General features: G+C 36.5%; 2 pseudogenes; one reads left to right on the top strand and one right to left on the bottom strand.

Moving 5' to 3' along the window:
• Nucleotides 1–18,068: 18,068 nt before the first annotated feature.
• LOC131409222 (kinesin-like protein KIF3C) lies at nt 18,069–20,359 on the top strand (annotated as a pseudogene).
• Nucleotides 20,360–22,805: 2,446 nt separating this feature from the next.
• On the bottom strand, nt 22,806–68,863 carry LOC131409221 (Krueppel-like factor 13; annotated as a pseudogene).
• Between the last annotated feature and the right edge of the window lie 3,226 nt (nt 68,864–72,089).

Raw genomic sequence — 72,089 nt, 5'->3', positions numbered from 1 at the left:
TATTACCAGTTGAACACATGGTAATACAATCAAAAACAGCAAAAATTGCCAAACATCTCAGAATTAGAACTTTCTAAATATGGAATTTTGGAAAAAATTAATTCAACTGAAGAGAGCTAGGGATAATAGCTGAACAATATAGAAAACCTGTGATGTTCATTACACGTAAGATTTAACTATTGGTTTTAAAAAGTCCTGCATCATTGTAATGTCATATACAAAAGAAAATGATTTTAAGTCTTTAGAGTTTGAATATATGAAAATCTTAGACTCACACTGGATCACCACATCTGTGTGCTCCTGTCTAGACTCTCACTCCTCTCTCTCTTACAACAGTAGTGACATCGTGGCCACCATTTAATTTGCGATCATCATTACTAATCTCATTATGCCTTTTATTTCTGTTTATATCAATTCCAAAATATAAATCCATGATTCCCAAGTCATTTCTCAGCCTCTGAGTTCTAACTCCCTGTGACTCTATGAAGAATCAGGAAACTCATTGGATCCACCCAAATCTCTATCTTTATTTTTCTGCATACTACCTAAAAGCATCTAAAATAGAATATATTTGTTTTTAAAATTTATTTTCTGTTTCCACTCAGTAGAATATAAACTCAGTGAAGGCCAAGTTTCTGTTTATTTTGTCCATTGCTATATCCCAGCACCTAGAACAGTATAGAACCTATAACAGGCGCTCAATAAACTTAAGTTAAGTGAATATATGAATCCTGAAGAAAAAATTATATTTGCGAAGATTAATGCTAATCATTAAACATAAACTTTTAACTTAGTGTTTTTTCTTAAAAAAAAAAACCCTGAAATACGCCTCTGTCTTAGTCAGTGCAGGCTGCTATAACAAAATATCATAGACTGAGTGGTTTATAAACAACAGAAATTTCTCACAGTTCTGGAGGTTGGGAAATCCAAGATCAAGTCTTCAACACATTCTGTGTCTGATGAGAGCTCACTTCCTGGTTCATAGACAGAGCCTTCTCACTGTGTCCTCACATGGTGGAAGGGGCAAAGGAGCTCTCTGGGTCTCCTTTATAAGGGCATTAATCACACTCATGAGGGCTCTGCTCTCATGACCTAATCATCTCTCACCTCCTAATGCCATCAACTTGGGGATTAGATTTCAATATATGAATTTTGGGGGGGATAAAACATTCAGACCACAGCAGTTATCTTGCAAATGATCAATGAATATCACACAGATTAAGCCAAAAAAGAGAAAAATGAGTTAAAGAAAAGCAAATAACTTCAAGGTCACAGAAAACCACCCAGAGGAATCTTTTTAAAAGGAAAATTAATAAATTAATGTAGTATGTGTCAGATAGATCCTCCAGGCAGCAGATACTAAGGCAGAACTAGAAATGCAAAAGATTATTAGGGGGTAATGCCTGTGAAAGTTTAGAAAGGCAGAGGGAGAAAGAATAGGCAGGAAAAGCCTTCAGACTGTAATGTAAGTCCAACATCTCTGAAAGGAGAGAGAGAGAAGAAAGGGTAGGAAGAGCCTCATAGCATAGTGAAACTCCACAGTGGAGACCTGAACTGAGCAGGATTGGTGAGTCCTTGTACCGCCGCTCAGTCGTTGATGAGAACTGTCCAGGATGCACAAGGCCTAGGCTGGCAAGCTGAGATAGATCCTAAAGGCAACCACAGCTAGAGACTGTGAGCCAGTTTCATACCACACAGCCAGTGCTCTCTTTATCAATTATCTGAAAGCAACACTTCTATGGCTGCCACATAATATGAACTTAAAGTAAGAGGCTACATCTTTGGATGGAAGATGAGGAATAATTTTCTTCTTCTAGGGAAAGGTAACATAATAATTGCGCAGCCACAGTACTATCCTAATAGATGTATATCAAATGACCATATCTGAAGAGAGTAATGAGAAACAAATTCTGACGTCTAGAAATTCCATATCATATGTGGAAATCATATGTCCCAAACCAAGGTTGGGCTTTATCTAACACACACATTCTAAAAGTTAAAAAGATTAATATACAGCATAGAGAATATAGTCAATAATATTGTAATAACTTTGTATAGTGACAGATGGTTGTTAGACTTACCGTGGTGATCATGTCGTAAAGTATATAAATTTTGAATCACTATGTTGTGCACTTGAAACTAACAGAATATTGTATATAAACTATACTTCAATAATAAAAAAAAGATTAAAAGAGCTAAGCCTGGAAACTCTGTTGACAAGACCATCCAAATAGTCTGTAATTGGACTGTTCTTGAGGAAAATAAAAAAAAAAAATTTTCCCTAATAACGCATGCATCTCTTTATTTTTACTTCTGTTTATTTCTTTGTTGTTGTTGCTGTTGAGGAGGGGAGAGAGAAGAAGGATTAATCTTCAACTCATCCTGGAAACAGTATATGGATTCTTTCCAGGATGTGATCAAGATGGTTAGGCAAGGGGGCATGGAGATGTAACCACCTATAATGGTCCAGTATAGGAGTTACGATGGGAGAACTAACAGAAAGGTAGAAACAGTAGTGACTATGGATAGTCTTCCATTTGGGCCATATTCTCACAGGTAAGTATTATCACATGAACTATACTATGAGAAACTAACATGAAAATTACCTAAAAAAAACAGACTAAATTATAGCTCTGTCCAACTGTCAGGTTAAAACATGGTGTATTAGTTTTCTATTGCTCAGTAACAAGTTACCACAAATTTAGTAGGCTAAAACAACACAAATTTATTATTTCACAGATTTTGTAAGTCAAAAGTTAGGGTGGGCTAGGGTTTCATAAAGCTGAAATCAAGGTGTTGGCAGGGCTGCCTTCCTTACTGAAGGCTCTGCAGAATAATCTGCTTCCAAAGTCATTCAAGTTGTTGGCTGATTCCATTTCCTTGTGATTGTAGGACTAAGGTCTCTGTTTCCTCACTAGCTGTCAGTCAGAGACCTGTCTTTGCTCCTAGATGCTGTCTGTATTATTTCTCAAGCTTTCCATGTGGCCCCCTCCAGCAACAGTGAATCAAGCCTCTCTCATGTTTTGAATATCTCTGACTGCTGCTGCTACCTCATCTCTGACTCCAGTTTAGAAAATTCTCTGCCTTTAGAGACTCATGTGAGACTAGACTGGACCTAGTGAGATAATCCTAGATAATCTCTCTATTTTAAAGTTCATAACCTTAGCAACAACTGTAAAATCTCTTTTACCTTATAATGTAACATATAAGTTCTAGGAGTTTTGGTGTAGACATCTTTGTGGTTTCATTCTGATGACACATAGCAAAGTTCCTAAGTATACTTCTAAAAACAAAATGAAATTATCCAAATAACTCAAATCAAATTTGAGTACATGTAAAATATTTGCATATGTATATATACATATATTTATAACAATTCATGTGCACATGCATTTCCCCCAAAAGACTAAATCATTGATGCCAAAATACATTTTTCCATTTATTTAATAATTTCTCCAGCCCTACATTTCATTTAAATATGTAGAAAAAATTTCAAAACATATTTTAAGAATTCAAACATCTTTGAGTTATTTTGATTTAAAAAGTCACCTAAGCAATCTCATTAACAAAATATCAAGGAATTCTCACGATGTCTACATTTAATGTTGCTCCTGTTCCTCAACATAGAAAATAATTATTTCAGTTTCTATTGAAGGGTACATAAGCTATTTCTGAATTATGATTACATTTTACTGTTTAAATCCAGGGAAACAACATTGTTTTAAAATGGGCTGCATAACCTTGCATTTCTCTGTTGGAAATTCTGGGAAGAAATGAAAATGATTTTAGCTACTGTAGCACTGCCTACATCAAAATAGAATTATAATTATGTTGCAGGTGGCAAACTACTCAAGGTACCTGCAGAGTACAGATAAAGTGGTTCATTGGCCATCCATTTCCCAGTTGGTTTAACTTAATCTGCAGAGTATGTGTTATGCATATTAATCCAAATAGCCCTGAAGTCTAGCCATTTAGAGAAGGCACACCTGAATCTTCCTTTAAGAATAGGTTTTGTAATACAGTTTTTTTTAGTTCTAATCATTATCATTGGGTATTTTTAAACTTATCTGTAAGCCCATATTGTTACTCTAAAATGTTTATCTGGAATTTTGACCCTCTGAGATTACCCTACAATAAAGGGGGTAATGATGCCCTGCATGTGTGCTATGTCAGAAGATGTTCAAAGTATCACTTCATAGCTAAAAATATGGAAACTCCCAGTCTGCATAATTGTATCAGGTAGATAGCTCAAGTTAAGTGGAAAATTCCCCAGCTATGAAACATTACGTCTTTTTTAAAGAAAGATAGTGTCAAAAATAAAAGCATAGCTTGCCCATTCCTATGAAAACATTTATGGTCTATATACTAAACGTTCAATATATTTTAAGATGTTGTGACATTATGCCAGATGGGCTTGTTCATTGCTCTGTTGATTACACATCATATATGATGGGTTGACAAGTAGCTTGTAGATTGGAACACAAATAACAATCTAACAACAAGCAAATATGATGCAAACTACCACTTATAAATCAATGCTAGCTCTAATTCACTGATATTTACAGATTGGCAAAATCTTTTTCACAATTCAGCTGATTACCCTTATGTATTTAAGGTAAAATATCTACCTTTTGCAACAAAAGTTGCATAATGCCCATCATTTTTAATACTTAAATTAACGTTTATTTTTTATTTTTTAATTTTTTGTTTATTTCAGTAACGGTTTATAACATTGTATAAATTTCAGGTGTACATCATTATACTTCTATTTCTGAATAGATTACTTCATGTTCACCACCCAAATACTAATTACAACCCATCACCACACACATGTGCCGAATTATCCCTTTCGCCCTCCTCCTTCCCCCCTTCCCCTCTGGTAACCACCAATCCAATCTCTGTCTCTATGTGTTTGTTTATTGTTGTTATTATTTACTACTTAATGAAGGAAATCATACGGTATTTGACCTTCTCCCTCTGACTTATTTCACTTTGCATAATACCCTCAATGTCCATCCATGTTGTCACAAATGGCTAGATTTCACAAAATTAACATTTTTTTAATTAAACTATATAACAAAATAAAATAAAGTCAGTATTAAATTAAATATATTTTATCTGGAAGAGAATTCTAAATAAAAGTAGCAACTCATAACAAACTTATCTGTATATCTCACATACTATCTTATGATTTATAGTCAAAGAAATCTTATGATTTATAGTCAAATTACTTAAGTCAGATATGTGAGAAATAAATTTTCTTGCATCAGCCATGAAAATTATGTTCAAATAAATAGGAATATGTATTTTCTATATAACTAAAAAACTATCTATGGGGCCTGGCCCTCTGGCCTAGTGGTTAAGTTTGCACACTCTGCTTTGGAGGCCTGGGTTCACCAGTTTGAATCCAGGGCGGGGATATACACCACTCATCAGCCATGCTGTGGCGGCAACCCACATACAAAATAGAGGAAAATTGGCATGGATATTAGCTCAGGGTGAGTCTTCCTCAAACAACAAAAACAACGAAAAAGAGTAAGATTGGCAAAAGATGTTACCTCAGGGTGACTCTTCCTCAGCAAAAAAAAAAAAAAAAAAGTAACTATGAATCCCATCAATACATACAAATGACACTTTTGGCCAAGATTAGCCATCCTCATTTCCTACTTAAGGATCTTATATTAGGAGGTAAATATTACATTAATTAAGATTTTTAATAAATATATCTGTCATTAACAAATAAAAGGAACATGTCAAACAGGTGAATTTAAAAAGGAAATCAAGGGAAATTATTTCCCTTTTTCATTTGACTTGAGGCAATACTCTTATTTAACTCATCTTATTACTTTTAGTTCCTGAATTTACAGGCTTATTTTCTTGGCTGGTGGAAATGTTTACCCAGAAAATTAATGAAACACAAAAATGCAATGCTTTATCCAAGCTCTTTTTTCTCTATTCTTAAGTTAAAAAAAACACACTAGAGCAGTCTTACCTTATTCAATCAATTTTAAAAGGATAAAATTTCTATAAATAATCTAAATATATTCTATAATGTATAAGAAAATTTTTTTAAAGTTTTTAAGTCAATCTTATTTTTGTCCTGATTTAATTTGACAACTGGAACAAAACAAAAAGTAATTTTATGAATAATCCCAGAAAAATCAATGTTACATATGAATTAACTAAGCATCTGCTCTGATGTACAATTTTTACTTTCATACTTCTTAAATAATCTGAAGAAAATCTCTACCAAGTAGTCAGTGAGAATTTTTATAGCTTGCATTCTTTGCTGCATAATTTGAAGGTTGTTTAGGATGTCTGAGTGACAGTAAATGGGCTCCCTATATCCCCATCTAAAAGGTAACCTTTTAATTGAAAATTAAATACTATACCCCTATTAATAGGGTATTCATCATTTAAAATTTAATTGATTCAAATTTCTAGAATAGATGTTCTCAATGGATTTTGTTCAGAGACAATAGAATAGAATTTTTGTGAGCACAATGGAACGGCTTCAATATCAAAAACACTAAACAAGTCAGTAATAATTGAATTGAATTCATTATTTTCCAGTATGTTTCATGGTTTCTATAAACAGTGACAATGCTTTCTCTGTTCATTTGGCCACCCTTCAATGCTGTCATTAAGGTTTTAGGTTTTAACCCTGATCCTTTTCTATTAGATCCCAGGGAGGAGTTTTTAAATTCATTTTAAACTCTTGCCTTTTACTATTAGTGTGGTATATGCAATCTAGACAAATCCTTGGCAGACATTTCCATAAAATCATATACAGTTAGTTGAGACAGAAATACACTTTGAATACTTATTAATATTTGGAATCTGTGAAAGATTTCAATACATCATTATCAGGACACAGTGCCTGAAATTGTTGCTCCAGAAACATCAATAACCAGCAAACATACAGGACCCATCAGAATGGTAGTTCTTAATGCTATTCTCTCTATAGATATGATCCCTATTTTTAAACATTATCCTAGGATGTGTAACGGAGGATATTATCGTTCCTATACTTTTTATTACCTTAAAAGTCATGTCTAAAGTGTTTATGGGTGTTATTCTACGATAAATTTTTCTAAATATTTATATAATTTGAAGTATTTCACATAATTTTCTAATTTTAAATGTGTATAAACTTGGCATATATCTTTCCACAGTTGGACATTTTAAAAATTGGATCTGCATTAATATTAGAGAATAACTGATTTTAAGCTTAGTGCATAACTCATGATTTTGTTCCCCTGTCTTTTTCAGGTTACAGAATTTCAGGTTACAATATGTACATATATTTGTGATATATACATATATATATATAAATGTATTAACTATAAGGATATAACTCACATGGTTATAGAGACTGAAAATTCTCAAAATCTACAGTTGCAAGCTAGAGATCCAGGAGAGCTGATAGTATAGCTGTAGTTTGGATTCAAATCCCCGAGAACTAAGAAAGCCAAAGCTGTACCTTCTGTTCTGAGACCACAGGCAGGAAAAGACCAATGTCCCAGCTCAAAGACAGGCAAATTATTCTTTACTCCACCTTTTGATTTTATTTAGGTCTTCAATGGATTGGATGAGGCCCACCTACATTGAGGAGGGCAATCTTCTTTACTTAGTCTAATGATTCAAATGTTAATCTCATCCAGACACATCAAGAACAATGTTTAACCATTATCTGGACACCCAGTGACCCAGTCAAATTGACACGTAAAATTAACCATCACACTTGGATTCATGAATACTGGAAAATGATTTGACTATGTGGCCAGAAGCATGGAAGGAGCAAAATTAAAAGATTGAGTTCAAGGATATCTGGGGAAGAAGCATGCAACTGGACCAATAAGAGTTGCCATAAGGACCTTTGTCTCACATATTAATGTCCACCAGAGAACATCCTCTATAGAAAAGATATGACTGGAAAATCGAAGACAACACACTGAAAATTACTTCAAAAAGAGGAAACTCTTTAAGGTAGTGTAAAAAGCAGTATAAGATATATTAATATTAGAAATCAACAACTTTCATTTACACAAACAATGGGCAGAAGACAGCAAAAGAAAACTCCAATATAGCAAGAAGAAGTTAAAATAGCTAGGGATAAACCCAAAAAGAAACATGCAATGTTTTTAAAAGTAAAATTTTAAAGCACTCATAAAGGACTCACAATAATTGAACAAATTGGAAACATTTCATTTTTTTTGGATGTTATGATTTATGTTTTCATTGTATCTGTATCCATGTCATGGCCTCATCATAAGTGTAAGGTTCTTCCCTACTCCTTTGACATTCTGATTGGCCTAGTGACTTACTTTGACCACCTATGTCTTTTCCTTTCTTACCAACACTATGATAGGAACATACTCTGGCGAGATATCAGCTCAAGGAGAACGAGCTTTTTCTCTTTTTACAGGGGCAACAGTCCTCCTAAAGAAGATTGAGTGCCAGAGCAGCATAATGTTATCAGAGTACTAATACTTAAGTCCAACCAGAAAGAAGTTTCAAAAAAAATTGTGAATGTGTCTTTTGGCACAGAACTGGGTGTCCTCAGACACATAAAAACCTACAAAGTTTCAGAGAGGACTGTATGAGCAAAGTGTTGTCAATCTAGACCAAAAATAAAAAAAAATGCTTGGTCCTGGGCCCCAAAATTTCAACCAGCAGGAAGTAGGCTGGAGATGCCGGCAGCCACTATAAAGGATATAGGTTCCAATGCATTCTTTAGAAGTGGCCATGTAAGATAACAGCAAAGGAAGATTTTTCTATGATGTGAAACCAAGAGCCTTGGAAAATAATGGATCTAGGAAACAATCCCAGGAATCAGAATTGAATGCCTAAGCAAGTAATATGCGCTTACCCAAGAGTTTGGGTACCTGGTAACATTTTCCCAGTGTTTCAAAATTGACATAGATTGGTGACTGCTATGAGTCTGATTGTTCCCTTTTAAAATGAGAGTGTGTATTGTGTGTATATTCTTTCGTCATACAACCATTTTATATAGAGTAACTGTAACACAGATATTTTGTTTTTTAGTTGATAGGTCTATAGACCAAGAGAAATTGCATTCAGACCTGATATAAATCACAATATCTTAGATTTCAAACCTGATGCTGTGATTATATGAGACATATGGTGATTCTGGAATTAAGATGAATGTATTTTGGATAAATACCCAGCAGTGGAATAGCTGGATCATATGGTAGTTCTATCCTTGATTTTTTGAGGAATCTCCATACTGTTTTCCATAGTGGCTGCACCAGTTTGCACTCCCACCAGCAGTGTATGAGAGTTCCCTTCTCTCCACATCCTCTCCAACACACGTTGTTTCCTGTCTTGTTAATTATAGCCATTCTGACGGGCATGAGGTGATATCTCATTGTAGTTTTGATTTGCATGTCCCTGATAGTTAATAATTTTGAACATCTTTTCATGTGTCTGTTGGCTATCTGTATATCTTCTTTGGAGAAATGTCTGTTCAGGTCTTTTGCCCATTTTTTAATTGGGTTGGTAGTTTTTTTGTTGTTGAGATGCATGAGTTCTTTATATATTTTGGAGATTAAGCCCTCATCAGATGTATGGTTTGCAAATATCTTCTCTCAATTGTTAGGTTGTCTTTTCGTTCTGTTGATGGTTTCCTTTGCTGTGCAGAAGCTTTTTAGTTTGATGTAGTCTCATTTGTTTATTTTTTCTATTGTTTCTCTTGCCCGGTCAGACATGGTGCTTGAAAATATGTCACTAAGACTGATGTCGAAGAGCATACTGCCTATGTTTTCTTCTAGAAGTTTCATAGTTTCAGGTCTTACATTCAAGTCTTTAATCCATTTGGAGTTAATTTTTGTGTATGGTGTAAGGTAAGGGTCTACTTTCATTTTTTTGCATGTGGCTATCCAGTTTTCCCAACACCATTTGTTGAAGAGACTGTCTTTTCTCCATTGTATGTTCTTGGCTTCTTTGTCAAAGATAAGCTGTCCATAGATGTGTGGGTTTATTTCTGGGCTTTCAATTCTATTCCATTGATCTGTGTGTCTGTTTTTGTGCCAGTACCATGCTGTTTTGGTTACTATAGCTTTGCAGTATATTTTGAGAACTTGAAAACACCAATGCGTAAAGATACATGCACCCCTGTGTTCATTGCAGCGTTATTCACAATAGCCAAGACTTGGAAGCAACCTAAGTGCCCATCAAGGGATGAGTGGATAAAGAAGATGTGGTATATATACACAATGGAATACTACTCAGCCATAAGAAATGATGAAATCCAGCCATTTGTGACAACATGGATGGACATTGAGGATATTACGCAAAGTGAAATAAGTCAGAGGGAGAAGGTCAAACACCATATGATTTCCTTCATTAAGTAGTAGATAATAACAGCAATAAACAAACACATAGAGACAGAGATTGGATTGGTGGTTACCAGAGGGGAAGGGGGGAGGGAGGAGGGTGTAATTAGTATTTGGGTGGTGAACATGATGTAATCTATGCAGAAATAGAAGTATAATGATGTACACCTGAAATTTGTACAATGTTATAAACCAATGTTACTGCAATAAACAAAAAATTAAAACAAAAAAATCTAAAAAAAAAAAAGATGAATGTATTTTACATGTAGGAATGACATGAATAATCGAAACCAAGAGAGTAGAGTGTGGTATTGGATGTTTTGATCCAATATTCAATTATTTCTGCATTCTCAGGATTTCCATGGTCTCAAAGTAGTGTACTTCCCCATCCTTTGACTTTTAGCTTGACTGTGACTTGTTTTGGCCAATGTCATATATGTGGAAGTGACAGTGTGCTAGTTCCAAGGCTAGAAATTAAGTGATTTGTATATTTCCACTGGCTTTATTGTACTTCATGCCACTGCCCATGAATGGAAGATATCATGCTGTCTTCATTCATTTGGGCTACTATAACAGAATGTCATATACTGGATGGCCTATAAACAACAGAAATTTATTTCTCACAGCTCTGGAGGCTGGGAAATCCAAGATCAAGCCACTAGCAGATTCAGTGTCTGGTGAGGGCCCATGTCCTAGTTCATAGTGGCCATCTTCTTACTATGCCCTCACGTGGTGGAAGGGGTGAGAGATCTCTCTGGGTCTCTTTTATAAAGGCACTAATCCCATTCATGAGGACTCTACATTCATGGTCTAATCACCTCCCAAATGACCCACTTCCTAATATTATCACCTTGGGGGTTAGGATTTCAACATCTGAATTTGGGGGGGGACAAACATTCAGACCATAGCACCTGGCTAATGGTTATCTGAGGACAACAAGAAGAGTTGTCCCAAGCAACCCATAGTTGATTTCAGTAAGAAGTATAGCACTACACAAGACAAGCCCAGTCTGGAATCACTGAAAAGAAAGCTACAGAGTCATGAGAATTAATGGGTTTTGTTTGAAGCAATAGAGAGTTGAGGAGAATTGTCAAATAGTATTTTTATCACAGTCTTTCAAACAAATATACAGAATGCTATAAAGATTCAGGTTATTATTTGTTTTCCAAAATGAATGTGATCCTAAAAAATACCAACTTTTAAAACCAGAGCTGGACAAACCCATGCTAACATTCATATGGGAAAAAAATGAGCAAGCCACTATCTTAGAGGGTTCTTCAAGAAAAAGAGCAAAACAGGTGGACTAGCCCATAATATATCCAAGTGTAAGTACATCAGTAATTACAAGAGTGAAATTGCCACACAAATAGACAGATCAATGGAACCCAATAAAAAATAGGGATGAATGAAAATATATATATAAATTAAGGATATAATTAAGGCACATCTCAAATCAGTAGAATAATTTCTTAAAAAGAAAAAAAATAGCTGAAATACAATAGTTCACATGACCTCTCTGAAGACATCACATGAGACCGATCAATATGATGCATTTGTTAATGAACTGCAGTCTGTTTACTATCGCATTCACTTCTGTTTGTTCCCCCCCTTTCCTTCCTCACTCCCCTTTGTCCTTCACTTCTACTTCCCTGAAACTATACCCCTTCCCTTAATAAAGTGTTGGCACAGTATACTCTTGTCTTACTTTCTTTTTCTAGTCAATCTAGGTTATGATATAAGAAAATTTGCCCTTTTACCGTTATATACTCTAGGAAATATTTCGTCCTTTAAAAATAATTTTAGCATGCAGAAATTTTAATTTTTATACTATCAATTTTATTATCTGAAAGTAGTTTTCTTTTTTTTTTTTTTTTTTTGGTGAGGAAAATTGGCCAGGAGCTAACATCTGTTGCCAATCTTCCTCTTTTTGCTGAGGAAGGTTGGCCCTGAGCTAACATCTGTGCCCATCTTCCTCTATTTTGTATGTGGGACACTGCCACAACATGGCTTGATGAACAGTGTGTAGATCCTTGCCTGGCATCCAAACCTGTGAACCTTGGGCCAACAAAGCTTAGTGCATGAACTTAACCACTATGCCACTGGGTCAGCCCCATGAAAGACACTTTCTTTTCTTTAAGAAATATTATTTGGAATGGATTTTTTATTGTATCAAACGTCATTTTTAACAACTGTGAATAAATACTATGGTTTCTCTCCTTTGACGTACTAAAGTGGATTAAAGTAATAGATTTCCTAAAATTGAAACATACGTTCAGTAGTTTAATGAGCCCATCTTGGTTGTGATGTGTTATTTCTTTAATATACCAATGGATTGTAGTTGCTAATATTTTATTTTAGTTCTGTATTAGTATTTACATTAGCAATTAACATTTGGTGTATTTTTGTCAGTTTTTGTTATTAATGACATCCTGGATTTACATAAAAATAATTTAAAGCTCTCCTTCTTTCTCTGTTCTCAAGAAGAATTTGAATAGAAATGGAATTATGTGTTTCTTGAGGTTTTGATAGAATTCAATTATGCAAACATGTGAGTCTGGTACTTTTTGGGCAGAGTTTTCTTGATTCCATTCTTAAATGCTTTGTTCAAATGTCTTGCCTGTTTATTACAATTGGTAAGTTTTGATTTCTGTGTATTCAGTGTTGCTTTTCTTAGCATCTATTTTCTATTTCCCTTCATTTACTGCTTGTCTGAGAGAAGGCCAAATATGTCACTGGCTTTTTGAAAAGTCCTTGAATAATAAACCCCTGGTCAACCCCTAGGGGAGGAGATAATAATTAAAAACCCTCTCTTGGGACAAGAAATTATACAAGCACCACTCAGTCCCTACCCCTCTTCCCTTTTTCAAGAATGCATAAGATGTGAGCAAATCCACTTGGATGAAGAACTAATGCCATCTGCTTGACTTCTGTGCCTGGCTCTTTATTGATTCCACACTTGGGAAGTAAAATGGATACACTTTTTTGTTCATCTCTCAAACTCCAATAATTTGAGACTTCAGTTTGCACTTAGATGAAAGAGAACTTGCTTCAGTATCTGTAGTTTTACACCATTCAGGCTTACATAATTGAGGTAAAGAAGTTCTGCATTGAAGTTTGGCACCACAGTCATGGCCAGTAATTAAGTGTTACTTTGTCTTGTTTAGCTGGCTTTGCCCTTTTACAATTGTGCATATATTCTCTTACATACCTTACAAGGAGGGATAACTGGCTGAGAGCAGGATTAGGGTATTTGGGGGTCTCCAAGCCAGATATCATAGTAATGCCAACTCATTCTCACCAGTATTTCTAATTTTGCAGTACCTTATTACTAATCTTCTGTATAAAGTAAATCATTCTACTCTCTCTATAGCGCAAAATCGTATATGTAGATTTCCTATTTTTCCTTTCAATGCCAGTATCCTTGTAGCTTTAGACCAGCTACATATGATCAATCAATTCTTTATATTCTTTCTGGTCCTCAAGGCAAGTATGTGGTTAACTTTTTTGTTTATTTTTGTTTTTGTTTTTGTTTTGTTTTGAGATACCATAATGGGGATAAGGAAGACAAAACTGCCACAAAAGTGCTAATGGCATATTTTACAATGAACCACAGGTTGAAATGAAACTCTTTCACACTTCTTAGAAATAACTAGACTCATTTTTTTGAAGAATTCTTCAACTAGGTAAAACCAATTCCATCACTGGAGTTAAAACAAAAACATTTATTTGGAATGGCAGTGAGGAAAATTAAACCACTGTTTCTGGGCAATTATCTATGAAGGGAACATAGAAATAATGTGATCTAAGTTGGAAACTACTTACCCGGTTCAACACTTCATAGCTATATCTAAACCCTATAGTCATTACAGTGTCTTACAGAGGCAGCTAATTAATGTTTTTGTCCATAATTATGTATTATAGAAGAAGGTGGGATTGTCATGTGATTTAAAAGCGTATATATCATCTACACTTCAAGTAAGTTTTCATTAGCAATGGCAGATTTTGTATTTATTTTTTCTTAAATAAAACTTTATTATATAATAAAACATTATTATGATAAAAGATATGGCTCATAACCCTACTAACTGGTAATTGACTAAATTTTAAAAGACCAGCAAAGTAATGTATATATATATATATATATATATATATATATATATATATATATATATGGTTAAAAAAGGGTTCAACATTAATGAAAGGAACAAAATTAAATGCAAGACACTTCTCCCTGTACCTCTGCTCTTGTGCCCACTTTCACTCCTTAAAGTAATTTTTTCCAGCTTTATTAATTGATATATAATGTTGTGTAATATAATTGACATATAACATATTGTGTATGATGATATAATTGATATATAACAATGTGTTGATTTGATACATTTATAATATTGCAAAATGATTATCAGAGTAGGGTCAATTAATACCTCCATCACCTCACATAATTACCATTTCATTTTTGTGGCAAGAACATTTAAGATCTATTCTCTTAGCAACTTTCAAGTATATCATACAGTAGTGTTAACTATAATCACCCTGTGGCCCATTAGACCCCCAGAACTTATTCATCTTATAACTGGAACTTTGTACCCTTTGACCGACATCTCCCCAACATCAGCCTCTGGCAAGCATCATTCTACTCTCTGTTGCTATGAGTTTGGCAGTTTTAGATTCTACATATAAGTGATACTACACAATATTTATCTTTGTGTCTGACTTACTTCACTAAGCTTAATGCCCTCAAGGTCTATCCATGTTGTCACAAATGGCAGGATTTCCTTCTTTTTTATGGCTGAATAATATTCCATATATATATATATATGTATATATATATACACCATATCTTCTTTATCCATTCATCCACAGAAGGACATTTAAGTTGTTTCTATGTCTTGCCTGTTGTGAATAATGTTGCAATGAACATGGGAGTAGAGATATCTCTTCAAGATCCTGATTTCATTTCCTTTGGATATAGACCCAGAAGTGGAATTGCTGGATCATTTGGTCACTCTATTTTTAATTAGTTGAGGAACATCCATACTGTATTCCATAGTGGCTGAACCAATTTACATTCCCACCAACAACGCACAAGTGTTCCCTTTTCTCCATATCCTTGCCAACACTTATCTCTTCTCTTTTTGATGATAGCCATTCTAACATGTGTGAGGTGATATTGCATTGTGGTTTAGATTTGCATTTCCCTGATGTTAGTGATGTTGAGCATCTTTTCATATATCTGTTGGTCATTTGCTCGTCTTCTTTGGAAAAATATCTATTCAGGTCCTCTGCCCATTTTTAAATCAGATTATTTGTTTTTGTTTATTTCTTTTGCTATTGAGCTGTATGAATCACTTACACACTTTAGATATTAATCTCTTATCAGATATATGGTTTGTAAGTATTTTCTCCCATTCTGTGGGTTATCTTCATTTCGTTGACTGTTTCTTTTGCTGTGCAGAGGCTTTGTACATTAATATAGTGACCTACCATATGATCTGTCCAGGAGAATGTTCCATGTGAGCTTGAGAGGAATGTACATTCTGCTGCTGTTAAATGTAATGTTCTGTATATGTCTGTTAGGTCTATTTGGTCGAAAGTTTAGTTCAAATCCAACATTTCCTTATTGATTTTCTTTCTGGATGATCTAGCCACTGTTGAAAATGGAGTATAGAAGTCTCCTACTGTTGCTGTACTGTTGTCTATTTCTCCCTTCAGATCTGTTAGTATTTAGGTGCTCCAATGTTGGATGCATAAATATTTAAGATTGTTATATCCTCTTGGGGAATTAACCTGTTTATCATTACATAACGACCTCTTTGTCCTTTGTTGTGGCTTTGAGTTAAAGCCAATTTTGTCTGACATAAGCATAGGTACCTCTGCTCTCTTTTGGTTTCCACTTGCATAGAGTGTCTTTTTCCATCCTTTCACTTTGAGCCTATGTTTCCTTAAAGCTAAAATGAGTCTCTTGTAGGCAGTGTATAATTGGGTCTTGTTTTTTAAATCCATCCAGCCACTCTATGCCTTTTGATTGGAGAATTCAATCCATTTATATTTAGAGTAATTATTGATAGGTAAAGACTTACTAATAACATCTTAATTATTTTCTAGAGGTTTGGTAATTTTCTTGTTCCTTTCTTCCTCTCTTAATGGCTTCCTTTGCAAATTGATGATTTTCTGTAGTGGTAGTTTTGATTCCTTTATCCTTTGTGTATTGACTGTAGGTTTTTTCTTTGTGGGTACCATGAGGCTTAAATAAAACTTTTTATAGATGTAACTGTCTATTTTATGCTAACAACAACTTTGATTGTATACAAAAACCATACCTTTTTACTCCCTCCTTTTGTGTTTTTGATTTTCAAAGTTTGCCACTTTTTATGTTGTGTATTCATTAATAAATTATGGTAGCTTCAGTAATTTTTAATAATTTTTTCCTTTAACCTTTATACTAGAGTTCAATGGTTAAAACACCACTATATTACAGTGTTCGAGTATGCTGAATTTGACTATATACCTACCTTTACCTGTGTGTTGTATTTTCATATGTTTTCAAGTTGCTAATTAGCATCCTTTCATTTCAGCTTGAAGAACTCCTTTCAGCATTTCCTGTAAGGTAGGTCTAGTGGTGAAGAAATTCCTCAGGTTTTGTTTGTCTGGGAAAGTCTTTATCTCTCCTTCATTTCCAAAGGTCAACTATGCCAGATAAAGTATTCTTGGGTGGCAGTGTTTTTCTTTCACATTTTGAATATATCATCCCACTCTCTCCTGGCCTGTGATGTTTCTGCTGAGAGATCTCTGATTATTACTTTAAATGAGTTTTCTGCATCCTTCTCCCTCTCTTCTTCTGGGACTGTGATAATTCACAGATTGTTTCTTTTGAGGGTATTCCATATATTACATTGGCTTTCTTCACTCTTTTTCATTATTTTTTCTTTATTCTCCTCACACTGATTAATTTCAAAGGTCCTGTCTTCTAATTCACAAATGCTTTCTTCTGCTTGATCCATTCTACTGTTGATGCTTTCTATTGCATTTTGCATTCATTGTATTCTTCTGCTCTAGAATTCTATTTAGTTCTTTAGGGATCTTAGGGATCTTTTACTCTCACCGCCACTCTCTGACCCATTCCCTTCTGTTTTTCTCTCTCATTCTAAGTGGCAGGGAAGCTGGAGGCAGAGGCAGCAGCAACCATGCCGCTGCAATGAATGATCTGCCAGCTTGGGGGTAGGACTCCAGGTGAGCCTCTGCCCTGGGGAAGGCTGGGACCCCTGACCATCCAGGATCAGCAGCCTCCACCATGGATCCCTAGAGAAGGAGGAGGAGAAGACAACCCTGCCACCCACCCCCATCCCATTTTCCTCTCCCTTTATCTCATTGTTGCCATTGCTGTTTATGGCAATGCTCCATCTGCCCCAGCACAGGGCAGGTTCTGGGCACTACCATTCAGCAAGCATCACTTCCATGGCTGCCCAGGGATTCTACTTAATTCTCCCTCCCTAGCAAGTGCAGCAAGGACTGGAGAATTGCAGAGGCCAGGACTGCAGCAGCAGTGGGGCTACCTCCCAGCATTCCTACCTTAAAAGGCTGCATGCAGATTAAAGAGTGGCACCTGGGGGCTGGGCCAGCCCTGCTGATCCAAACCTAGAGAGGACAGCAGGACCATTTAGGGTGTGGAGTGGGCCAGGGAGGGGGCAGGAAGGGCAGAGCAGCAAGATGAGCAGTAAAACGAAGGCCAGTGAGGCCCTGAAGGTTATGTCCCAGCACCACCCCCACAGCTGGAAGGAGGAGACTGTTAGTCACGAGCAGATCCTAATCGTGGACATGAAACTGGGCCAGGTGACTCTGTGGAAGCCCTGCGTTGCCTCGGAGGAGCTGCCCAAGATCTTCATCTTTGATACCATGTATGATGCCAGCTACAAGCAGATAGACTTACATGATGAAAACATGAGGCCCCTGGTAGACTCAGTGCTTTGGGCTTTCAATGGCATGCTGTTTACCTATGGCCAGATGAGCACTGGCATGACTTACACCATGCAGGGGACCTGGATAGAGCCCAAGCTGTGTGGGGTCATCCCAAATGCCTTTGAGCACATCTTCATCCATATATTGTACTCCCAGAACCAGCAGTACCTGGTCCAGGCCTCATACCTGGAGATCTACCAGGAGAAGATTCAAGAGCTGCTCTCCAATGAGCCTGGTAAGAGGCTAGAGCTGGAGGAGAACCCTGAGACATCTACATCAAGGACCTATCCTCCTTTGTCACCAAGAATGTCAAAGAGATTATGTATATGATGAACCTGGGGAACCAGACCCAGGTGTTTGGCAGAACACACATGAGTAAAGCCAGTTCCCATTCCCACACCATCTTCGTCACTACCATGAAGCGCAGTGAGCTTGGCTCTGATAGCCAAGACCACATCTGTTTGGGCAAGCTAAACCTGGTAGACCTGGTTGGCAGTGAGAGGCAGAACAAGCAGGTCCCTACACATCTGGAGGGATGACCATAGAGTCCATTGGTAGTGGTGGCAGTGGAGGCAGTGGTGGTGGTAGAGAAAAGCCTAAAGAAGCCTCCAAAATCAACCTCTCATTGTCTGCCCTGGGCAACGTGATCTCTGCTCTGGCAGACAACAGGACCACCCACATCCCCTACCAGGACTCTGAGCTGACCCGGCTGCTCCAGGACTCTCTGTGAGGAGAATGTGAAGTCCATCATGGTGGCCACACTGGAGCTAGCTTCTCATAGCTATGACGAGAGCCTCTCCACTCTGTGATTTGCCAAGAACAAGCCCTGAGTGAACGAGTACTCCAAGGACACACTGCTGCAGGAATTCCAGAAGGAGATCACCCACCTGAACGACCAGCTGGACAAAAAGGAGATGCTGGGAAAGCAGCTCCAGAGGAAGAACAGCAGCAGAAAGAAGGTAGTGTCAGCCCCAGTGGGGTACCATGAGGAGTCAGTGATCTAGTCCTGGGTGGCCAAAGAGGAGGATGACAACAATAACAGCAACTGCCTGCAGCAGCCTATCCTGGAAACAGCCTTGGATAAGAACATAGAGAACTATCTTTAGGAGCAGAAGGAGTGGCTGGAGGAGGAGATGGCGGCCACTCAGGATGACTATAGCCTGGTAAGTGAGGAGAAGCAGAAGCTTCTGGAGGAGGAGAAGATGCCAGAAGACCTGCAGCAGGAGAGGCAGGCCACAGAGCTGCTCGCAGTCAAGTATAAGGCCATGGAAAGCAAGCTACTCATCAGGAGCAGGAACATCATGGATCACACCAACAAACAACAGAAGATGTAGGAATGAAAAGTCAGGAGATCGCCAAGCAGAAACGCTACGAGAAGGAAATGCAGCAGGAGATGACGTTCTGAGGTGAGGAGACCATGTAGCTCTGGGGCACCTACACATCCCTGCAACAGGAGGTGGAAGTCAAAACCAAGAAACCCAAGAAGCTCTATGCCAAGCTGCAAGGTGAAGGCAAAGACCCAGAACCAACATGATGAATACGTCCACATGTGGCAGGATCTGGAGCAGGCACCTAATGAGCAGACCTGGGAATTCAAGCTCAAGCACCTAATCATCAAAAATTTCATCCCTCCTGAGGAGAACAAGATCATGAACCAGGTCTTCCTGGACTTTAACGAGAAGTCGAAGTTCCAGCCACTTTTGCCAGCCAATAATAGCCAACTGAAGAAGCAGCCCATGTCTTCAGTGGGCTACAAGAGACCTATTAGCCAGTATGCTTGGGTTGCCATGGCAATGGGGTCCCATCTCAGACACAGGGCTGAAAACATAATGTTTTTGTAGTTGAATGTGTCCCCTCCAGCAGTGTTTGAGATGGAATTCTCTCATGATCAAGAACAAGACCCTTGTGCATTACACATGAAGAGGGTCATGTGGTCAGACAGCTTTCTGGAACCACCTTCCAGGTCTAAAGTCCGAAAGTACAGATCCTGGTGCCGGTGTCCTCAGTGCCTGCTGGCCTCCACAGGGCTACACCATGAGTGACAATCTTTAATCAGGCTGCCCATCCAACAGACTCCTGAGATGGACCCTGGATCACCTTATCACTCACTCAGTGTGTGCGCGTGTGTGTGCATGTGCGTGTGTGTATGTGTGAGGGGGGCTGAGAATCTGGCAGATAGTGCCTCTGTCTGGTCTTCTTAGCCTCTTTAATTTATCAATGTTATTTATTCGTGGAGCTCAGTTAGTGTGGAGAGATGTCTTTGCCTGAGCTGTCTGGGCCTGCCATGGTCACTGCATAGCCTCCTTTTCTTCTGACTTTAGACTGCCCCCAGTCAGATCTCAAGCTCCTCTCTGTGTCAGTTCCCCCCAGAAGGAAAGATGGCCAATGCCTGTGAGAAAGTACTTTTTCTACCTGGCTCATTCCATAATCTCTACCTTCTCCTATGCCAACGGTGAGCACTTCCTAAGCACTTTCTGGGACTAGAAAAATGCTACATGTCCACTGAGGAGAGGAGGCATCCTAACAGTGTTGGTCCTGTGTCCCAGCAGAGAGAGCCCCACTTTCCATTTTCTGGGCCTTAGACAAACTCTTTCAGCTTCCTGGGCTCCTTTTCAAGGACTTAAATGATCTCACCCACATAGCCCGTGCTCTTCAGCTTTGGCAATAACTCATGGCTTCCCAAACTCTGCTTCCTGCCCACCTTCCCAACTCTTGGATGGGAATTGTGAACCAACCAGTTGCTGCCTCCTCAGCACCTGCAGGAAATGGAACAGTACGGGAGACAATATGGACAGTCATTAAGGGAAGTCCCTCCTCTTATGTTTCTATCCCATTGGAGAAGTAACTTTAGTCAACAAGAGATCAAGCCAACTCTCTATATTTGAGATACTGCTCCTTCCTGCTTTGATCATTTTTCCTGCAGCTGCCTGGATCCTAGTTCATAATGGGAAGAATCTATGTCATTCTATTCCATGGCTAAACATAGCTATCATGTCTGTTGCTTTTCTCCCTCATTTAGCACAGGAGATGGAGACCCAGGCACAATCTGTCAACTTTATCAATTACCCCTGTTTCTGAATCACATTTGTTGGGGACTGTTTTGTTGAAAACTGACCCTTTTTTCATCATTGTGAAAATTGGTCCCTAGGGAAGTACTCCACACCTTCCTTCACAACATCTCAAGATGTGTCCAAGTTATCTCTGGTGATAACTAAATTTCTACCAAAAAAAAAAAAAAAGAGCAGGTAGCCAGCAACACTGCTGGAGGAGGCGTCCAAGGGCTGCACTCTCGGGCTTGAGGGCATAGGTTCCCACTTGATGCTGACGTGGGGGTGGGTGGTGACTGAGAAGGCAACACCGACGTGGTATTAAACCGTGTAATATACTAGTGAAAGACCCCCATGTGCCTTCTGCAGGGAGACAGAGTAGCGGGCATCCCTGTGCGGGGCATTTACCTCCAGCGGACCGAGGGTTGGGCGGGTGTGGCCTGGGCTTGTCACATCTGAAGGCGGATGGTGCAATGAGCTGCCAACCAGAGCTCGCATCTTTGCTTCCAGTAGCCCGAAAGGCCCCAGAGAGAGGCTCCTGGAGGCAGGAGAGGGAGACAGGCAGGGCGCCGCGGAGAGGGGAAGCCTCTGCGGTCTTCCCGGGTGGAGGGCTCCTTTTGCGGGTCGGCATTCTTCTGAGGCGGCCTGTCCCTCAGAATCCTCTGCATTCTGAGCCTGGCGGCGCCGCGGCGCAGAGGCTGGAGGCTGGACCGGGGGGGCGGGAAGAGGCAGACGCAGGGCCCTCCGCTTAGGAAACTGCTCTGGAGGCACAAATGTCAGTGACCACGTCCGCTCCGAATCGATGACCTGCAGGCTGGACGCTGAGCTCCTCCTGCGGTACTTTTCCTGCTTTGTCCCCGGTGTGTTTCCGAACCTAACAGAAAACTCCAGAGTGCAAACCAAGGTACAGAGTAAGGCGGCAGGAAGGGGGTGTCCTCGCTGACCTCTGGAACACGTCCATGCCTGAGAGAGGGGGGGTTCAACACCGCTGAATCCCACCTTCGTGGATATGTCTATCGTGCAATTTGCGGATGGTGGTTTCTGATTTTTTTTTTTTTTGGTTTTTTTACACATTTACTTTGACATCTGAGGTGAAGAAAATTGTTTTTTGTTGTTGATTTTATAAAGTTCTCTTTTCTTTCTTATTACAAAAGGAAAAGATATGGAATCACGAGAGGAAGGGAGAGCGTCCGCTCATGGCTGTAGTAAGGGAGGAAGGTCCTCAGGTCTGGGCCCAGGACAGATGGCGGAGGCCGCGGGGCTCACGGGAGAGGATGGCGGCGGCTCTCGGTACCAGGACCAGTGATCAGGTGGCCTCGATGGGTGGCGATCTTGGGCGAGCGGGGCCGGCTGACGGCGGGGCTGCTGGCGCCTCCGCGAGGCCGGGCTGCACCGCTGCAGCATGCAAAGCGGCCATGCGCGTGGCAGCGCGCGGGCTTCCTCAGGTGGTCGCCGCGCGGGAAGCCTTCCAGATGGGGCCCCTGAACTTCTCGCGCATGCGCGAGCGGTAGGGCGGTGCCTGGTTGTCTGAGCGCGGGAACTACTTGTTACAGTCGCGGCCGCTGCACGCAAACTGTTTGTCAGGTGTGTGAGTTCCCGGGTGCGCCTTGAGGTGCGAAGATTTCCTGTAAGCTTCCTCGCAGGCCTCCTAGTGGCACTTGTGCTTTCTATGCGGAAACTCAAGGTCGGCGCGACTTTGGCCACGCCGGCGTCTTTGCCTGAGGCCCGGCTCCACGTGGGGCTCCAGCCCGGACTCGGTTGATCTGAGCCTCGCTCCGCGCGGGGGCTGAGGGCCGCGGCCTCCGCGCCTTCGTTACCCCGGGAGGCAGGCTTTGGGATGCGGGGCGGCGAGGGGTCCTCTCCTCCAGGCCTGGGTGCCCCTCTGCGCTGAGCCTGGGCAGACGCCGGGCCTCCCTGGTTGAGGTCCACCAGGATCCCTGCCACCATGAAGAGGGAGGCGCTGTCCTTGCCATCGTGGCGCTCTTCCTCTCTGGGCAGTGTGTTGGGGACAGCTGCGGCTGCACCCTCAGCCTGGGCTCTGGGCCCTCCCCGCCATGCAGAACAAAGTGGCTGGACAAGGACAGGAAACAAACAGAACAAACTTACGATTATAAAATAAGTCCTGGGGATGTAACGTACAACATGGTGACTATAGTTAATAATTTGTTGTTGCTGTTAATGCCATCCAGTACATTTGGATTGCTAGCGACCTTGTGTACAGCAGAGCTGTGGTGGCATAACTTTCAGCATCCCAGCCACAGGCAGCTGTCACAGTATGACCAGGGAAGACAGGTGGTGTGGTTGCCTGACTGGGAAACAAACCTGGCCTTGGTGGTGAGAGTGCCAGATTTTAGCTACTAGACCACCAATAGTTAATAATACTGTATTGTATATTGAAAGTTTCTAAAAGTGTAGATCTTAAAAGTTATCATAAGAAAAACAACAGCTATTTTGAATTCTTTATCAGGTAAATCCCAGGTCTCCATGTTTTGGGGATCAGTTACTGAAAGATTATTGTGATCTTTTGTTGGTGTCCTCTTTACTTGATTTTTCACATTTATTGAAGTCTTCCGTTGCTGTCTTCTCATTTGTAGCACTCACTTCCTCCAGTCTTTACTGACTAACTTCAGGAGAGAAATACCTTCCCACCACCCTGCTAGGGATTTTCAGGCCTTCTCAGACATTCTCTGGATACATCTGTTCCACACTTTTTACTTCCTCTTGTGGCAGAATTCTTAAGCTTATATGGCTTCTCTCTATCCTGCAACATGCCAGGCTGGTTGCTGACCTCCTCCCATTTGCTTTCCCAATGGTGATGCTAAAGCTCAAATTTGTGGTTTCTTCCTGGCCCACAGATTCTGCCAATTTTCTGCACGTGCTCACTAGCCATCTGCCAAAGCTCATTCTTGCTGCCATCTGGAGTGTGTATAGGGAGCTGGCCATGTAATTTGGGGTGTATGTGGGTGAGATGCACAGAGCAGTGGGGGTGCCCATGGGCCAGTTGGGAGGATCCATGGTGGAGGCATCCTCTTTGGCTCGTGGGCAGGCTGCTTGATGGAGTCCACAATGCAGCTAGTAGGATTCAGATCTGCATCCCTTTAATGCCCTATGAGACTCCTATCTACCACTCTCCCAGCATCTTCGTGCAGCTCATAACTCAGTACTCTGGATGGGGCAAAGAAGAAATGGGCATCTTTGGCAGCATCCCACTGGGATGGGGAATCTGGGTGTTCACTCACTTGCTCTCACTTTCCCCAGTGTGAGAAGTCGTGGGCCAAGATGGTCTCTTTTGGCACTAATCTGTGCTTCCTTAGGGCAGGGGTTACGCAGTTAAAGTCAAACTGTTCCTTTTACCCTCTCCAGTGCAAAATAGATAATGTTGATACCATAACGTACATTTCCCAATGTATTTCTTCTGACCAATCAATGTACTGTCCAGGTGTATTCACTGCATGCATCATTACATAGTTGCCATATGATATTTAATTCATGAGTGAGAGCAAGATATATTACCTAGAATACAATGATATGCATTTTGGCCTTCAAAGCAGTCTTCACAAAAGACTCAGAAAATCCTAAGGCTCCTGCACTAATCTTATATGGAATGCAAATATCACATTTGAAATGTTATGCTACCTCAGGACAAACTATTTTTGATCTAATGTTGAAACAGAACTTCAATAGAAAGGCTGGAGTGAAGATTCTTAAATAAACACACAATAATGAATTTCATGGATTTTCCATGTGCTTTAAATACTTGTATATACCATTAAGATGTGACCTTAAATTGTTAAAATGTGTCAGTTCATCTCATGTCTGCATTTCAGCATGTGACACATACTCAATACATGTCGGCTATGTGATTTTAATTACTTTGCCTCTAATTAATATACTCTGATTATTATTTTTCCTGTTATAAATTATAGTTATCTTGAGTTATACCATATAGACATATATTTATATGACATTATAGACATATTTATAATCCATTAAAATGTTTTTACATTCTGATACAAAGCAAATTTTTTTCCATTAATACACATATCAGTTAGGATATTTACAGTTGTAAGTGACAGCACTAAATCTCAAACCAGCTTAAATAAAATCAGTTAACTATATTATGACGGAAATTGCTAACAAAACTTTTAGACTTACAATGCTCTTTTAGCTGGCAATTAATGTATAATAAAAGCTAATGTCTTCCCTTGGTATCCATCTTAATTGCTCCAAATAACTCTGCTTCAGCTTAATTTGTGTGTCCACCTCTGAGCTAATCATTATGGATACTCTGATTGGCCAGTCTGGGTTTCAAATTTATCTCCGTAGGCATGAAAGGTAAGTTTCATATCAAAAGAGTGAGTGACTCTTCCTGAAAGAAAAAAAAAAAAGGTTTCTATTATAAGAAAAAAGGGCAATGAATGTTCAATGTTCATAATATTTAGTTTCCACAGCCTGACTCTCTGGCCTTATAGACCCCAGCCTACTCCTTCATGGATTTGGCCTCAAACTGCACACATAACCCCTGACAGTCACGGGAGCTTTGATTTCCTTCAATCTACTTCTGCTACTTTCTGTACTAAATAATGGTAGATGTGAAGAAGACACTACCTTGGATCTCAAGTTTGTAAAGTCCCTTAATTTCTCTAGCACAGGAAGACCTTCTGCACGTTTCACTCCCTTGGTAAAAACCCATGAACGCTTCATTACTCTCAGCATAAGGCAAATTATAACTCTTTCCTTTGGTTTCTTTGCTTGTTGTTCTTATGTCTCTCCAGCTACATCTTCCAAGAACTCTTCATTCTAAGGTCTATTTTTCAGTAATATTGGATTTTTTTGTTCTTTAAAAGTACTATACTCTTTTACTATATTATTTTACCTGGCACCTGTATATATGGTTTCTCTGCTGGAACCCACCTGCCTCAGCCTCTTCACTAAGCTGACATATAGTCATTTGTATTCTTTTATCATATATAATTTACTCTGGGAAGTGTATTCCCCTAAAATAATTGGTAGCTTCTCCTGGTTACACTCTAAATCTGATCCTGTGCCTGTTTTTTTTTTTTTGCAACATTATATATGTACATTGTAAAATAAAAAGAAAACATATATTAGGGCCAAGCAGTTAAAAGGCCTGTGAAAATGACCACAAGGCCAAGTCTAAGCTCTAGATGCTAAGGTTTGAGACAAAGGTCCTCATGTTATCATTTTCAAAAGTTATACCATGAAGGTAGTTTTCAAATTCTATGAGGTAAACTATGGGGCGTCCCTATCTCTCATAGTTCTGGTATATGACATGGTTGCTTTAACTTATAAAATTATGTAAATGGGTGGAAATTTTTCTGGTCATGCCAAAACGTAATGTTTAGAGTCACACAAAAGTAACAAAATCAAGATAGGTGAAAGGAGAGAGAGTGGGGAGAGGTGCTTAAAGTAAATCAAAAGGCCTGTTTGCTAATTAGTATTTCTTTATCGTTTGCTCTAATCTCATCTTCATGCTGATAATGTTTCACAAACAATTTTTATCTATGTCTTTGTGCTATTATGTAAAAGTTCTTTCCCTCATGTCAAAGTCAATGACAGTAATCAATGTCTTCCTCATTTAGAGATAAGCAAATGTCCTGACATTTTGGCCACTCAGGAGGTAATAAATATTTCTCAAATTACTAGTAGAATCAATTGTTCAGTATCCCTTGCAAAATTATTAGAGTAGTAAGTTGATGCCTCAGCTATGCTCAGAGACATTATTAAAAAAAACAACACAGGCTGGTCATGGTTATTGCTCCACTGTCTTTCTCTGACTGACCATCTTCTGTTACTCAAAACAAAGAAAATTGTTTCAAAACAAAGAAAATTGTTTTATTATTGTTTGTGACTTGTCATATGTGTGGAAGCTGGGGTGATTTATAATCAAATTTCAACAATGATAAGGCAAAATAAAGGTAGTGACCCACTAGGGAGCCAACAAAGAACACCTCTGAGATCAAGGGTTACTATCTCACTGCTTCCCAGGTTACACACCTCTTTTGAGATATTGATTAAATCCAGGCATATAGAGTGAGACCACGGTGTCTTTATAGGACTTGACCGTAGTGAAAGAATAAACCTTACTTTCATCTCTGTCCATTTTGTCCTACCCACATAGCCTACAGGCAATGTAGTGATTTGCCTATAAGATTAAATGAGCAATGAACTCATGAAGCATATTTCCAACTTATTGAAGTGTAATCAACATTATTTTAGTTGTGTAGTTCCATGAGTTATGACAGATATATATATAGTCATGTTACCATAACCATAGTCAAGATATATAACATTTTCCGTCTCCCCCAAAAGTTCCCATGTGTCACTTTGCAGGCCACCCTTCCCTAATACCTGATTCAGACAATGTTTGCCATCTGAGACTATAGATTAGTTTTGCCTCCTCTAGAATTCCATATACATGATGTATTCATTTCCTGAGGCATCTGTAAAAAATCACCACAAACTTGGAGGCTTAAAACAACAATGTATTGACTCTATAGATTTGTTCTCAGAAAATTGTTATATTAAATAAGAAATACAAAAAAAAAATAAATGTAACAAAATAGGTGCAAATACTGTACACCAAAATTACTAAATTTGGTAAGAAAAATTTAATAAGGCAACGATTTCCCTTTTATTTTGGGAATCCATCAGAAGAGTGCAAGTGAAGGGGAGATATTTGAAGCATGAGAGAGACAGCCATTGTTATACCAAGGTGGGATACATGGTAAACATGAGAAGGAAGGCAGGGGGCCTGTAGGAGCAAAGACCAGCCTTTCACTGACAGCTAAGGATATGGGTTCCCAGTCCTGTAAGTGAAAGAAAATGAATCCTGCCAACTGAATGAGCTTGGGCTTAGATTCATCCCTAGAGCCTCTAGACAGGAGCACAGCCCTACTGGGTATTATAAGCAAAAGCAGAAAGAACATGGTATATTAGACATCTGTAATATGAGATAATAATCAGTTACACAATATATTTACCCTGATCTTAAATATTTTGCTCAGTTTAAATCCATGGAAAAGCCAATGCTTGTATTCTAGGTGCTAGAGGGGAAAAAACAGTAGTAGATTTTGGCTCTTATGTGCATTTCCTTCTGTTACACTTTTTCTCACACAATCCATTTATTCCAAATATATGCCAATAATGGACATGCTTTAGATGAAAAAGAAGCAGAAACAATGCTTAACTATGTGAACAAAAGGTTAAAATAAAATAGCAAAAGAAAAGATTGCTGAACAAAATCAGTTATCCAGGATGGTTTATTCACATTGTACAATTTTTTTTTTCAAAGTGCTTATGATCTATATCATGGGCCCTTTCTAAAAAAAAGTTTTATATACTTCATTTTATTATTGCAGAATTTAGAAGAAAATGAGATATGGTGGCTTACCAAAATCTCAAGTTAGAATAGTGTAATCTGTAATAGAACCTAGGACCTCTTATTTCTCTAAAAGTAAACAGTTGTCTCCAATTTTAACAAAAATATAAATTATATTTCCATACATTATGTTTTGTTAAAGTGAATTGTATTTATATTCAATGGGTAATCTAAAAGAATATGTTACTTTAACTTGTGTATAAAAAGCTAAAGATTAATACAAAATAATCTTTTTAAAATAATCTGTTACTTGCGAAATAATAGCCATTAATTTCTCAATATCCTATATGATTCTTTTGCTTGCTTACTGAGCGTAGCATTTGGCTGTAACAATAGAATGCATTATAAAGAGAATTACAATAATTAGACGAAATGCACCAAGTTTGAAAATCAGTCATAGAGCAATAATCACAAAGAGTTCAGAACACTTAATCTAAAATGAAATTATTTTAAGCCTTCACATGTAATCAAAATTGAATTTATATGGTTAAAGAGTGTACACAGGGCGTTTCTTTCATTCAAGTTATCCCTTTCGTATGCCAAGAAGTATCTACTTAGCGGCTTCTTCTGTAAACCTATATTCACGCCACTGTCAGGATTTATAATTGAAGTGCTCTAAACTAAACTATTGTAAATGCACAGCACTTGACAGTGTCAGTGTGATTAGGGTTGACAAGGGCTAGTGTACGTTTTGTGTCGGCTGATAGAAATGCCTATATGTTGCCAATGTAGCTTAACCTTCTGCTTAAGCATAGTTCTTTGGGAAAATGGACAGAAATACGAAAAGCAAAATGACATAAGGAGATTAGAATAGAGGGAGAAAAAGAAAAAGAAATGAGAATAAGAAATATTCAAATTATTCAGAACAGGAAAAGCAAAGCAAATGATTTATAGGCTTCAAAGTCTGATTGCTGCCGTAATACCACATTGGTTACATTAGTCTAACGTGGATTACAAATAAATAGAAGGTATTGGTTTAAGCAGATTTACACAATATTAAGATTTCTGATATAGAAACATTACCTTAAAGAAGAATACAAAAATAAAAAAAAATTTAAACCCTCTGAAATGTGCCTTTTAAAGATGGCTTAAATGATGCACTCAAGCATAGTACTCAGTACTAGGATCTGAATGAACTTGAGTACTAAACACAATACCAGGGGACACTTTATCAAAACAATCCAAGTTTTATATCAAAGTCTTTACATAATAAACAGTTTATAATTTGATAAACTTGTATTATGTTACATTTAATATGTCTATCTGATAGAGGGAGGATGAGCATGAGAGGTATCTTATATAATTATGATAAAAGTTAGTAGGTTTTCTTCTTATTTCACAAATGTTCTGGGAAAACCCTTTGCAGATTTTGTTTCATTTTTTTCCTTCAAATTCATCTCCTGAAGTACTGCTAATGCAGTATTTTCTTAAAATATTAAAATTTTTGTTTCAATATTCTAAGAAATTGGGAACATACCACAATAATAAAATAATTTTAGGACATAGGTCTAATGGGGATATAGTTTAAAATAGCTGCAGATTTTAATGTTGGTATTAAACAAAATTTCAGATATTTGCAGCACGAGTCTTACCAAGAGAATGATCAAATAATGAATCAAGTCTAGCATTACATAAGAAGTTTCCATTCTTCCACTATTATCACCACATTTTTTGGTAGCATTGTGCAATAAATAGTTCATGGGACTTGGCATCAGGAAGATCTCAATTAGTATCTCACTTCTGCCATTTATTGACGTCATGAACTTGGTCAAATTACCTATAATCTTGGGAAATCTGTCTCCTTAAATGCAAATCACGGTTAATAAAGACTGGGTTATGTGGAGGATTAAATATGTGAAGGGGGGAGATGGTAAGTGAAGTGTTCATTCATTTCTCTTCTCTTTTCCTTTCTTTACTAGGAGAAAGAGCCCTTGTAAATCTGAGAAAGGATGTACCCTTTTAATTAATGTGGCCCTTAACAGTCTTTAGAATTATATTTGTGGCATGTCTTCCATCTTATTATTGGGTGGGGAAACGTAATCAAGTCTGAGGTGTGATATAGGATAATGAAAATCATCTGTCTTGAGAAATCAAGGGAAATACTAGGAGTGATAATAAGTCAAAATATTCACTGGAATAAATGAAAATTACCCCACACCCATCATTGGAAGACTTGAGTCATAAGGATTCACCTGGGGAACTTATTATATATGAAGATACTGGGCCTTACCCAAGCCTCGTTACTGAGTATGGGAGGAGCAGGTAGCCGGAAGCTGCTTTTTGATCAAACTGCCAAACTCTCAGACACTAAAGCAGGTGGTCCTTGGGAAAAAAAGGAAGAAGAAGATCCGAAATATAGGCATGAAAACAAAAGTTGAAGTGCCGAGTTATTGCTGATTGTGTTTCTTCTGACTCCTGGTATGGTATTCAAATGGTTAGAATTTTGTTTGGAGCAAAGGTTCTTAAATGTTGGTATTCAAACTAGTTATTTGAAGGAGCTTATAAAATATTGTGAAATAACTTCCAAACTGCTGAATAAAAACCAGAGGAAATCAGGCAAACATCTAAATATTTATAATGGTTCTGAAATAATTCTGATACGAGTTTATATTTGAGGACCACTGGTCTAGACTAGAGAATGACTTTGCCAAGAAACAAATTTGTAACCCATATCTGACTGAATAATATATTGACAAAAAATTGATACCCAAATCTCAGGGACCAGTCTTCATGTGAATGAGAAAAATACTCAGAAATTCATTAATTTATGCACTTTTACAAATGTTCTCGTTATAGTACCTGCTGAATTGCATTGTTAGTATATTAAATTCTGAAGACGAATTGCAGATTATAGTGTGCTCAGCTCACAGAGTACCCTGCACAAGAGGAAAAAATTTAGATGCCTCATCAGGAGTGTTTGATTTGATTTGGAGCATATATGCTGATACCAGACTGAAAAAAAATAGCCTAATTAAATGCGTTTGAAAACATTTGACTGCAAAAGAACAGTTTCAAATCCATTCTATATTAGCTTATTGTCATAAAAAGAGAAGCTGGAATAAAATACATGATTAAAAACTTTGAAAAATTTAATTTCCATTTTAAGAAACTTGAAGGTATTGCTAGTCTTGTTTTGGAGCATAAAACAATCTTGAAAAATATTGGAAAAGGTTATTCTTCAATAAATTGTTAGTTCTATGACTATCTCATTGGTGATCAAATTTGGGGGTATGATAGTCTACTTTTTAAATCAATATTTGATAAAATAGAACACAAATGAACTAAAAGCTTGTAGTACCTTTGCTGTTTCAGTAAAATGGATTTCATCTTTAAGTAACTATTGTGTAACCTGTTTTTTATGTAAAACAAATATGTAAAATAGGTAAAAGAGACCTGTATATTAAAAAAGACCAGTGTTTGTTGGTGTGACCTGGAGTTAGAGAACAGAAACAAGTGCCTACCTGCTTATCCCTCCCTGCTATAGGGATGAGAATAGTTTGAAATCTACCCAAATTCTATTAAAATGGTATGTTAAATACAAATACACTACATTCTTGGTATTCAGGTAAATTAAAAACAACTGTTTTAGTATTGAGCAGAGACTGAGGAATTCTATGATGTACATGTGTTTATGCACTCATGTGTGTTTATAATGTGATAGTTATATATTTGTAATTTTTTTGTGGAACACCTGAGGCTCTATTATAGGATCGTTTCACTTAATGATTAAATCTGTTTCAGTACAGCTTTGCTCATTTCTATGTTCAGTACAGCTTTGCTCCTTTCAACTATTCATTCTATATCTAGTACCCTGATTTAAGGAAAAAAATAATAAATAATAATATGTATTTTTGAGAATCACCTAGAAAAGCAAGATAGCACTTTTTGCAAGATATGGAAATGAAACTATGAAAGCGAAGCTTCTTAACTAGAATATAGGTTTTGATAAATCTGGTTGTGACTCAGAGAACTCTACATGCTCTGTATAGACATACATAGAAATTCTTTCATAAAATGTTCCAGCCTGTACAGAGTTGTTCATAGCTAAAAAGAGAACAATTTATGAAAGTTAAAAAGATCATTAATGTGTGGTATGAAGATGTGCATAGGAGACGTGTGATTCTGGATGCAGATATAAGTTAGGAAGAAGCCAGAGCCTGTAAAAAAATGTTTCCATATAACCACAGGTGAAGAAGGTACCAGCACAGCATTTGAAGCAACCAATTTTATGAGCAAAGGTTGGTTGAAGAAATTTAAGAAGCATTTTAATTTGCAGAATGTGAAGTAAATAGGAAAGGAGGCATCAGTTGAATACATAACTGAGAAAGTATTCCCTACCAAGGTAGAAAACACAAAGAGATGAGCCATAGGCAGAATAAATTTCAGTTAGAATTAAACCATTCAATAATGGAAGAATATGTGTTTCTTTTTTTTTTTTTAATTTTTTGTTTATTGCAGTAACATTGGTTTGTAACATTGGTTTATAACATTGTAAAAATTTCAGGTGTACATCATTATACTTCTATTTCTGCATAGATTACGTCATGTTCACCAACCAAATACTAATTACAACCCATCACCACACACTTAGGCCAAATTATCCATTTCACCCTCCTCACTCCCCCCTTCCCCTCTGGTAACCACCAATCCAATCTCTGTCTCTATGTGTTTCTTTGTTGTTGTTGTTATCTACTACATAAAGAGGGAAATCATACGGTATTTGACCTTCTCCCTCTGACTTATTTCACTTTGCATAAAACCCTCAATGTCTGTCTATGTTGTCATAAATGGCTGGATTTCATCATTTCTTATGGCTGAGTAGTATTCCATTGTGTATATATGCCACAGCTTCTTTATCCATTCGTCCCTTGATGGGCACTTAGGTTGCTTCCAAGTCTTGGCTATTGTGAATAACGCTGCAATGAACACAGGGGTGCATGTATCTTTATGCATTGGTGTTTTCAAGTTCTTTGGATAAATACTCAGCAGTGGAATAGCTGGATCATATGGTAGTTCTACCCTTAATTTTTTGAGGAATCTCCATACTGTTTTCCATAGTGGCTGCACCAGTTTGCACTCCCACCAGCAGTGTATGAGAGTTCCCTTCTCTCCACATCCTCTCCAACACACGTTGTTTCCTGTCTTGTTAATTATAGCCATTCTGACGGGCATGAGGTGATATCTCATTGTAGTTTTGATTTGCATTTCCCTGATAGTTAATGATTTTGAACATCTTTTCATGTGTCTGTTGGCCATCTGTACATCTTCTTTGGAGAAATGTCTGTTCAGGACTTTTGCCCATTTTTTACTTGGGTTGTTAGTTTTTTTGTTGTTGAGATGCATGAGTTTTTTATATATTTTGGAGAATAACCCCTTATCTGATGTATGGTCTGCAAATATCTTCTCCCAATTGTTAGGTTGTCTTTTCGTTTTGTTGATGGTTTCCTTTGCTGTGCAGAAGCTTTTTAGTTTGATGTAGTCCCATTTGTTTATTTTTTCTATTATTTCTTTTGCCCGGTCAGACATGGTGCTTCAAAATATGTTGATAAGACCCATGTCAAAGAGCATATTTCCCTTGTTTTCTTGTAGAAGTTTCATAGTTTCAGGTCTTACATTCAAGTCTTTAATCCATTTGGAGTTAATTTTTGTGTATGGTGTAAGGTAAGGATCTACTTTCATTTTTTTGCATGTGGCTATCCAGTTTTCCCAACACCATTTGTTGAAGAGACTTTCTTTTCTCCATTGTATGTTCTTGGCTCCTTCGTCGAAGATTATCTGTCCATACTTGTGTGGGTTTATTTCTGGGCTTTTGATTCTATTCCATTGATTTGTGTGTCTGTTTTTGTGCCAGTACCATGCTGTTTTGGTTACTATAGCTTTGTAGTATATTTTGAAATCAGGGAGTGTGATACCTCCAGCTTTGTTCTTTTTTCTCAGGACTCCTTTAGCTATTCGGGGTCTTTGTTGTTCCATATAAATTTTAGGATTCTTTGTTCTATTTCTGTGAAAAATGTTGTTGGAACTTTGATAGGGATTGCATTGAATCTATAGATGGCTTTAGGAAGTGTGGACATCTTAACTATGTTAATTATTCCAATCCAAGAGCATGGAATATCTTTCCATTTCTTTGTGTCTTCTTCAATCTCTTTCAGCAATGTTTTATAGTTTTTGGTGTACAGATCTTTCACCTATTTGGTTAAGTTTATTCCTAGGCATTTTATTATTTTTGTTGCAATTGTAAAGGGGATGGTATTCTTAATTTCTCTTTCTGCTACTTCATTGTTAGTGTATAGAAATGCAACTGATTTTTGTATGTTGATTTTGTACCCTGCAACTTTACCGTATTCGTTTATTCCTTCTAAAAGATTTTTGGTGGATTCTTTAGGGTTTTCTATATATAAAATCATGTCATCTGCAAATAGTGACAGTTTCACTTCTTCCTTTCCAATTTGGATCCCTTTTATTTCTTTTTCTTGCCTGATTGCTCCGGCTAGGACTTCTAGTATTATGTTAAATAGGAGTGGTGAGAGTAGGCATTATTGTCTGGTTCCTGTTCTTAGAGGGATAGCTTTCAGTCTTTCACCATTGAGGATGATACTGGCTGTGGGTTTGTCATATGTGGCCTTTATTATGTTGAGGTACTTTCCTTCTGTACCCATTTTGTTCAGAGTTTTTATCATAAATGGATGCTGTATCTCGTCAAATGCTTTCTCTGCATCTATTGAGATGATCATGTGATTTTTATTCTTCATTTTATTAATGTGGTGTATTACGTTGATTGATTTGCGAATCTTGAACGATCCCTGCATACCTCGAATAAATCCCACTTGATCATGGTGTATAATCTTTTTAATGTATTGTTGTATGCGATTTGCTAGTATTTTGTTGAGGATTCTTACATCGATGTATATCAGTGATATTGGCCTATAATTTTCTTTTTTTGTGTTGTCCTTGTCTGGTTTTGATATCAGGGTAATGTCAGCTTCATAGAATGAGTTAGGGAGCTTCCCCCCCTCCTCAACTTTTTGGAAGCGTTTGAGAAGGATAGGTATTAAGTCTTCTTTGAATGTTTGGTAGAATTCACCAGGGAAGCGTCTGGTCCTGGACTTTTATTTTGGGGGTGTTTGTGATTACTGTTTCGATCTCCTTACTAGTGATTGGTCTATTCATATTCTCTATGTCTTCTTGATCCGGTTTTGGAAGGTTGTATGATTCTAAGAATTTATCCATTTCTTCCAGATTATGGAATTGGTTGGCATATAGCTTTTCATAGTATTCTCTTATAATCTTTTGTATTTCTGAGGTGTCTGTTGTAATTTCTCCTCTTTCATTTCTGATTTTACTTATTTGTGCTTTCTCTCTTTTTTTCTTGGTGAGGCTAGCTAAAGGTTTGTCAATTTTGTTTGTCTTTCCAAAGAACCAGCTCTTGGTTTTATTAATTTTTTCTATTGTTTTTTCAGTCTCTATTTCATTTATTTCTGCTCTGATTTTTATTATTTCCCTTCTTCTACTGATTTGGGGCTTGGTTTGTTCTTCTTTTTCTAGTTCCTTTAGGTGCATTTTTAGATTGTTTATTTGAGATTTTTCTTGTTTGTTGAGATAGGCCTGTATTGCTATAAACTTCCCTCTTAGAACCGCTTTTGCTGTACCCCATAAATTCTGGCATGTCATATTTTCATTTTCCTTTGTCTCCACGTATTTTTTGATTTCTCCTTTCATTTCTTCGTTGACCCAATCGTTGTTCAGCAGCATTTTGTTTAATCTCCACGTATTTGTGGCTTTTCTGATTTTCTTCCTATAGTTGATTTCTAGTTTCATACCGTTGTGGTCAGAAAAGAAGTTTGGTATTATTTCAATCTTCTTAAATTTATGGAGACTTGTTTCATGGCCTGATATGTGATCAATCCTGGAGAATGTTCCATGTGCATTTGAAAAGAATGTGTATTCTTCAGTTTTTGGATGCAATGCTCTGTATATATCTACTAGGTCCATCTGTTCTAGTGTGTCATTTAAGGCCAATGTTTCCTTATTGATCTTCTATTTGGATGATCTATCCATTGGTGTAAGTGCAGTGTTAAAGTCCCCTACTATTATTGTGTTACTGTCTATTTCTCTTTTTATGTCTGTAATAATTGCTTTATATATTTAGGTGCACCTACATTGGGTGTGTAGATATTTACAAGTGTTATATCCTCTTGTTGGATTGTTCCCTTGATCATTATGTAATGCCCTTCTTTGTCTCTTTTTACAGTTTTTGTTTTAAAGTCTATTTTGTCTGATATGAATATTGCTACCCCAGCTTTCTTTTCATTGACATTTGCGTGGAGTATCTTTTTCCATCCCTTCACTTTCAGGTTTTGAGTGTCTTTAGGTCTAAAGTGTGTCTCTTTTATGCAGCATATATATGGGTCTTGTTATTTTATCCAATCAGCCACCCTATGCCTTTTAATTGGAGCATTTAGTCCGTTGACATTTAAAGTAGCTATTGATAAGTATGTACTTACTGCCATTTTTTAACTTTTTTTTTCCTCAGTGTTTCAGTAGTCCTTCTCTGTTCCTTTCTTCTTCTATACAGAATTAATGGTCTCTGTAGTTTGACCTCTGTCTAAAAGCTCTACTCTTTAACTCCCCTCCTCCCTCATTTTATGTTTTTGATATCATATCTAACCTCTTTTTTGTGCCTTTGTATCCATTACCCTCTTATCATGGAAATAGATAATTTGTCCTATTTGCGGTCTTCTTTTTTCCCCTTACGTCAGTCTCTTTAACATTTGTTGTAGCATTGCTTTCTTATTGACAAACTCCTTTAATTTTTGCTCGTCTGGGAAATTTTTGATCTCTCCTTCTATTTTGAAGTATAACCTTGCTGGGTAGAGTATTCTTGGCTGCAAGTTTTTTCCTTTTAGCACTTTAAATATATCATGCCACTCTCTTCAAGCCTGTAAGGTTTCTGCTGAGAAGTCAGCTGATAGCCTTATGGGGTTTCCTTTGTATGTAACTTGTCTTTCTCTTGTAGCTTTTAGGATTCTCTCTTCTTCTTTAATTCTGGACATTTTGATTATGATGTGTCTTGGTGTGGGCCTCTTTGGGTTTCTCTTGTTTGGGGCTCTCTGTGATTCCTGTACCTGGATGTCTGTTTCCTTCCTTAGGTTAGGGAAGTTTTCATCTATTATTTCTTGAAATAGATTCTCTGCCCCTTTGTCTCACTCTTCTCCTTCCGGGACACATATAACATGGATGTTAGTGTGCTTGATGTTGTCCCAGAGGTCCCTTAGACTGTCTTCACTCTTTTTAATTGTTTTCTCTTTTACCTGTTCACCTTGGGTAATTTCTTCTAGTCTTTCATCCAGCTCACAGATCCATTCTTCTGTAACCTCTACTCTGCTTTTGAGTCCCTCTAGTGAATTTTTCATTTCCAGTATTGTATTCTTCATTTCTTATTGGTTCTTTTTTATATCTTCCATTTCTTTGTTGACATTCTCACTGAGTTCATCTATTCTTCTCCCCAGATCAGTGAGCATCCTTAACACTCTTTGTTTGAACTCTCTGTTGGGTAGGTTGCTCATTTCTGTTTCACTTAGTTCTTTTTCTGGGGTTTTGTCCTGTTCCCTTACTTGGAATGTATTCCTTTGCCTCCTCATTTTGCCTCTTTCCCTGTGCTCATGTCTACATATTAGGTAGGTCAACTACGTCTTCTGCTCTTGGATAGGTGACCTTATATAAGTGATGCCTTAGGAGGTTCCTCAGTTCTCAATGTTCCAGGGGTGAGTCCTATGTGGGATACGTGTGTCCTTCTGTTGTGGTCTGTTTGCCCTCCCTGTAGGTGCCCAGGGAGGCCAAGTTATGCTCCTGGCCAGCTGTTGTAATGCTCAGCTGCTTGTAGTTGTTGTGGGCCCTTCAGTCTCTTTATCAGGTGTGGGGAGCCCCAGTACAGTTGGCTGCAAGTTCTAATACCACATTTGTGTTGCAGTATTTCTTTTAAGTGAGTAGGCCCCCAGCGTGGCAGGTTGTTAGGCTCGGGGCCTTACAATTGTTATAAGCCTCCAGCCTTTAAGTCTCTTGTCAGCTCTCTGAGGATTGCAGCTGTGTGGGGCTGGCCTCAGGCACAGGAGCACCCAATTGTTTCAGGCTTTGGAAGGTGGGGCAAACCCCCTATGTGGGTCTTTGAGAAGCACAAGTCTTCTGCAGCTGACAAGCCTTGCCACCCCCAGGTCCACACACACAGTCAACACAGTCCTGCCCCATGTGCATGCCCCAACCTCCTGAAGTGGACCCAATCTCTCCACTGCGGGAGCCCCACACACTCCACCACGGCCTCACACTCTCCACCTGCTCCTTGTGCATGCCCTGCCCCACTGAAGTCGGCTCAGTTGCCAGGCTGCAGGGAATCCAGTCACCAATCTATGCAGTCCCACAAGTTGCCTGAGGGCTTGTTGTTGGGTGGGGCCAATCTCTAGGGTGGGCTGCCTGCCCTGGCTGAGCTGGATTAAATCAGTGCTCTAGTGGGTGGGGCAGACCTGGGCTAGCAGGCCCCAGGGAGAACTCCAATGGCGTCTGTGTCAGCACACCCACACTAGGCCACAACAATGGCCACTGCCTATGTCCCAGTCCCTGGCGATGTCTCACCTCTCACTGCAATGCACTCAGAGCCTATCAGGTGAGTCTCTTTTCACCAAAGCACTGTGCACCTTTCTTTCTGGTGATTTTCGATTGCTTTCTGAAATGGGTGAGTTTGCGTGTGGGCCCTTTAAGAGCTGGTTTTAATTTCTTTGTGAACCAGCTTTTCTGGGGATACTCCCCAATGTTTTAGTAGCAGGCAAAGTCAGATATTATGTCACTCGTCTCAGTTGTGCTGGGTCCACAGAATGCCCACAGCAGGGTTGCTCCCCAGCTCAGGGCCCCGTTCCTCCAGGGAGGGCTGCCTACCTTTGGGCTGCTCTCGGCGGCCATGAAGCTGGCAGCTTGTGAAGGTGGTGTTTTTTCTCCCCAGAAGGAAGTTTCTGCCTCTTCCACCTCAATTAGAATTGTCCTTTCTTGCAGGAGTTCCTCTTATCCAGCTTTCAGTTCTGTCTCAGGGGTAATTTTTCCACGAGTAGTTGTAAATTGGCTGTGTCCACAGGAAGAGGTGCATTCAGAGTCTGCTTACACCTCCATCTTGACTTCTCTCCAGAATATGTGCTTCTAAATATATATTCATGCTGTTTGTAGTGAACACACACACTTAAAGTACAGCAGCAATCACAATTATTTACCATTACTGTTTTAGCTTTGCTAATTCAGTTTAAGTTCATAAATAATATTACTACAATAATGATACCTTAAATTATAGAATATAGTCTATTTACTGGAAAAAACAAACTAATTCAGTATCAAATTAAGTCAATTAGAATCAAATTAATACAATATTTTTTACCTTGCTGTTTTGAAATTTAATATAAATGTTCATTAAAATAATATATTTTATGAGAAGGTTTATATATTTTAGTGATTTTCACAAATTTGGAGATGTGCAAAGGTCTTGTAAAGTACTGCTCACAAATGTCCGATTTTCAATATGTCTCTTTTCAGCAGACTTGGTATATAGGTATTGCTGGCTGTTCATTCTTTTAAGATACTAAATAAAGTAGCAGATTTTTACTTTAAATAGTACGTCATTTTGCTTGACAGTTTATATATAGAAAAATGTGACTTCCAGAAGGACACAAGAAGCTTTTGGTTTCCTAATTGCATTATGTATGAGGACTTTCCTTTAACTTTTTCCACTAAAGAACTTCACTAGTTTAATGAGTATTTGAGTTATGAGGTTCAATTCTATTTTTTCTCTGTGAAAAATGGAAGCCTATATACCTATTTTTGCTCTGAGGAGGTTGTTTCAACCTCTAAACTATATATGTCAGGATAGGCTAGACCTATGCTGTAGTAGCAAATACTCCCCAAAATCTCAATGACTAGATGAAGCAAAAGTGTGTTTCTTACTCATTCTAAGTTCAGTGGGGTTTCAGGTATTTCTCAACAAAAGCTGTCTCCCATGTGGAAACTCAATGATTAAAACTACTCCCATCTTACAGCTCTACTCTTATGAGGTAAAGCCTTCTCCATTATTGTTCTGGAAGGGCAAGAGTGAGAGAATAGAACTCTCTAATGACTTATTTTCTGTCTTAGCCTAGAAATAACACATTTCTTCTCCTTACATTTTAATGACCAGAAATACTCACGTGACCCTACTATTGAACATGAACTATTGAACATGCAGTCTCTTTCATACAAGAAAAGGAAAAATACATATAATGATGATCACTAGTAATCTCTACCTCAAACACTTAGCCCAAATCTACAATATTTCTTGTTTAAGATAGTAAAATTGGTCAAATGCTAGGGCAATGATATAAAGAATTAGATAAAACTATCGTTGTAAGATCATTTCGTTTGTTTATCACAATGAATCTAATAATTTTACAAAACAAAGCAGGGGAAATATCCTATTTTAAGAAAATATTAGATAGAATGACTGGCTCCTAAATATAAAGTTTTCCCACGCAACCTCCAAATAAATAAAGCCAATATAACTTATGCCTGGAGCATAATTAGGAGAAACAGTTTGCTAAAAACTCCAGTTTAGATGTATAATGGGGAAAACACTCAAAATCAGTATAGCCTACTCTGTAGCCCTTTTCTAAGTGGAGAAATGGGAAAGTTATTGATGAAAAATTGAACAGAGTCCTTACAGTAGGAGAACACAGATGGCATCATCCTTGAAGGAGAAAGTCTGAGTGACAGAAAAATTAGAACATGTCAAATACCTGTGGATCAGAACAAAGGCAGTAAATTAAGAATCCAAAAAGAAAGGACTGGAACACGTGTGGAGTCAGAGGTAAAGAAGTCAGAAAACATCACTTTTGGGAATCATAGATGACACCTGAAGAGGAGTCATTGTTTGGAAGCTTGGTGGTAAAGAGAGAGAGGAAAAGAAGCAGTGAAAAATATGAAAACTTCAGAAACAACCCTACCACCAACACACACAGGATAAAGGCAACAATTAGTAAAGAAAATTCATTGTGTCATCAGAATATAGTAAACGTGAACTAAGAATCTTAGTAAGCCGTTCAAACCGCTCAGCCTCATCTACATATAATTAACTATAATTAATGTTTCAGAAAAATAAAAGGTACTTAAAAAATATACAGAAAAACTCATACAGTATCTACATCAGATCTACTACAAGAAGAGAGCAGAAAGTGACTGTCAAAACCTTTTGGCAGATGAAAATGCACACCAGCAACAATTATGAATCAGAGAAAAATTATAATAAAACACTCTAATATAAATTTAAAAAGATTAAATAAGCAATGAAAGAACACTATGAACCAGAAAGTCAACAACTCAGAATATAAATGGACCACAAATAAGCTAAAACCAGTAAACATGAATTAACCTTGAAAACAATATGCTAAGTGAAAGAAGCCAGTCACAAAAGACAACGTATTGTATATTTCTATTTATAGGAAATGTCCAGAATAGGCAAATCTTTAGAGACAGAAAATAGACTAATGGTTGTCTTGGGCTGAGGAGATGCATAGGAAGTAACTGCTAATGGGCAGAGGTTTCTTTTTTTGGGTGGTGAAAATGTTCTGAATTTAGATTGTGGTGATGCTTACAGAATTCTGGAACTATCCTAAAAACCATTGAATTATACACTTTAAATTGGTGAATTGTGTGGTATATGGATTATTTCTTAATAGACTTGTAGTACACACACACACATTTGAAATCAAATTGCCTGAACTGAGGCAAATTGCCTGAAATCAAATTGCTTGAATTATAAACAAACAAAAGTCTCTGGAATTCAAAAATGACCTGAATCAACATTTCAAAAAGGTCCACTAATATCTTGCTAAATTGACTCAATGATGAATCTTGAGATAGATATTTGTAACTACTGGACTTAAAAATAGAGATCACAGAAATCATTAATCTTCCAGATAAAAAGACCAATCACTTACAAAGGAAAGAAAACAAGGATGATATATGTAGCAACATGCCAACCAAGTGGAGATGTCAAGAAATGCAAGAGAAGATAGGAAAGTCCAAAGATTTTATACTTGGTAAAAATACCTCTCAAGAATCAAAGCTGTAGTGATACTCAATCAACAAGAGAGTGGACTAGGAAGGTCCAACTCCTCATTCCTCCACAGAAACATTTAAAAAACAAGTAGACTGCTGAAAATAACTTCATAGAATCTCTGCAAATCACTCAGAGATCTACAGCAACCAAATCAATATCCAATCATGAAAGTTCCACATTCAAATGGTAGGAAATTTCATGGTGTTTTTATTTGCCCTTGGCCCTCCTCCTCCACAACACACTGGGGTTTAGGGAAAGCAGAGGCCTGTTCCTCCGTTAACTTCTCTCGACCAGAGAGAGAGCAGAGCAGACCTAATTTGCAGCATTCTAATTTGTCTCAGGGCTTCTGGAGAGATTGATCTCTATATCACCTAACTTAGAGCTCAGACTGGGAAAAACCACGAGAGGCAGTGGGCATGGCTGCTGAAAGCCACAGAGTGATTACAAACCTGCAGATTCCTGAAACAAGAGATTACTAGTAGAGAATTAAGGCCCTAAGAAGAAGCAGGAGTGAGACACAGGGAAATTAAGACAATTAAAAGCAGCCAGATATACTCAAGAATTGGAAAAAGCACACAGAGACCCAGGGAAGAAACAAGGTCCCAAAAAGCATGAGAAGACCTTCAGCCTTCATGCTGGACTTATCCCAAGAATTAGAATATTCCCTGCTAATTAGTGAATGTCCTCAGCTTCATGGAGTTAGTCTAAAAAGACTGGGGGAAATGGCTATTTTTTCAAGTGCCCAGTTTTCAACAAAATATCAGAAGGAATACAAAGAAACAGGAAAATATGGTTTACTCAAAGGACAATATAAATCTTCAGACACTGTTTCTGTGGAAACACAGGTATTAGACTTACTAGACAAAGACTTTAAAATAATTGTCTTAAATATGCTCAAAAGCTAAAGGAAAACAGAAAAACAAACTAAAGAAAATCTGTAAAATGATCATGAACAAAATGAGTATATCAACAAAGAGATAGAAATTATAAAAATGAAGAAACAGAAATTTGGAGGTGAAAATTACAATAACTGAATTGAAAAATACACTACAGAGATTTAGCAGCAGACTTGAACAGGCAGAAGGAAGAATTAACTAACTTGAAGACAAGTCATTTGAAATTATTGACTCTGAGGAACAAAAAGAAAAAAGAATAAAGAAAATAAACAGAGCCTAAGGTACTTATTGGACACTATCAAGTGGACCAATATGTGCAATATGGGAGTCCCAGAAGGAAGAGAGAGAAAGAGTTATAGCACTTGCATGAAGAATTAATGGCCAAGGGGCCGGCCCAGTGGTGCAAGTGGTTACGTGCATGCGCTTGGCTGCAGCGGCCCAAGGCTCACTGGTTGCGATCCCGGGGGCGCACTGCCGCACTGCTTGGCAAGCCATACTGTGGCGGAGTCTCATATAAAGTGGAGGAAGATGGGCACGGATGTTAGCCCAGGTCCAGTCTTCCTCAGCAAAAGAAAAAAGAGGAAGATTGGCAGATGTTAGCACAGAGCTGATCTCCTCACACACACAAAAAAGACTTAATGGCCAAAAACTTCCCAAATTTGAAGAAAGAGTTGGATAAGCAAATACAAGAAATTCAATGAACTCAAAGTATGATAAACACTAAGAGACCCACATCAGGACACAATGTAATAAAACTATCGAAAGATAAAGAGAGAATCTTCAAAGGAGCAAGAGAATAGTGAGCCATCTTATACAATGGATCCTCAATAAGATTATGAGTGGATTTCTCAGCAGAAACATTGGAGACCAGAAGGCAGTGAGATGATATATTTAAAATGTTGAAAGTAAATAAACATACAGAACTGTCAACTGAGAAGTGAAGGTTGGACTAGTCTAGTAGAACTGTCCTTCAAAAATGAGAGAGAAATTAAGGCATTCTCAAATAAACAAAAGCTGAGGAAATTTATTACCACTAGATCTGGCCTGCAAGAAATGCTAAAAAGAGTTCTTCAAGTTAATATAAAAGGATACTAGACAGTAACTCGAAGCCACATGAAAATATAAATTTCTCTAATAAAGGTAAATACATGGACAAATATAAAAGTTAGTATTATTATAATTTTGTTTTTTACTTCCACTTTTTATTTTTCTAGGATTTAAAAGATAAATGCAGAAAATTAATTATAAATCTGCTCTAATATAATTATAAATTATAAATGTATAATTATAAATCTAATATTAATTATAAATATATAATATAAAGATGTAATTTGTGAGTAAATAAAAGTGATTGAAGTTAAACAGTATCAGTTTAAAATAGATTGTTATAACTTTAACCTTGTATGTGATTCCCCTTGTAACCAAAACAAAATATCTATAGAATATGCACAACTGGAAATGAGAAAGTAATTAAAACATATCATGACAAAAAATGCAACCTGACACAAAGGAAACATAAATGAAGGAAATGAGGAACAAAATACAACCCTAAAGGAAATAGAGAAAACAAACTACAAAATTGCAATAGTAAGTCTTTCCCTATCAATAATTACTTTAAGTGTAAATGAATTAAACTCTCCAAACTAAAGACATTGATTGGCATAATAGAAAAAACAAAAAAGAGGATACAACTACATGATATCTACAATAGACTCTAGATCTAAGCAGCTGCATAGGTTGAAAGTGAAAGAATGGAAAAAGATATTTCATGAAAATAGTAACCAAATGAGATTAGGAGTGACTATACTATTATCAGAAAAAAATAAACTTTAAGTGAAAAACTGTTTCAAGAGAGAAAAAAGGACATTATATGTAAAAGGATAAATTATGTGAATGGGTCAATTCATCAAGAAGATATAAAAATTATAAACATATCTGCAACAAATACCAGAGCACTTAAATATATAAAGAAAACATTGACAGAATTGAATGGAGAAATATACAGTTCTACAGGAACAGTAGAAGACTTCAATACCCCAGTTTCAATAATAAAAAGAACTAGGCAAAAGATCAATAAGGACGTAACATTATAGACCAATTGGACATAACAGACATTTACAGAAAACTCCACACAACAACAGAAAAATACACATTCTTCTCAAGTGCACATGGAACGTTGTTCAAAATAGACTATGTGTTAGGCCATTAAACAAGTCTTAATGATTTATAAAAGATTGAAATCAACAAAGTATCTCCTTTGATCACACTGGAACAAAACTAGAAATAAACAGCAGATAGGAAAACTGGAAAATTCACAAATATTTGGAAATTAAAAAAAACACTCTTACACAACCAGTGGATCAAAGACAAAATCATTAGAGAAATCAGAAAATATCTTGAGATAAATGAGAATGAAAATGAAACACACAAAAACTTAGGGGATGCAGTGAAAACAGGGAAGGAACTTTATAGCTGTAAATGCTTACATAAATAAATGAATCTCAAATCAACAACATGAGTTTACATCTGAAGTAAATGCAAAAGGAAGAGCAAACTAAACTAAGAGCTAGCAAAGGGGAGGAAATCAAAAATAGAATAGAAATCAATAAAATAGGGAATAGAAAAAACAATTAAGAAAGTCAACAAAACCAAGATTTGATTCTACAAAAAGATCAAAAAAATTGACAAACTTTAAGTTAGATTGACTAAGAAGAAAAGAGAGAAGATTCAAATAACTAAATTTAGAAATGAAACAGGGAACATTACAAATGATTTTATAGAAATAAAAAGGTCCATAAGAGAGTACTATGAGCAATTGTATGCCAACAAATTGTATAACCTAGATGAAGTAGACAAACTCCTACCAAGGAAACACCTACCAAGACCGAATCATGAAGAAGTAGAAAATCTTATTAGACCTATAACTAGTAAGGATATTGAATCAGTCATCAAAAATTTCCCAACAAAGAAAAGCCCAGGACCAAATGGCTTCATTGGCTAATTCTACCATACACTTAACACTGATATTTTTCAAACTCTTCCAAAATTGAAGAGGAGGTAACATTTCAAAATCATTTTATGAGGCCAGCATTACTCTGATACCAAAGCAAGATAATGACAAGAAAGGAAAACTACGGGCCAATGTCACTGATGAATGTCGAAAATTTCTCAACAAAACACCAGCAAACAGAATTCAACAGCATATTAAAAGGATTATACAACATAACCAAGTAGGTTTTATTCCTGGAATGCAAGAATGGTTCAACATATGAAAATCAATCATGAAATACACCACATTGACAGAACAAAGGAGAAAAAACCCCTATAATCAGCTCAACTGTTGTGGAAAAAAGCATTTGTCAAAATTCAACACCCTTTCAGGTTAAAAACATTCAACAAACTAGGAAAAGAGAAAACTACTTCAACACAATAAAGATATGATAAACCCAAACTGACAACATACTTTATGGCGAAATCTGAAAGCTTTTCTTTGAAGATCAGGAACAAACCAAGGATGTCTGCTATCACCAATTCTATTCAACATATAACTGAAATTCCTAGCCAGAGCAACTAGGTAAAAAAATAATAAATGAAAATTAAAAATAAAGAAATAAACAAATATAAATTAAGTAAACAAATGGTATCCAAATTGGAAAAGAAGTAAAATTATCTCTATTTACAGACAATATGATTTTATAGAATTTATGTAGAAAATCCTAAAGATTTCATACACAAAAAAAAACCTGTTAGATCTAATAAATATATTCAACAAAGTTGCAGGATATAAAATCCACACTCAAAATTCAGTTACAATTATATACACTGTCAATGAACAATCACAAAAGTAAATTAAGAAAGCAATTTAATTTACAATAGCATCAAAAGAATAAAATATTTAGGAATAAAATTAACCAAAGAGGTGAAAACCTTGCACACGGTATGTAACAACCAAAATGGTGCCGAAAGAAACTAAAGAAGAAATGAAGAAATGGAAAGATATCACAGGTTCATGGCTTGGAAGACTTAATATCCTTAAGATGTCAGTGCCACCCAAAGCAATTTACAGATTCACTGCAATCCCTATCAAAATCCCAATGATGTTTTTTGCAGAAGTAGAAAAATTCATTCTAAAATTTATATGGAATCTCAATTGACTCCAAATAGCAAAACAATCTTGAAAAAGAAAAACCAAGTAAGTCTCATTCTTCCTGATTTCAAAACAATATAAAACTACAATAATCAAAACAGTGTGGTATGACATAAATTTAGACATATATAGACCAACAGACTAGAGTAGAGAACTCAGAAATAAGCCCTAGCATATGTGGTCAAATGATTTTTGGCATGGGTGTCAAGACCTTTCAGTAGGGAAAGGATAGTCTTTTCAACAAATTACGTTGGGAAAGCTGGATATGCGCTTGCAAAAAAATGAAGATGGGCTCTTACCTTAAACAACATACAAAAATAACTCAAAATGGATCAAAGACCTAAATGTGAAAGCTAAACTATAAAACTTTTAGGGACAAGCCTTCATGACATTGGATTTGGCAATGATTTCTTGGGTATGACATCAAAAGCATAGGCAACAATGACAAAAAATAGATAAATTTGGCTTCATCAAATTAAAAACTTTTGTGTATCAAAGGGCACTATCAACAGAGTGAATAGTCAACCCATGAAATGGGAGAAAATATCTGCAAATAATATATCTGAAAAGGGATTAATATCCAGACTATACGAGGGAATCCTACAACTATATAACAACAACAACAACAACAAACAAACAATCCATTTACAAAATTGATAAAGGACTTCAATAGGCATTTCTCCAAAGAAGATACATAAATGATCAATGAGCACCTGAAAAGATGCTCAACATCACTAATCATAAGAGAAATGTAAACCAAAACCACAATGACATGTCACCTCACAACCATCAGAATAACTACAATGAAAAACAAATGGAAAATCACAAGTGTTTTCAAGGGTATGGAGAAATGGGAACACTTCTGCATTGCTGGTGGCAATGTAAAATGGTGTGACCATGGTGGGAGTTGGTATGGTAGTTCCTTAAAAAATTAAGCATAGAATTACCAGGTGATCCAGTAATTCTAATTCTGGGTATATACCCAGAAAAATTAAAAGCAGGGACTCTAATAGATATTTGTATACCCATGTTCGCAATAGCATTATTCACAAGAGCCTGAAGAAGGAAGCAATCCAACTACAAATGGGCAGATAAATGGATAAACAAAATGAGGAATATATGTACGGTGGGATATTATTCAGCCTCAAAAAGGAAGGAAATTCTAACGTATGCTACACAGAGATGATCTTTTTAGACATTGTGATAAGTGAAATAAGCCAGTTACAAAAGAATAAATACTGTATAATTCCACTTATATGAGATACATGGAGAAGTCAAATTCATAGAGACAGAAAGCAGAACAGTGGTTGCCAGGGGCTGAGGGGAGGGAGTAACGGAAAGTTATTGTTTAATGGGTATGGAGTTTAAGTTTAGGAATATGAAAAATGTTTGGATTTGGATTGTAGGGATTGTTTTTAAAAACAATATGAATGTGTTTAAGGCCACTGAAATATACGCTTAAAAATAGTTAAAATGGCAAATTTTATGTTATATATATTTTACTAAAATAAAAAAAGGAAAAAAATCTAATCTATGTATGTGGCAGAGCTGTAGTAAACAAATAAGTAAGTAAATCAATAGGCAAAACTCATGGAATACTATTTCTAAAAGTCTTTTCTAAAGAATCTAGGAAGGACAAGATTCATCCTATTAAAATCCGGCAATACAGCTGGGGTTCAATGTTGAATGTATTAATTATATACTTATAAAAGTAGGGACAATATTTAAGAATAGGTATGTAAATATTATATATTTGACAAAATAAAAATACAGTAGCAAAATTTGGGTGAACTGAAAGGGACAAGAAAAATAGCATACTGTCTGTAATAGTAAAGAGTCAAAGAAATTACATAAAAATTTTTGCTAATAATCTAAATATTAGAAGTACAGAGGAAAATTATAATTTGTAGTCTTAATTATTTATGTTTGTTTAGTGAATGAATAAATGTAAATGAACAGAATCCCATACAAAAGCTGTTGGAGCACACACACACACATACACACACACACACACACACACACACACACACACATACTCCAATGTAAACATAAAGAATGGCCTAAAAAAAGGAGGGAGACATACAAATGAGAGTAGAAATTGACTAAAAGAGAAAAGTAGTAGAACTACTGAATAAGTCAAAGGTAGTAGAACTACTGAATAAGACAAAATAAAAAAATAATCAAACATTGACAAGAAAGATGATGGAAAACATAAACATACAAAATAAGAGGGAAATAAATGAGAACATAATATTGAGTGACAGGAAAATTTTTAAAAATCTTGAGATAAATTTTCACAGAAGTTCATAAATAAATATGAAAACTTAGATTATAATAAATATTATCTAAGAAATTTATTTAGTGTTTAGTAAGCGGACACCAGTGGTCTAGTGGTTAAGGTTCAGTGCTCTCACCAGCTTCCCAGTTTGTTTCCTGGTCAGGGAACCACACCACTCGTCTAGCAGTTGTCATACTGTGGCAACTGCATGTTGCTGTGATGCTGAAAGCTGCCACCAGTATTTCAAATACCATCAGAGTCACCCGTGGTGGACAAGTTTCATTAGAGCTTCCAGAATAAGACTAGGTTGAAGGACCTGGCCACCCAAATCCAAAAAATTGGCTGTGAAAACCTTGTGAATAACAGCGGAGCATTGTCTGATATAGCATGGAAAGGTTAAGAGGATGGCACAAAAATATCGGGCAGGATTCTGCTCAGCTGTACACAGTCATTTTCTTAATATCTGAAGGTTGTGCTTTATGATCTGATAACCTATGCATGATAAAGAGAACTTATCTGCTCCTAACCCTCCTCAACACACACCCAGTACACAGTGGTGTAGCAAAACCAGGATAATTGCAATTAAAACTGCCAAGAAAGAAGGAAGGAAGGAGGAAGGGAGGGAAGGAAGGAAGGAGGGAGGGAAGGAAGGAAAGAAGAAAAGAAGGAAGAGATAGAGGGAGGGAGGGAGGGAAAGAAAGAAGAGAAGAAGGAAAGGAAGGAAGAAAGGAAGGAAAGAAGGAAGAAAGGAAATGGAAACAAAAGAAATAGTTAGAGATACACAGTAATCACCAGACCATAGCAATAATAAATTTCTGCTGGGCCTAACGTAGAAAATATCTCAACTCTAGCATGACTGGATCCTAATTCTGCTTTGTGAGAGTACCTCATCTGTACACTATTCTCCAAAGCCTCCTAATGCCACTCTGTGAGACTGTTCCTTTTCCATTATTATCTATATACATATATGAAGTGACTGTTGGGGTGCATGCCTTCTTTGGGGGCTGCCCAGTTGTTATGGCACACTTCTTACTGGTTCAGGTTTGGAAGTGGAGTGTTACTTTTAAGGTTCAAATAAGCAATGGTATTTTTTAGTCTGCTTTGATCAATTAACAAGACAATTCTTCAGAGCCTTATCGAGCTTCTGATCTATTTGCTTCCTGTCCATTCTTTGTACCAGGAACCACCCAACTACATGCAAAGTTATTTCGTAATTTTAATCCTAAATTTTATTCATTTATTTCCGTCCTAGGTTAGCCTCTGTCTCTCTCTCTCTCTTTAATGCTGAACACCTTGGAACACCTTGAGGTTATCTGAAATAATCAGCTTATCTAGGTTACAAAAACTCTTAATCTGAGCTGAGCTTTGCACAAGGCTGTGTTTTGTTTTCCCAAGGAATCTATCACTCAAATCTATTGCTCAAATCTAACTGTTGGGAGTCCAGAAGCAGCCAGATTTTTCCAAACTTTTGAGAGTCTCCAAATATTAGGCCTCTGGTTTAATTTCATTTTGTAAGCTAATTCTTTCCTTAACCTATCACTTCTATGAAATACCTTTCTGGAAGCATAAAACAAAAGCCAATGCACACTATCACTTTAATTTTCCCATTTCCCAGAACTATAGACTTAGTCGGCATATGGTCAATCTAAGTTATCAAGGACAACAGCTTTTTTTTTTTAAAGGACACCCTCATTTTTTTTTTTTATAATTTTATTTATTTATTTTTCCCCCAAAGCCCCAGTAGATAGTTATACATCATAGTTGCACATCCCTCCAGTTGCTGTATGTGGGACGCAGCCTCAGCATGGCCGGAGAAGCGGTGCGTCGGTGCGCGCCCGGGATCCGAACCCGGGCCGCCAGCTTCGGAGCGCGTGTACCCAACCGCTAAGCCACGGGGCCGGCCCAACACCCTTATTTTTATTCATTTATTTTTTAGGAAGATTGGCCCTGAGCTAAACGTCTGTTGCCGATCTTCCTCCTTTTATCCCCCCAAAGCCCTAACAGATAGCTGTATGTCATAGTTGTACATCCTTCTAGTTGCTCTATGTGGGATTCCACCTCAGCATGGCTTGATGAGCCGTATGTAGGTCCGTGCCTGGGATCCAAACCAGCGAACCCCAGGCCACTGAAGTCAGCGCATGAACTTAACTGCTATGCCACCAGGCCAGTCCCTCAAGGATAACAGCTTTAAATGAGTTATTGCCACTGCCACTGTTGACATATTTCTGAGCTCTGATTTCAGTTTCTTAGGCACTGCTATCTGATTGCTAAGCCAATCACGTATAGTATATGATTATACTACAGAGTCATTTCCCTACAAAGTACCATTTCTATATTAATTAAAGAAGTGCTTCTGTTATATAACAGACAAAAATGAGTAGTGGCTCAATCGTAACAGGAGTTTATTTCAAGCTCATATAAAGTTCAGTTGGTGTCCCTAATCTGTTGGTTCTTCTCTTCCAAGATATGACAAGATACCAATCTCCTTGTATCATAATGGAAAATGGCTATGCCATCCTCACCATGTGTCTTTCAAGATCACTATATACATTTGGCTCAAGACGGTACAAAGAGAAAGAGAATAGAGAACTATTCATGGTCAATTTTTATGGCCCATCCCTTCTGTTTACACACAGTTGGCTCAAATTTTTCCAACAGCAGGTTATTATTACCTTGTGCTTAGCATTAGGCCTGGGATATCTGGCGAGTTTTCACTGTGCTCCTGTTCCACCTTCAACTTTCAGTTGCCTCTGTGCAGCTCTGCCACAGAAGTAGGTTCTCTGTCCATGCTCTTGCCCTGTAGCAGTACACTGCTCTAGCTTGTAACCAACTCTGTGATGGGTTTATAACGGTGGCAATTCTCCTGGTGCAGCCTCAGTCTTAATAAGGACTTGTGTACCTGGGCCACGGGGATAAATAGCACCTTCTCAGCATTTCTGGCCTTCCTCTCTGTGGCAGCAAATTGATTCCCATCTGTGGTGGGTTTTATGAAGAAGAGAATACCCTGCCCCTCTCTAAGTAGTAGCAAAACTTCTTTTTTATATCGGTGCAGAATCCAGGGTCCAAGAGGTTTTCATGGACATTTGCTAGAAGCAAAGGGCTTTTACTTTAACCCTTCCTCTAGAAACTGCATGTATTTGCTTGCTTTATGGCATCACCAAAGAGAATTTCCTATCCTTAGACAGATTTTGCTTCTACGATTCCCATGAAGGCCTAGGGTTGAGAGGGTTTGCTGCCCTCACCTCAACCTCAGCAGCTGAAGACTTGCTTCCTTTGACAGGAGGGTCCAGGTGAGCAGCATGGCCGAAAATCACCTCATGCACGCCTCTACCACAAAGCTGCTCACTCCTGTCTTTAGCCTTGCCCAGTCTTTCTCCTGAGCATCTGGAGGAAGCCTGTGTGAAGAACTCTCTGCACATCTGTGGCTCTCAATTATTCTAAACTGATAAGCCAGCTCAACTCTGTCTTTATTAATTTATCAACATTTTAGCTGACTTCTCACATGCTTCTACTGAAGCCACCTATATCTTCTGTGCTCTGACAAAAATGAAACAGTTCATTTGTTCCTTTTCTCCTAGGACAGGCTTGTCACTCTTGAAATGCAGTTCCTTTGGTTGTCTTCTAACAACAAGTCTATACTTTAGAGAAAAGTTATGCTTTTGTAAATTTTTGCCTTTTTTCAGTTGTTAGGATGAGAGTCACATTTTCTTGCTTTCTACATCTTAAGTGGAAACAGAACTCTCTTATTTACTATGGTCTTTTTAACTACACTGTAAGCTCCATAAAATTTTTATTCATTGCTATAAATTGATGTGTTTAAGATAGTGCCTGGAATATAATAAGAATTAGACTCAAAATTTGAATGAATAAACAGTACATTAACTAGAATATATAATATTCTAAAAGGAAAATAAATAATATTTGGTTATACACATATATTCTCATTTACGTTCCAGAAAAAGCCATGTATTTCTATTTTACTCACACATCACTGAATTTTATGCCTTTACAACACTTGTCATAATCACATCATGTGTGTTTGCATAGAGATGTGGGTATAAATATTTGATTAATATTTATTTATCCCATCAAACTGCAAGATACATAAGGATATATTTTTTGTTTACTATTGTTTTCCTAACACCTAGAACACTATTAAAAGCAGGCCCTTGAATAATTGTTGAATGAATCAAGAAATGACAGAGACATAAAACTGGTAACATCAGGAAGATAGCAGAAAAATCATACCATAACAATAATTTTTATTTCAAACATGACAGAAAAGTTTAGGCAATTTTATTTGAAAGAGAAGTTTAAAAATTCAAATCACACTCTTTGTTGTCTAAATGAAGAAATTAAGGGCAGGAGAAATTAAATGATTCCCCCAAAGTCACAGAACTCATTAGAGGCCGAGCCTAGAACAGAAACTAGGTCTTTTGATTCTAAATCCATTGCTCTCTTGATTTGAGTGCTCTGAGAAAAACATTTTAAAACATTGGTTTATAGATGTAAAAATTGTGAAAAAGGAGAAAGGAAGATAGACTTCTAAAATATATCTCAGCCATGATACTCAAACCCATGGCCATGTTGCAGCAACGCTCTCAGGGAAGTTATATTCAGAAAAGGCAACGCATCACCGTGTCTCATAATCCCAACGGACAGTAAATGATTTCACAGTGTATCAGGCAGCACAGCAACTGACATTTCAGTATTTCCTTCTGAAGGGAAGATGAATGTAAAATAGCTTTACCTTCATGCTCTAGCTGGTGATTTTCCTGCTGTGCCCTTTATAACATCAGTAGAAAAAAAAGAAGGGCATCAATAAAGTCTGCCAGCCATTCCAGGTACTCATAAGCTCAGAAAAAGTCTAAAGTTTCTACTAATATCAATAACAACAATAATAGCTAATAATAATAATAATAATAATTCCTGAAACGTAAAACATATTGATTATTACTTAAATACTTAAAACCCTCAAACAACAATCATATAATACTAAGGGTCTTTTTTTGTTAACTAAATGATGAAAAACATAGGCTTAGAGAGTCTAAAGATCTCAGAGAGCTAGGAAGTGGTAGGGCTAAAATTCACATCTAAATTGTTCAAAGTTACTATAGTATACATAAATAATACGTGAATAGAGTGTAAAAAAGTAATCAATTTACTGAGCTTCAAAATATTATCCAGATGCCTTTGTTGGTTTCATGATTATCATGACAAGGCCTGAATTCAGTGTCATGAGAAGAAATCAATTTTAATTTAATTAAGTGTATATGAAACCATCTCCCAAGAAACTATATTATGATTTTCAAACCACTATGTCTATCACAGTGTCCAATAGAACACTGTCCAATAGAAATATAATTAGAGTTATCCATTTAATTTCCCATTTTTTGTTAGCTACATTTTTAAAAAGTAAAAAGTAAAAAAAAAAAAAAAAAAAGGTCAAATTAAATTTTATGAAATATTTTATTTAACCCAATATATCAAAGATATTTTAATCCAACATGTAATCAAAAAAAAGGACTATAAGTGAGATGTTTTACATTTTTTCAAAATGTCTTTAAAATCCACTGTGTATTATTTTGCAATTATCTCATTACATTTTAGCTACTCTCCAAGTTACTTTTTTCTAATATATTATTCCCACTAATGTATGTTGCATTTGTATTGTAAACCCCATTGTAGTAACAATAGTGTTTCCAACCAGCAGACATTTGGAAGAAAATTTCAAATATATAGTTGTTTCTAGATTTGAATTGTCCTTTGATCTGAATATTAGATTTTTCACTGCAGTGTTTCTAGAATAAATTCCATCTTTTCCTTCTCTCCTTTTTTCTTATATATTTTACTTAAAAAAAAACAGATTTTGAATAATGTGTCTCTTCTCTGTTCAAGTACGCCGCAGCTCACACCTACACCACTGTCTGCCATTAAGTATAATTGTTATTTCCATTACCTGGTGTCTGAGTCATTTTCTTTGTCACTATTCACTATGGGCTGTGAATACTGTCTTCATTACCATCTGTTTGACTTATTTAACATTTTTCTCAGCCTGATTAATTTTTAGACTGTATACCATATTTATTTGGATACTGTGAAAGTTTTTCTGTATTACTATTTACTCTAATAGTGATTTTTTCCAAAGGTGATAATTCTTCCATGAAGTTCATTGTTAGTTATCTTCTAAAATCTACTTTTCAGTTGTTTCTAATATATCTTGCCTTCAAATTAGTCAATACTTTCGATCAATCACGCTTGATGTCATAATATTGCTTGAATATATTTTTGTCATATCCCCATATTGGTACTGAATTTCACTAGAAAAAACGTTCAGTTTCTATAATCAGAGAAGGACCATATCTTTCAACATTCTGAAATGTAGGTTTTGCAAAATAATAGAAACTCAGTTAAGAAGAACTGGAAATCATAAATGAATATCTCCCATAATATAGTTTAACTTATGCAAAACAAGTATCATCTTTAAAGCAAATGATATTTTATAACTATCAAAATTATTTCATAGCCACAAACAAAACAAGTGAGGTAGAAGTTGTAATATTGCTTAGTACCGACTGTGTTAGGATGCTGAAACTGTCAAATCAAGTGTCACTCATAAGCAAGTGAAAATCAGTTCAATAATTAAAAAAAATCTATTTCAGTACCATTCTATGAATCCTACAAGTAGTCCATTTTGTGCAAAAGATATTGAATATTTCAGAACTAGGAATTCTGAACCTGTAAGGCTGCAACTCCATAAAGTTATTTGTTCAACTCCATGTCTTTCTTGTTTCATCTGAGCATTCATTTCCTGTTCACTTTTCTCTTTCTTCTCATTCTTTGTCTATTTTCTCCTTCCCTCAATCTCCGACTCGAATGTCACAAATCCTAAACTTATCTACGCCCACACTCTGCTTCTCAAAATAGAGAAGTGGAAATAAATGAACATGAGAAAGAATAGAATACTGGGAAAAATCACAAAGAGATGAACAAAAGGGAAGATGGACAAAGATATAGGTTCTAGAGGTGTAAGTTCTAAATGAATCCTTCCCATTTTCTGGATGTTTGCCCTGCTTACTAATGGCTGGTACTCCAGCAGTTAACATGCATTGTGTGATAGCCCTATGCCAGGCACTATGCAAATTCTTTTACAGACAGGAACTGATTTAATTCTCAAAAGTCTATGAGGTATATCAAATTATTATTTGTATGTTATAGATACTAAAGCCTAGACGGACTAAGAAATTTTGCCAGATTCATATGGTTAATGAGTGCCAGAGCAAAGTTTGGTCCCAGAGCCTGAGCACTTAATAAACTTGATCTTCTGCTTCTTAACTGTTCTAGAGTTGGGAAATTGTTCATGTAACAAGCAAAGTATTATTTAGTGGTAATCAACTTGTGCAAAATTAAATGTCTTTTCATTAGCTAAGTGATACAACTATAGATATGTAATATTATTTTCCAACAACAGAATATTATTTCTTTAAAAGGTAGCTCAGGGCCGGCCCGGTGGCGCAAGCGGTTAAGTGCGCACGCTCGGCTGCGGCAGCCCGGAGTTCGCCGGTTCGGATCCCGGGCGCGCACCCACGCACTGCTTGGCAAGCCATGCTGTGGCGGCGTCCCATATAAAGTGGAGGAAGATGGGCACAGATGTTAGCCCAGGGCCAGTCTTCCTCGGCAAAAAAAAAAAAAAAAAAGAGGAGGATTGGCAGATGTTAACGCAGGGCTGATCTCCTCACAAAATAAAAAAAAGTAGCTCAAAGAGTAAACACTTTTCAGGTTCCATAATCCTATCATTTTCACTATCAATATCGCAATTTCTTATTTGTTTTGATTAAAAATATTTATTTTTTAAAAGACCTTAGAAAATAAAGTTATTAAGAAAAAGAGATTTTCTAAAAAAAAAAAAAAAAGCATGCCTATATTTAAAGTCAAGAATTGTACTTCTGCTCAAAGATCTTTTTAATATAGTCATGTTTTTTAATTGGGATAATTTACAGACAGTAACATTCTTTATTATGGGTGTACTAATGCATAAAATTGTTAGAATGTGTGCTGCAAATTGCCACTACTTCAGTATATCAAGGAAGAAAATAATGATGGGAACCTTCAAGCATGAGTTTAATATGAAGGCCAAAATGAAAACTTTTCTGCTTCTCCAGATAGAGTACTGTCTTCCTGTATGATCTTAAACATTTTGTTGTTTTAACATTTATCATTTTAAGGAAAGGAAAGGAGGAAAAGAAGAATAGAAGGAGGAAAATTATGGGAAAAGAAAACAGAAGTGAAACAATAATTTTTACAGTAGCAAAAAATATTAAAGGGATATTAAAAATTTTTAAGGAAGAAGGAATATATACCAAGCTGAGAAAGCATATACAATTTATTTATTCAATAACTATTTATTGTGCACTACTGTATGCTTGGCAGAGAACTATATAGTATGTGAGAGAAATAAAAATTGATAAAAAAAATTTATAACATAGTAGTCACACATATTTCATAGAAAATCATAGTTCAAAGTTAAGGCTGTCCAGTGCCCTAAGAAAGGTTTTGAAAAATTGGAAAAATTAAGTTGTTCAGATTTTAGATTTATGTCATTCAGCCAGAACTTTGACACAAGTAGCAAAAAATTGAGTAATGATGAAAAAACATGGGACTCTTTGGCTTTTCCTATATTGGCATTTAATGAAGTAATACAAATGTGATATGAAAAAAGTGTTCCATGCTCAGCTAAATTTGGGAAACACAGGGCTATGCAAATTTAAACAAATATTTTAACTGTCAGATTTCCCAGAAACTTTACTATATTCATACATATTGTCAATCTCCAAGAATGCTATATAAAATATTTCATTTTGCAGATACATTTGACCTCAGACCTCTCTTATTGAAAAAATATCATTTCCTATTATGGGAAATAAAATATACAAAAATGAAATTAATACTGAATTTACAGACACTACATCTTGATTTTGCAGTTATAACATATTATTATAGTGGCCTCAGCTTGTTGCTTAATTTTCTACGTGAAGTTCCTTCACCAAGCTATTAAGAGTGAAATTTGCTTATTTAGCATATGTTCATAATCCACAACTGATTTTCTATCAAATAAAACAGTCGTTGCTAATATTGACATTTCTCATATGAGACATTAAAGTTTTGTATGGTGAAGACTGCCATAAAATAGCTGTCACTTGGTATAAGTCATTTAACCTCTCTGAGCCTCAGTTTCCTTACTCCCACATTAAGAATGTTACCCTAGACAACTTATAAGGAACTTGATAGCAGTGAATTGAACAGGTTGGTTTGGAGCCCTTACTAGCGCTCGTTCTACTTAAAGGTGAGTTCTAGAGTATCCCGGAAACATCCCTGCAACTACACTGACACCACAAAAATCCCTATCCAAATTTGCTTAATAGTTGTTATTATTTTTCCAAAATAGACTTTCTTTCTTAAAGCAGAATTAGGTTCACAGCAAAGTTAAGTGGAAAGGTATAGAGATTTCCCATATACCCTCTGCCTCAACACATACATAGCCTCCCCCATTATCAACATCCCCACCAGAGTGGTGCATGTTACAGTTGATGAACCTACATTGACACATCATTACCATCCGAAGTTCATAGTTTACATTATGGTTCACTCTTGGTTTTTGCATTCTGTGGGTTTGGAAAAATATATAATGACATGTATGCACCATTATGATGTCATACAGAGTATTTTCACTGCCTTAAAAATCCTCTGTGCTCTGCCTATTTATTCCTCCCTTGCCCTTAACCCCTAGCAACAACTGATCTTTTTATTGTCTCCAAGGTTTTGTCTTTTTCAGAAAGTCGTAGAGTTAGATTCATAAAGTATGTAACCTCCTCATGTGATCTTCTTTCTCTTAGCAGTATACGTTTAAGTTTCCACCACATCATTTCATGGCTTGATAGCTCATTTGTTTTTAGGGCTGAATAATATTTCATTGTCTGGATGTACCACAGTTTATTTATCCATTAGGATCATGATTGCTGGATCATATGGTAAGAGTGTGTTTAGTTTTGTAAGAAACCACCAAACTTTCAAAGTGTCTGTACCATTTTACATTCCCATAAGCAGTGAATGTGAGTTCCTGTTGCTCCGCATTCTCATCAGAATTTGTTGTTATCAGTGTTCTGGATTTTGGCCATTCTAATAGGAGTGCAGTGGTAACTCATTGTTGTTTACTTAAGTTTTGTGTCTGGTTTCCATCCTATAAGCCAGCATTTGGTTTCCACTTTTAAATCCAGAGCGTTTGGTTTGGTGTTTTGGCTTTACTCTCTGCCTGGCTCCCTTTCTGTTTTTCCCTCAAGTGTAGTCATTCCCATTTTCCTTGACTCCACACTGGGCTGTTTCAACATCATTTCTGAACCACTTTGACAACCAGCTCAGTTTCCTATAACCTTATCTCTTACTTCATATTCCAAGCGACAAATACCTAGGAGGGAAAAATGAATAACCACCCCGTGCCTGACCAATGATCCAATCAATAGAATATCAGTTAGGTATAATTCCAGTTTATGAGGAAAATAACAAGGCTGCACAGCCAAGAATAAAGGATTTTATTTGCCCATTGTCTGGTGCACTGATCAAAAAATATAGGCACATTTTCTCGAACACTAACCTAAAATTAGTGTTCAACAGTGAAATTGTTAACTGAAAAGAATAAGGGCTTTGGGGTCAGAGTGACTGGAATTGAATATAGAACTTACCATTTACTAGCTGTTTGGTCTTGGACAACTTAATTTGCCACTTTCTACTTCAGTTACTTGTTCTATAAGTTTGGAGTAATTATTCATAACTCACAAAGTGCATATAAGTGATAAAAATACTTTTAAATGCCCAGTTCAGTGCCTAGCATATAGAAGGTATTTAATAAATGGTACTCTTTTCCTTTGTCTTTCTGGACCTTGCTTTCTTAGATTGTGAATCTTTCTACTTTACTTGACTTCTCCAAACTTGGCGTCTAATCTGCCTGACAACACTTTCTAATGACCCTTCTCTTCCAATAGCTACATTTTTTTTTGACGGAGCTTTGGTATCTGAACTTTTTTTGACCAAGCTTTTGTTTTGTCAGCTTTTACTAAGAGAATCAGACTTCTAATACATTTGCTACATTTAACCAAAAAAAAAAGTATATCCAGTGCCTGTTCATGTATAGTATATAATATTTTATTGCACAGAAATGCTTAAAACGAAGTTTCAAGCCTCAAAGGGAACAGAAGTACCATGTGCCTCAGAAGCTCTGTATAAGAAAAGTATTATCATTGCTATTTTACAGATTAGGTAAGACAGTGGAGGCTCCGGGAAATAACGTGAATTCCCAAAGAGCAAAAGGCTGACCTAGGACTTAACCCTGTGTCATGTAAATAACCCCAGGTATGTAAGGTTGACAAGAATACTCCTTAGGACATACCACATTACCATCATTAGGTCCCTCTTACATTATTTTCCTTCTTTATTCCTGATTCCCTTTCTCATTTCTATCCCCACTATAAGTACTGTGATGGAAACAGAATCTCTCAGATTCCCCATCAAAGAAAGACTTGTGGCCCCAGCTGTCAGCAGACAGACTCCAGCTGTTAACACTATTAGGATCTGACTCAGCTGCAGAGAACCCTTCCAGGGGCCTCCCATATTGAATAACCAATCAAAGCAGGGGTATAAAGACCTGTTCATTTCAGCTCCTAAAAACTAATTCTTAGGGGCTATACATGCTCCAGATCTTCCTGTGGACTGGTTGAGATTTTGTTGGTCTTGCATCACAGTTAAACTTCTACCTTCATCCAAACCTGCTTTCTCCCTCCTTTACACAGGTCTTGATCCCTGCATGTCAAACTCCATCATGGCATCTGTTCTGGAGAACCCAACCTAATAGAACAGGCGCCATCTTTAATGTTTATGAAGTATGAGAGTACCTGTTTCCCCCAGCCTCACAAGCAGAATGTGCTGTCATGCTTTTTACTTTTAATGAACTGTGAATATTATTGTGTGCAAGCAGGTATCAGAGAATTGGTCAAATCAGGTGCCAGGAGTAAGTTTTCCTAAAGAAAAAAAATATATACATGTAGACATTTATTTATATATATACTTATATATATATAACAGCATCTCTCTGTAGCATATTTTTAAAATCCTCTCCTAGTTCAAACCATGTTTACAACACTTTATATTTCACACATTCCATTATAAGCCATGGAGGCATTAAACTCACAGATGGGAGCATCCTGCTTTTAAATATAAGCTTTTCCCTCAATTTGGTTCAGCGGTATCATCCCAGATATGCATACTTACCTTTGAGTGAGCTTGAACATTTTTTCATATATTTGAGGACAAATTTTATATGTATTTTTGTACTGTCTGTTCATATCTTTTTTTCCACTTCAATATCAATTTTGGGGGCCTTTGTCTCTCAATTTTTAAGATCTCGTTTTCATTTCCTTTGGATATGTACCCAGAAGTGGGATTGCTGAATCATATGGTAGGTCTATTTTTAATTTTATTTTTCTCAATATATTGTGCACATTTTCTTAATAAGATCTACTAAAATGTTCATCATTTATTTATGAAGCCTCATTCATCATATAACAATTTCCAATATATACATGGATTTTTTAAAAATTCTGTATTATATTCTGTTTATTGGTATGTTTTAAAAGCATGCTGAAGAAAATAAAATTATCTTGCAAAAGGATTGCTTTTGTCTTGCAATATAATTTAGTACGGGAATTAATGTTCTCCCACATTCCATTCATTCCATAGCAGCCCTGTCCAGTAGAACTTTCTGCAACAGTGGTAATATTCTGCACCTGCACTGTTCAGGATAGGAGCCAGTAGTCACATGTGGCTATTGAGCAGTTGAAATGTGACTTAGTGTGACTAAGAAACTCAGTTTATCACATTTAAATTTAATTAATTTAATCTAATTTCCAAAAGTCCAATGTTGTTAGTGGCTACCGTATTGGACAAAGCAATTCTATACGATTAGTACCAGTGGGAAATAGAGACTTTTTAAAGTTCTGTATTTGACTGCTTTGGCATCATTTTTGAAGTAGGATTTTTGAACTATAAACTTTTCTCTTTTAGTGTTCTGTATTGTGTCCTATAGCCTTCTTTCTGCTGGTGCTAGAAGGTGTATGGCATCTTGTGTAGAAGAAGGGAAGAGTATCGTAGACAGAATAGAGAAATTAGGAAAAGTGCTCTTACATATGACTTTCAAGCACTCAGTTTTTCCTCTGTATAGTCAGATCTGGCTCTTTTCTTTTCAAAAGAAACATCATTCAAAATGATAAAACCTATGTTTTCCTTCTCATTAATTATATGTGTGCATAATTATGTATAACAAAAGGTAAAAAATAATGGATGATTATTTTAAATTTGTTCTAAAACATTGTTTTTAACTTTAACCTTAGTACTATAGATGTAGGTGCAATAACCCCATTAATTTTAAAAAATAGTGACAGTAGTGATAAGCCTTTTGATCAGTGTTCTCCTCATTCGATGCTTAATATTGAGTTTTATTATTTTTTATGATTATGAAGTATCCTGGTTTTTTAAAGTCAGCAATAACTAATATCTGACTCTTATTAGACATTCTGTTATTAGTTTCCATTATTTTATATCTATTTCTTGGGAAACTAGACAAAATAGTTCCCTCTCCCCATCCATAAGCTTATTTGGTAGATACTCAATAACATGGAAAGAGTACAAATACTCAATTAGCTTTGGCTTTCTGTGTTTGGATCTTTGTGCATCTACTGAATTTTATATTTTCAACCCATGGCAAGGACTTAAAAGTGCTTATCCTGAGATTCTGAGAGAAGGCACAATCTTCCCACTCCTCTGATTCTTCATTCAGCCCTGTGTCTTCACCATGCTTGCAGCACCCAAAACTACATGCCCACTTTTGCATTTTATCCAGTGGGATCTATGTGTGCCTGTTGGATTTTGCACATCTTCTTAAATCTTGGATTCAAGTTGGACACCACTACTCTCATTTCTTCTTCCACATTGATTTTTGCAGGATACATCCTTTTCATCACAGCATCATTCAAAACCCAGCTTCACAAAAATGTAGATATATCCAAGGCATTAGTATGATCTGATGTTGAAACTGCCAATTATCTTTAGCTTGTTAGTTCTCACGGTGTCTGACAGAGACATGTTACTGTGTTTCCCTTCTTTAGATTTCTTGAATGTTTCAAGCTTTTTCCTAACTCAGAATTTTATTTGCTCTTCTTGCTGCCTGGAATTCTTCCTGCCCCTCCTCACACGCTGGCTGCTTCTTTTATTCCATGTCTTCTGCTTAAATTTATAATGCATTTTTGATACACTATGAATTCAATTAACTGAAGATATTTGAAAACATGCTCATACTTGAAAAGAGTTTTTGATTTTCTATTCTTGTACTTTCCTTATAGCTCGGAAATGAATGCTATACAGGCTTCTTAAAAAATTGCAATACATAGGGGCTGGCCCCGTGGCGTAGTCGTTAAGTGCGCACGCTTGGCTTCCGCGGCCCAAGGGTTTGCAGGTTCGGATCCCTAGCGCACACTGACGCACCGCTTGTCAAGCCATGCTGTGGCAGTGTCTCATATAAAGTAGAGGAAGATTGGCACGCATGTTAGCCCAGGGCCAATCTTCCTCAGCAAAAAGAGGAGGATTGGCATCAGAAGTCAGCTCAGGGCTGATCTCCTCACAAAAAAAAAAAAAATTTTACAGTATGTGTTACAAGGAGGTTATATGACCTTTGAATATTAGGTGGAATTCCCCAGGAAAAAAAATAAATACATAGGACTAAGGGATTTTAGGGTATGTGGGGGGTGACCTTTTAATTACTGTTTTAGCTACTAAAAAGTTAGTAGCTTATTCACTCTATTTTCCTGTAAATTTTTGCATTTTATATTTTATATAAATGTATTCCCTTGAAATATATTTGCAAATTTACAAGGATTTAATTTTTTATAATAGTCCTTTATCATTTTATAAATCTCTGACATGCCAGAAGCTATTTTACATCATTTATTATGAATTTTGTTCACCCATATTTTATTTCTTTTTTCCTTTTTAATGTTTCTCAAGATTTATAAATCATATTAAGCATTTTAAAGAACTATGTTTTTCATATTTTTCCTATTTTTTATTCCTTTTTATATTTCATTGATTTACTCACACAAACATTCCTCAAGTTTTCTAGGCTTACTATTTATCTTCCACTCATTATTTCAGGAGAATGTGTTACATTTATGCATTCATCACTACCACAGAACTGAAAAAAAATCCTGTCACAGTAACAAATGTCCTTCATCTTGCTGAATGCAGGGAACATTTTCTATAAATCCTCTTAACCAAATATCTACTGTAACTACCACTCTTGTTTTTTCTTTTCCCTTTACACTAAAACTCCTCAACACATTTATCTATACTATTGCCACCATTTTGTCTTCACTCATTTTGTCTTAAGCCCACTCCAATAAGAGTTTTGACCCTATTAGTACAATGAAATATACTTTGTCAATGTCAACAATGACATTTACTATATATCACTATATTCAAGGTCAAGTTTCAGTCTTCATCTTATTTACCTGTACGTAGAAATGATGCGATTGCTCATTCTTGAAGCACATCCTTAACTTGGCTTCCCAGAAGCCACTCTCAGTCCTCTAACAGTACTAACGTTCTCTTAGTTAGTTGGCTTGTGTCTCTATCTTCTTTATATGTAGTAATACTTAAAATGATTGCATCAGGTCTCATGGCTGTACATATCATTTGGGTGGTGATGATTGCCTGTACCTTTTCCTTAAAATCTGGCTCATATTCAATTTCCTATTCAATATCTCCACTTGATTATCTAATAAACTTCTCATACTCAACATATCCTAAGTCAAGCTCTGGTCTTTTCCAACCCTTACGCTCAACTCTTTCTATATATAGGTTTATCATCTCAGTAAATTTCTCCACTCTTCATCCATGTGCTCAGGACAAAAAACATCATTCAAGTTATCCAAATCTAAAGATTGAATGTAGAAAAAGATAGTTTTACAAGTTAGGTCTACTATGTTTTAGAAAGCTTTATAAAAGTATAAACCCCTGAAAATGCAGATTGCTTGTAGTTTGGGAAAAATTCACTAACTTTTCTCTTCTATAACACAAACTAAGCAAAGAAAAACCTTTGACATTAAAAAAAGAAAAATAGAATATCATGTACTAGAAATATTCATGTATCATGTATTTGGAAAGTCCTGGGACTAAGTATAAGTTCAAATAAAGAGTAATAATTTGGGCCTGGATGACAGGAGGGATCTTTCCTTTGGCAATGCCATAGGAAATATGTTTTTCCCAAGTGCAGCAAGATTTGAACCACTTTCATATAGCTATAAATGCAATTTTGTCTTTCATGTGTAAACAGATATTAGATATCCTAAGATCAATAAAAGCTATCTAAAGTACTTTATACTATCTGAGCTCAAGAAAACAACTATAACTCAACAATTTAGTAGAACCTACTTATTTTAGCACAGTTTTTACTTTAAAATTTAAATAATAAGAAAGTCAACAAATTAACAATATTGAAGAGAGCAAACAGATTGGAATCTATGAAGTAGCTATAAATGTTAATTTCTGTATTATTCATAACCTGTAGTTCTGGCTCTATTTCTATTAAATTTCATTATTTCTATGTAATTATAAAACAATGATGTGAAATAGGCAGTTATGGGAAATCACTGGACAAAGTGATTATGTTTTTAATTGAGATCAAAGGATTAAGAAGACATCATTTTATATATTTGACATTGTGGCAAAATATAAAACTGGCTAGAGTCCTAATTTTCCAAAATCTTTAACATTAATCTAATAATTTAACAAAAATTTGCAATATTTTAATCTAAAAATATTAGTGAAATGAATTTTTGCTGCAATTCTGTGCTAGACAATCTCTAAGATGGTCCCAGTATTTCCCACCTCCTGGCTTTCAAGTCCTTATAAATCCTCTCCCCTTGGAGTGTGGGCTAGTCCTGGTGATTCATTTCATCCACTTCTAATCAATGCCTCAAATAATGGGAGCTATTTCTGAGATTAGGTTACAAAATACTCTGACTCCTGTCTTGGTCTCCCTTCTCTCACTTTCTCACTCTGATGGAAGCCAGTTGACAGGTTGTGAGCTGCTCGATGGAGATGTGCACATAGTAAAGAACTGACGTTGCTGGCCAGCACCCAGCAAGGACCTAAGTTCTGCCAACAGTTCTACTTGTAAGTGCAACTTCAGATAAGACCTCAGCCTCCATGGTTGCAGCCTGGTGAGAGACCCTGAGACACAGCTAACCTGTGCCCAGATTACTGACTCAGAAACTGTGAGATAAAAAATGTTTGTTGTTTTAAGCCACTAATTTTTGGGGTAATTTTTTACATAGCGATAGATGACTAGTATAAATCCCAACAGTAGTAATATTTCCATATTTGCTTTTAATCCATCAATTCAAGATAAATAAATTTGTGATGTTTCAGATAATATTATCTTACACTGATTCACTTGAATTTGTTCCATAGAATAGTTCATGATCAATAAATATCATTGAGACTCACTAAAGTGAAAAAGCATATGTTATTTAGACTTGAGACCAGGAGGGACTAAGTTTTACCTTCTGTTAGGCAACAATTCTTCTGAAATATAATGTTTACTTATAACATTTAAAGGGCTGAGTCAGTATATGTTTAAGAACTGATATTAAACTTAGAAAGTACACTAGTACAAAGTTTTAAAAGAAACACTCAGTGATATTATTAAGCAAAAATAGGAATGAAATTGTATTGCATTTAGGATGAACTTAATAAATGCCTTTGTAATTAGAAATTTGCAGTTTTTCTTCTAGTACAATTTGGAATTGTGTGGTTTATTTATTATACACACAAAAAGGGAAGAGAGAGTGAGGGACAGAGAAAGAGAGAGAGAGAGAATAGGATCAGATGAGCTTTTCAAAATAAGTTAATTATTGCAAGATAACATTACCAAGGATGTGCAGTGTCATATTTTTTCTTTGTGATGTATTTTATCAAAAGTCAACTAATCATGATGACTACAATGATATATAAATACAAAATACACAAACTACTTGGAGGAATTGGTTTCTTCTTTAAGGCATGCCTTAAACCCTCAATCAATGCAGATATAGTTCATGACCTATAATTCTTCCCTCTATGAGTTTAATCTACATTTAAGTTTTCACATTTAAGTTTTAAATATCTGCTATGAGCCATAAATTTCTTTTGTGACTTTGTGTGTCCAGAACAAATCTTCCCAACTTACAGCTTTGGTTTATATAATGAGTTCAAATGGCTGTCGTCTATTTTCATGTTTTTAATGATTTTCTTGTTTCTACTTTTACCTGATTAAATAACTAATCAGGTAATCAGGTAAACCAGTTAATAATGTTATGTGAAAAAAAAAAGAGTAAATTGTATGTCACCAGAACACCAACATAAGATAATGATTTCTCATGTATATATCTCCATTATCTTTTAAAAAATCTTTATATTTTGGAAAAGAAAAGGTTCTTTATTATGAATTTCATCAGTACTAGTCAAATTCATACTTTTAGATTTATAATAGACATATCAGCTACTTACCTGCATCTCGCTTTTTAGTTTTACAAATGAGAATGTGAGCCTAAAGGACCAAGGCTTATGAGGGGTAGAGATAGGAATTGAACCCATTTCACCTGCTCCCAATTCATTGCTTCCTATGCATGACTTTTATTGTACTTTTTATTACCTGTCCCAGTAAGTCTCAGTAGTTGAGAATCCAATCATATATTTAGTAGAAAAGCATATAAGGGTTGGAGAAAATAACACTTGCCAAGCATTTATATTTTTTCCAGCTTTGAAATATACTTGACATATATAACATATATATAACATTGTGTAAGTTTAAGGTGTACAGCATGTTGATTTGATACTCATATATATTGCAAAATGATTACTGCCATAGCATTAGCTAACAGCTCCAGAATGTCACATAATTACCATTTCATTTTTGTGGTGAGAACATTTAAGATCTACTCTTGTAGCAACTTTCAAATATATGCTACCACATTATTAATTATAATCACCATGCTGTACATTAGAACCCCCGAACTTATTTATCTTATAACTGGAAGTTTGTACCCTTTGACCAACATATCCCCATTTCCCTCATCCCCTAGACCCTGGAAACTATCACTTTACTTTCTGTTTCTACAGATTCAGCATTTTTAGATTCCACATATAAGTGATATCATACAGTATTTGTCTGTTTTCTGTTTGACTTATTTCACTTAGCATAATGTCTTGAAGGTCCATCTGTGTTGTTGCGAACAGTAGAATGTCTTTCCTTTTTATGGCTAAATAACAGTCCACTATATATATATGTATATATATATGTATATATATATATATACATATATATATACACACACACACACACACACACCACATCTTTATCTATTTATCCATTGATGGACAATATTCTGAATATTGCTGCAATGAACATGGGAGTGCAGATATCTCTTCATATCCTTTTGCATTTCCTTTGGATATATACCCAGAAGTGACCCCTGATTAAAACAATACAATTTGGGATTTTTCCCCTAAGTATTAGGAAACAGTTAGTCCTAATTTGAATCAGTGGCAGTGAATGCACATGGGAAACATAGGATTTACTATTTGTCCTTGATAAATACAACTTCCTACTCTGTATTTATGACATATTTTTAAAATGTCACTTGTAAATACTTCTTATGGCTAGTGACTACAGATTTGTGTAATTTTCTTTTAAGTATGTAAAACCAAGACCTTTGTATTTAAAAATATTAGTGTTAAATTAAAAGGAAATGACATTTGGATAGCTAAGGAGGGAATGTTTTCAGTGAGACCTGGATCAGATTCTTCTTATACTAGAATATTTCACATAGAATGGAGCTGCTAGTGAAAGTCTAATGTGAACACATGGCATTTAATTTCCGTGAAAGTTTCAATAGTCTGAGTAAAATGTGGCTATGAGTAAAATTATAAAATATACGTGGAATGGCTTGACAATAGTGCCCTACTGGGATTCAGGGGCCAGCAGCGGAAGGGGCTGTTTCAAGAGCATCTGTCTCTTTGGTGAAATTCAAAGGCAGTCGCTCTGGTTACTTTCATAATGCTCATGAGATTTCCATTTGATTACAGAAATTATGTCTGCCCTCTATTACTAGACCTGAGTCATTTGCATTTGCCCTACCTATGATGCTGGGTTTGTTGTTTAATTGCTTTTGATGGGAAAAAATACTTCCTGAAGAAAGTCCAATGAAAATCTTTAGCAAGCCCTTATAATTTAAACCCGGCTTTGCCTGCACATACGCTTTTTCCAAATATCATCCTTATTTGTATTCCCAATATGATGGATGACAACAGTAGCAAACTCATAATATCACTGTTCTTATCATGCCATGGTATCTAGTAAATGCTGTCCTTTTTTGAGGTGACCTATTATATCTGACTCTGCTGTCCAATTATTTTCTTCTAAAGGACTGATAAGGTAAATACGTACCTGCTATTTTTCTTTCCAAGAGCAGTTGCTCCTTTTTACAAATATTCAGATACTCAGAACTTTCTTATCATACCAAAATGGAAGATTTACTAATATGTTAACTTCTAAAAATGAGATTGTAAGAGTCTGTGTACACGCACATGAAATATTTGTACAGTGAAGTGCCTGAAAACTGTAAAGCCACTGAATCTGGCTGGAATTGCTATTTTGTCATTTTTTAACTGATGGATTTGGGGCCATATACATAGGATTTCAGAGTTTCAATTTACTCATCTGCAAAATATTGAGATAAGATAACACATATGTTGAGAAGATGTAGTATACAGACATATATTAAAATTTCCACAAAGAGAAAATAAGTGTATTAATCTGCTGACATTTGCTATATCCCTGAGTACACGAAAGAGGTACAACTAACTACTAGGTGAGGAACATCTCATTTAAATGGTTTGTCTTTTGGAGCACATTTTCTATGAACATATCTCATTCCAGTTATCTAAAAACATGACTTGGGGAAAAATTATCTCTCAAAGTATTTGTTTGGTTTTGGATTCACAATTTTTATGTGATGAAAGGAAAATATACAGGACAGATTACAATTTATAAATAAAAGTCAATAAAACTAGTCAGTATTATAGACAGAACATTACCCAAGAGAGAAAACAGAAAGTTGGTTGGTTATGGAAGTTGAAAGAGCAAACAGGTACAGAGGTTAAGTGGAAATTATGCAGCCAGAATTTAAAAGAAACATGCAAGAAATGTTTGAAAATGAAGGATTGTTATGGCAATTCAGGGTGCCAATAAAAGTATGATCAATGAGCTCATTATATTATGTAAATTAAAGCATAGTGAGTAAAAGAAGCTTCTACAGCTAGTTTATTTCCAAAGAATGTAAGAAATGGTCTTTGGTGGATTGTATGAAATGACATCATAAGTGTATAAAATATTCAGAGTATTACATCCCTGAAATTAGCAGTTGTGTTGATTATTTTTCATTTGTCCTTCTTGATCCATTTTCCAGCTTTCTCCTCTCTACTCTGTGCCCTGGCAATGCCAACCTCCATGAACTGGATAGTTAGAGCTCCCTTGCCCACTTTTAGTTGGTTTTAGCAATAGGGTTTGGAAGGTTATCAGAGGATGGGGAGACAGCAAGGTCAGAACATGTTATTTGCCCCCCTCTTTCCTTGCCATGCGGTGGGTTGGTAGTGGTCCCTCACCTTGACCTCAGCCCTCAGCTTCTGTTGTGCTACAATGTTTTGAGCACTTACATGAAAAATGGGAGAAACTATTTGT

Source organism: Diceros bicornis, chromosome 8 (assembly GCF_020826845.1).
Source record: "Diceros bicornis minor isolate mBicDic1 chromosome 8, mDicBic1.mat.cur, whole genome shotgun sequence".
Classification (NCBI taxonomy): domain Eukaryota; kingdom Metazoa; phylum Chordata; class Mammalia; order Perissodactyla; family Rhinocerotidae; genus Diceros; species Diceros bicornis.
This window is presented reverse-complemented; position numbering and strand designations above follow the sequence as displayed.